Here is a 70019-nt window from a genome sequence, read left to right as displayed (position 1 = left end):
TGTAAGTGTATGTCTTTGTTACTTGGTGTAAGTGTATGTCTTTGTTACTTGGTGTCAGTGTATATCTTTGTTACTGGGTGTCAGTGTGTGTCTGTGTTCCTGGGTATCAGTGTATGTCTTTGTGACTTGGTGTCAGTGTATGACTTTGTTACTTGGTGTCAGTCTATGTCTGTGTTACTTGGTGTATGTGTGTGTCTTTGTTACTTGGTGTCAGTGTATGTCTTTGTTACTTGGTACAAGTGCGTGTTTGTGTTACTTGGTGTAAGTGTGTGTCTTTGTTACTTGGTGTCCGTGTGTGTCTGTGTTCCTGGGTGTCAGTGTATGTCTTTGTTACTGGGTGTCAGTGTGTGTCTTTGTTAGTTGGTGTCAGTGTATGTCTGTGTTACTTGGTGTAAGTGTGCGTCTTTGATACTTGGTGTAAGTGTATGTCTGTGTTATTTGGTGTAAGTGTATGTCTGTGTTACTGGGTGTCACTGTGTGTCTGTGTTACTGGGTGTCAGTGTATGTCTTTGTTACTTGGTGTAAATGTGTGTCTGTGTTACTGGGTATCAGTGTATGTCTTTGTTACTTGGTGTCAGTGTATGTCTGTGTTACTTGGTGTAAGTGTGCGTCTTTGATACTTGGTGTAAGTGTATGTCTGTGTTACTTGATGTCAGTGTATATCTTTGTTACTGGGTGTCAGTGTGTGTCTGTGTTCCTGGGTATCAGTGTATGTCTTTGTGACTTGGTGTCAGTGTATGTCTTTGTTACTGGGTGTCAGTGTGTGTATTTGTGACAGTGTATGTCTTTGTTACTTGGTGTAAGTGTGTGTCTGTGTATCAGTGTATGTCTTTGTGACTTGGTGTCAGTGTGTGTCTTTGTTACTGGGTGTCAGTGTGTATCTGTGACACTAGGTGTCAGTATTTAGTTATTTTTGAGATACAGCACTTTAACAGGCCCTTCGGCCCAACGAATCTGTGGCGACCATCAACCACCCATTTATACTAATCCTACACTAATCCCGTATTCCTATCACATCCCCACCTGTCCCTATTATTTCCCTACCACCTACCTATACTAGGGACAATTTATGATGGCCAATTAACCTATCAACCTGCAATTCTTTAGCATGTGGGAGGAAACCGGAGCACCCGGAGGAAACTCACGCAGACACAGGGAGAACTTGCAAACTCCGCACAGGCAGTACCCAGAATCGAACCCGGGTCCCTGGAGCTGTGAGGCAGCGGTGCTAACCACTGCGCCAATGTGCCACTCCCCAGTGTGTGCCTGTGTAACTTAGTATCAGTGCATGTCTTTGTGACTTGGTGTCACTGTATGACTTTGTTGCTGGGTGTCTGTGTGTGTCTTTGTGACTTGGTGTCAGTGTATGTCTTTGTTACTTGGTGTAAGTGTGTGTCTGTGATACTGGGTATCAGTGTATGCCTTTGTTACTTGGTGTCAGTGTCTGTCTGTGATACTTGGTGTAAGTGTGTGTCTGTATATCAGTGTATGTCTTTGTGACTTGGTGTCAGTGTATGTCTTTGTTACTGGGTGTCAGTGTGTGTCTTTGTGACTTGGTGTCAGTGTATGTCTGTGTTACTGGGGGTCAGTGTGTGTCTGTGTTACTGGGGGTCAGTGTGTGTCTGTGTTACTGGGTATCAGTGTTTGTCTTTGTTCCTTGGTGTAAGTGTATGTCTTTGTTACTTGGTGTAAGTGTATGTCTTTGTTACTTGGTGTCAGTGTATGTGTTTGTGACTTGGTGTCAGTGTATGTCTTTGTTACTGTTTATTAGTGTTTCTCTGTGTTACTGGGTGTCAGTCTGTGTTTGTTTGTGTTACTGGGTGTCAGTGTGTATCTGTGACACTAGGTGTCAGTATTTAGTTTAATGATGCAGCACTTTAACAGGCCCTTGTTACTTGGTGGAATTGTATGTCTTTGCTAGTTGGTGTCAGTGTATGTCTGTGTTACTTGGTGTAAGTGTATGTCTTTGTTACTTGGTGTAAGTGTGTGTCTGTGTTACTTGGTGTAAGTGTGTGTCTGTGTTCCTGGGTATCAGTGTATGTCTTTGTTACTTGGTGTCATTGTATGTCTGTGTTACTTGGTGTAAGTGTGTGTCTGTGTTACTGGTTATCAGTGTATGTCTTTCTTACTTGGTGTAAGTGTGTGTCTTTGTTACTTGGTGTAAATGTATGTCTTTGTTACTTGGTGTCAGTGTATGTCTGTGTTACTTGGTGTAAGTGTATGTCTTTGTTATTTGGTGTGAGTGTGTGTCTGTGTTACTTGGTGTAATTGTGTTTCTGTGTTCTTGGGTATCAGTGTATGTCTTTGTTACTTGGTGTCAGTGTATGTCTGTGTTACTTGGTGTAAGTGTGTGTCTGTGTAACTGGGTATCAGTGGATGTCTTTGTTACTTGGTGTCAGTGTATGTCTGTGATACTTGGTGTAAGTGTGTGTCTGTGTTACTGGGTGTCAGTGTGTGTCTGTGTTACTTGGTGTCAGTGTGTTTCTTTGTTACTTGGTGTCCGTGTGTGTCTGTGTTACTGGGTGTCTGTGTATGTCTATGTTACTGGGTGTCAGTGTATGTCTTTGTTACTTGGTGTAAGTATGTGTCTGTGTTACTGGGTATCAGTGTCCGGCTTTGTTACTTGGTCTAGGTGTGTGTCTCTGTTACTGGGTATCAGTGCATGTCTTTGTTACTTGGTGTCAGTGTATGTCTGTGTTACTTGGTGTAAGTGTGTGTCTGTGTTACTGGGTATCAGTGTATGTCTTTGTGACTTGCTGTCAGTGTATGTCTTTGTTACTGGGTGTCAGTTTGTGTCTTTTTGACTTGGTGTCAGTGTATATCTTTGTTACTTGGTGTAAGTGCGTGTCTGTGTTACTGGGTATCATTGTATGTCTTTGTTACTTGGTGTCAGTGTATGTCAAAATACTTGGTGTAAGTGTATGTCTTTGTTACTTGGTGTAATTGTCTGTCTTTGTTCCTTGGTGTAAGTGTATGTCTTTGTTACTTGGTGTCAGTGTATGTCTGTGTTACTTGGTGTAAGTGTGTGTCTTTGTTACTTGGTGTAAGTGTATGTCTTTGTTACTTGGTGTCAGTGTATATGTTTGTTACTTGGTGTCAGTGTGTGTCTGTGTTACTGGGTATCAGTGTATGTCTTTGTGACTTGGTATCAGTGTATGTCTTTGTTACTGGGTGTCAGTGTGTGTCTGTGTTACTGGGTATCAGTGTATGTCTTTGTGACTTGGTGTCAGTGTATGTCTTTGTTACTGGGTGTCAGTGTGAGTCCTTGTGACTTGGTGTCAGTGTATGTCTTTGTTACTTGGTGTAAGTGTGTGTCTGTGAGACTGGGTATCAGTGTATATCTTTGTTACTTAGTGTCAGTGTATGTCTGTGTTTCTTGGTATAAGTGAGTGTCTGTGTTACTTGGTGTCAGTGTATGTCTTCGTGACTTGGTGTAAGTGTATGTCTTTGTTACTGGGTGTCAGTGTGTGTCTTTGTGACTTGGTGTCAGTGTATGTCTGTGTTACTGGGGGTCAGTGTGTGTCTGTGTTACTGGGTATCAGTGTATGTCTTTGTTACTGTTTATTAGTGTTTCTCTGTGTTACTGGGTGTCAGTGTGTGTTTGTTTGTGTTACTGGGTGTCAGTGTATGTCTTTGTTACTTGGTGTAAGTGTGTGTCTTTGTTACTTGGTGTAATTGTATGTCTTTGTTACTTGGTGTCAGTGTATGTCTGTGTTACTTGGTGTAAGTGTATGTCTTTGTTACTTGGTGTAAGTGTGTGTCTTTGTTACTTGGTGTAATTGTATGTCTTTGTTACTTGGTGTCAGTGTATGTCTGTATTACTTGGTGTAAGTGTATGTCTTTGTTACTTGGTGTAAGTGTGTGTCTGTGTTACTTTGTGTAATTGTGTGTCTGTGTTCCTGGGTATCAGTGTATGACTTTGTTACTTGGTGTCAGTGTATGTCTGTGTTACTTGGTGTAAGTGTGTGTCTGTGTTACTGGGTATCAGTGTATGTCTTTGTTACTTGGTGTCACTGTATGTCTGTGTTACTTGGTGTAAGTGTGTGTCTGTGTAACTGGGTGTCAGTGTGTGTCTGTGTTCCTTGATGTAAGTCTGTGTCTTTGTTACTTGGTGTCCGTGTGTGTCTGAGTTACTGGGTGTCAGTGTATGTCTTTGTTACTGGGTGTCAGTGTATGTCTTTGTTACTTGGTGTAAGTGTGTGTCTGTGTTACTGGGTATCAGTGTCTGTCTTTGTTACTTGGTGTAAGTGTGTGTCTGTGTTACTGGGTATCAGTGTATGTCTTTGTTACTTGGTGTAATTGTCTGTCTTTTTTACTTGTTGTAAGTGTATGTCTTTGTTACTTGGTGTCAGTGTATGCATTTGTTACTTGGTGTTAGTGTGTGTCTGTGTTACTGGGTGTCAGTGTATGTCGTTGTTTCTGGGTGTCAGTGTATGTCTTTGTTACTTGTTGTAATTGTCTGTCTTTGTTACTTGGTGTAAGTGTATGTCTTTGTTACTTGGTGTCAGTGTTTGTCTTTGCTACTTGGTGTCAGTGTATGTCTGCGTTACTTGGTGTAAGTGTGTGTCTTTGTCACTTGGTGTAAGTGTATGTCTTTGTTACTTGGTGTCAGTGTATTTCTTTGTTACTTGGTGTAAGTGTGTGTCTGTGTTACTGGGTATCAGTGTATATTTTTGTGACTTGGTATAAGAGTATGTCTTTGTTACTTGGTGTCAGTGTGTGTCTGTGTTAGTGGGTATCAGTATATGTCTTTGTGACTTGGTATAAGTGTATGTCTTTGTTACTGGGTGTCAGTGTGTTTGTTTGTGTTACTGGGTATCAGTGTATGTCTTTGTGACTTGGTATCAGTGTATGTCTTTGTTACTGGGTGTCAGTGTGTGTCTGTGTTACTGGGTATCAGTGTATGTCTTTGTGACTTGGTATCAGTGTATGTCTTTGTTACTGGGTGTCAGTGTGTGTCTGTGTTCCTGGGTACCAGTGTATGTCTTTGTGACTTGGTGTCAATGTCTGTCTTTGTTACTGGTTGTCAGTGTGTGTATTTGTGACTTGGTGTCAGTGTATGTCTTTGTTACTTGGTGTAAGTGTGTGTCTGTGTATCAGTGTATGTCTTTGTGACTTGATGTCAATGTATGTCTTTGTTACTGGGATCAGTGTGTGTGTTTGTGACTTGGTGTCAGTGTATGTCTGTGTTACTGGGGGTCAGTGTGTGTCTGTGTTACTGGGGGTCAGTGTGTGTTTCGAACTGGGTGTCAGTGCGTGTCTGTGTAACTGGGTATCAGTGTATGTCTTTGTTACTTGGTGTAAGTGTATGTCTTTGTTACTTGGTGTCAGTGTATGTGTTTGTGACTTGGTGTCAGTGTATGTCTTTGTTACTGTTTCTTAGTGTTTCTCTGTGTTACTGGGTGTCAGTGTGTATTTGTTTGTGTTACTGGGTGTCAGTGTGTAACTGTGACACTAGGTGTCAGTATTTAGTTTAGTTTAGAGATACAGGACTAAAACAGGCCCTTCGGCCCACCGAGTTTGTGCCGACCATCAACCACCCATTTATACTAATCCTACACTAATCCCGTATTCCTATCACATCCCCACATGTCCCTATATATTTCCCTACCACCTACCTATACTAGGGGCAATTTACGATGGCCAATTAACCTATCAACCTGCAAGTCTTTGGCATGTGATAGGAAACCGGAGCACCCGGAGGAAACCCACGCAGACATAAGTCTTACGAGGAAAGGGAATAAGTCTTACGAGGAAAGGCTGAACATTCTAGGCCTCTTCTCATTAGAACGGAGAAGGATGAGGGGTGACATGATAGAGGTTTATAAGATGATCAGGGGAATAGATAGGGTAGACAGTCAGAAACTTTTTCCCCGGGTGGAGCAAAGCGTTACAAGGGGTCATAAATTTAAGGTGAAGGGTGGGAGATATAAGGGGGATGTCAGGGGAAGGTTCTTTACCCAGAGAGTGGTCGGGGCATGGAATGCCTTGCCTGGGGAAGTTGTTGAGTCAGAAACTTTAGGGAATTTCAAACGGCTTTTAGATAGGTATATGGATAAAGGAGAATGATGGGGTATAGATTAAATTGTCCTTGACAGAGGACAAAGGATCGGCACAACATCGTGGGCCGAAGGGCCTGTTCTGTGCTGTATTTTCTATGTTCTATGTTCTATGTTCTATGACACAGGGAGAACTTGCAAACTCCGCACAGGCAGTACCCAGAATCGAAACCGGATCCCTGGAGCTGTGAGGCTGCGGTGCTAACAACTGCGCCAATGTGCCAACCCCCACCCCCCCCCCCCCCCCGCCCCCCCCCCCCAACGTGTGCCTGTGTTACTGGGTATCAGTGTATGTCTTTGTTACTTGGTGTCAGTGTATGTCTGTGTTACTTGGTGTCAGTGTGTTTGTTTGTGTTACTGGGTGTCAGTGTGTGTCTGTGTTACTTGGTGTAAGTGTGTGTCTTTGTTACTTGGTGTCCGTGTGTGTCTGTGTTAATGGGTGTAAGTGTGTGTCTGTGTTACTGGGTATCAGTGTGTGTCTGTGTTACTTGGTGTAAGTCTGTGTCTTTGTTACTTGGTGTCCGTGTGTGTCTGTATTACTGGGTGTAAGTGTGTGTCTGTGTTACTGGGTGTCAGTGTGTGTCTGTGTTACTTGGTGTAAGTCTGTGTCTTTGTTACTTGGTGTCCGTGTGTGTCTGTGTTACTGGGTGTCAGTGTATGTCTTTGTTACTGGGTGTCAGTGTATGTCTTTGTTACTTGGTGTAAGTGTGTGTCTGTGTTACTGCGTATCAGTGTTTGTCTTTGTTACTTGGTGTAAGTGTGTGTCTGTGTTACTGGGTATCAGTGTATGTCTTTGTTACTTGGTGTCAGTGTACGTCTGAGTTACTTGTTGTGAGTGTGTGTCTGTGTTACTGGGTATCAGTGTATGTCTTTGTGACTTGGTGTCATTGTATGTCTTTGTTACTTTTTGTCAGTGTGTGTCTTTGTGACTTGGTGTCAGTGTATGTCTTTGTTACTTGGTGTAATTTTGTGTCTGTGTTACTGGGTATCAGTGTATGCTTGTGTTAATGGGTATCAGTGTATGTCTTTGTTACTTGGTGTCAGTGTATGTCAAAATACTTGGTGTAAGTGTATGTCTTTGTTACTTGGTGTAATTGACTGTCTTTGTTACTTGGTGTAAGTGCATGTCTTTGTTACTTGGTGTCAGTGTATGTCATTGTTACTTGGTGACAGTGTATGTCTGTGTTTCCTGGTGTAAGTGTGTGTCTTTGTTACTTAGTGTCAGTGTCTGTCTTTGTTACTTGGGTTCAGTGTGTGTCTGTGTTACTGGGTATCAGTGTATGTCTTTGTGACTTGGTATCAGTGTATGTCTTTGTTACTGGGTGTCAGTGTGTGTCTGTGTTACAGGGTATCAGTGTATATCTTTGTGACTTGGTATCAGTGTATGTCTTTGTTACTGGGTGTCAGTGTGTGTCTGTGTTACTGGGTATCAGCGTATGTCTTTGTGACTTGGTATCAGTGTATGTCTTTGTTACTGGGTGTCAGTGTGTGTCTGAGTTCCTGGGTATCAGTGTATGTCTTTGTGACTTGGTGTCAGTGTATGTCTTTGTTACTGGGTGTCAGTGTGTGTCTTTGTGACTTGGTGTCAGTGTATGTCTTTGTTACTTGGGGCAAGTGTGTGTCTGTGATACTGGGTATCAGTGTATGTCTTTGTTACTTGGTGTCAGTGTATGTCTGTGTTACTTGGTGTAAGTGTGTGTCTGTGTTACTGGGTATCAGTGTATGTCTTTGTGACTTGCTGTCAGTGTATGTCTTTGTTACTGGGTGTCAGTGTGTGTCTTTTTGACTTGGTGTCAGTGTATGTCTTTGTTACTTGGTGTAAGTGCGTGTCTGTGTTACTGGGTATCATTGTATGTCTTTGTTACTTGGTGTCAGTGTATGTCTTTTTGACTTGGTGTCAGTGTATGTCTTTGTTACTTGGTATAAGTGCGTGTTTGTGTTACTTGGTTTAAGTGTGTGTCTGTGTTACTTGGTGCCAGTGTATGTCTTTGTTACTTGGTGTCAGTGTATGTCTGTGTTACTTGGTGTAAGTGTGTGTCTTTGTTACTTGGTGTAAGTGTATGTCTTTGTTACTTGGTGTCAGTGTATGTCTTTGTGACTTGGTGTCATTGTATGTCTGCATTACTTGGTGTAAGTGTGTGTCTGTGTTACTGGGTGTCAGTGTGTGTCTGTGTTACTTGGTGCAATTGTGTGTCTTTGTTACTTGGTGTCCGTGTGTGTCTGTGTTACTGGGTGTCAGTGTATGTCTTTCTTCCTGGGTGTCAGTGTATGTCTTTGTTACTTGATGTCAGTGTATGTCTGTATTGCTTGGAGTAAGTGTGTGTCTTTGTTACTTGGTGTAAGTTATGTCTGTGTTACTGGGTATCAGTGCATGTCTTTGTTACTTGGTGGCATTGTATGTCTGTATTACTTGGTGTAAGTGTGTGTCTGTGTTACTGGGTATCAGTGTATGTCTTTGTTACTTGGTGTCAGTGTATCTCAAAATACTTGGTGTAAGAGTATGTATTTGTTACTTGGTGTAATTGTCTGCCTTTGTTACTTGGTGTCAGTGTATGTCTGTGTTACGTGGTGTAAGTGTGTGTCTTTGTTACTTGGTGTAAGTGTATGTCTTTGTTACTTGGTGTCAGTGTATGTCTGTGTTACTTGGTGTAAGTGTGTGTCTTTGTTACTGGGCATCAGTGTATGTCTTTGTGACTTGGTATCAGTGTATGTCTTTGTGACTTGGTGTCAGTGTATGTCTTATTTACTGGGTGTCAGTGTGTGTCTGTGTTACTTGGTGTCAGTGTATGTCTTTGTTACTATGGCTCAGTGTTTCTCTGTGTTACTGGGTGTCAGTGTGTGTTTGTTTGTGGTACTGGGTGTCAGTGTGTGTCTGTGACACTAGGTGTCAGTATATAGTTTTCTTTCGAGATACAGCACTTAAACAGTCCCTTCCGCCCACCGAGTCTGTGCCGACCATCAACCACCCATTTACACTAATCCTACACTAATCCCGCATTCCTATCACATCCCCACCTGTCCCTATATATTTCCCTACCACCTACCTATACTAGGGGCAATTTATGATGGCCAATTAACCTATCAACCTGCAAGTCTTTGGCATGTTGGAGGAAACCGGAGCATCGGGAGGAAACCCACGCAGACACAGGGAGAACTTGCAAACTCCGCACAGGCAGTACCCAGAATCGAACCCGGGTCCCTGGAGCTGTGAGGCTGCGGTGCTAACCACTGCGCCAATGTACCCGCCCCCGCCCCCCTAGTGTGTGCGTGTGTTACTGGGTATCAGTGTATGTCTTTGTTACTTGGTGTCAGTGTATGTCAAAATACTTGGTGTCAGTGTATGTCTTTGTTACTTGGTGTAATTGTCTGTCTTTGTTACTTGGTGTCAGTGTATGTCTTTGTTACTTGGTGTAAGTGTGTGTCTTTGTTGCTTGGTGAAAGTGTATGTCTTTGTTACTTGGTGTCAGTGTATGTCTTTGTTCCTTGGTGTCAGTGTGTGTCTGTGTTACTGGGCATCAGTGTATGTCTTTGTGACTTGGTATCAGTGTATGTCTTTGTGACTTGGTGTCAGTGTATGTCTTTTTTACTGGGTGTAAGTGTGTGTCTGCGTTACTGGGTATCAGTGTATGTCTTTGTTACTTGGTGTAATTGTCTGTCTTTGTTACTTGGTGTCAGTGTATGTCTGTGTTACTTGGTGTAAGTGTGTGTCTTTGTTACTGGGCATCAGTGTATGTATTTGTGACATTGTATCAGTGTATGTCTTTGTGACTTGGTGTCAGTGTATGTCTTTTTTACTGGGTGTCAGTTTGTGTCTGTGTTACTTGGTGTCAGTGTATGTCTTTGTAACTTGTTGTAAGTGTGTGTCTTTGTTACTTCGTGTCAGTGTATGTCTTTGTTACCTGGTGTAATTGTGTGTCTTTGTTACTTGGTCTCAGTGTGTGCCGGTGTTCCTGGGTGTCAGTGTATGCCTTTGTTACTTGGTGTAAGTGTATGTCTTTGTTACTTGGTGTCATTGTATGTGTTTGTGACTTGGTGTCAGTGGCTGTCTTTATTACTGGGTGTCACTGTATGTCTTTGTTACTTGGTGTAAGTGTATGTCAAAATACTTCTTGTAAGTGTATGTCTTCATAACTTGGTGTAAGTCTGTGTCTGTGTTACTGGGTATTAGTGTCTGTCTTTGTTACTTGGTGTAAGTGTGCGTCTGTGTAACTGGGTATCAGTGTATGTCTTTGTTACTTGGTGTCAGTGTATGTCTTTGATACTTGGTGTAATTGTGTGTCTGTGTTACTGGGTATCAGTGTATGTCTGTGTTACTGGGGGTCAGTGTGTGTCGGCGTTACTGGGGGTCAGTGTGTGTTTTCAACTGGGTGTCAGTGTGTGTCTGTGTTACTGGATATCAGTGTATGTCTTTGTTACTTGGTGTAAGTGTATGTCTTTGTTAATTGGTGTCAGTGCATGTGTTTGTGACTTGGTGTCATTATATGTCTTTGTTACTGGGTGTCAGTGTATGTCTTTGTTACTTGGTGTAAGTGTATGTCAAAATACTTGGTGTAAGTGTATGTCTTTGTTACTTGGTGTCAGTGTATGTCTTTGTTACTTGGAGTCAGTGTATGTCTGTGCTACTTGGTGTAAGTGTATGTCTTTGTTACTTGGTGTCAGTCTAAGTCGGTGTTACTTGGTGTAAGTATGTGTCTTTGTTACTTGGTGTCAGTGTATGTCTTTGTTACTTGATATAAGTGCGTGTTTGTGTTACTTGATTTAAGTGTGTGTCTGTGTTACTTGGTGCCAGTGTATGTCTTTGTTACTGGGTGTCAGTGTGTGTCTGTGTTACTTGGTGCAAGTGTGTGTCTTTGTAACTTGGTGTCCGAGTGTGTCTGTGTTACTGGGTGTCAGTGTATGTCTTTTTTCCTGGGTGACAGTGTATGTCTTTGTTACTAGGTGTCAGTGTATGTCTGTGTTCCTGGGTGTCAGTGTATATCTTTGTTACTTTGTGTCAGTGTATGTCTTTGTTACTTGGTGTCAGTGTATGTCTTTGTTCCTTGGTGTAAGAGTGTGCCTGTGTTACTGAGTATCAGTGTATGTCTTTGTTACTTGGTGTCAGTGTATGTCTGTGTTATTTGGTGTAAGTGTGTGTCTGAGTTACTGGGTATCAGTGTCTGTCTTTGTTACTTGATGTAAGTGTGTCTGTGTTACTGGGTATCTGTGTATGTCTTTGTGACTTGGTGTCAGTATATGTCTTTGTTACTTGGTGTAAGTGTGTGTCTGTGTGACTGGGTATCAGTGTCTGTCTTTGTTACTTGGTGTCAGTGTATGTCAAAATAATTGGTGTAAGTGTATGTCTTTGTTACTTGGTGTCTGTCTGTGGCTGTGTTACTGGGTATCAGTGTATGTCTTTGTGACTTGGTATCAGTGTATGTCTTTGTGACTTGGTCTCAGTGTATGTCTTTGTTACTGGGTGTCAGTGTGTGTCTGTGTTAATGGGTATCAGTGTATGTCTTTGTTACTTGGTGTCAGTGTTTGTCAAAATACTTGGTGTAAGTGTATGTCTTTGTTACTTGGTGTAATTGTCTGTCTTTGTTACTTGGTGTCAGTGTATGTCTTTGATACTTGGTGTCAGTGTGTGTCTGTGTTACTGGGCATCAGTGTATGTCTTTGTGACTTGGTATCAGTGTATGTCTTTGTGACTTGGTGTCAGTGTATGTCTTTTTTACTGGGTGTAATTGTTTGTCTGCGTTACTGGGTATCAGTGTATGTCTTTGTTACTTGGTGTCAGTGTATTTCAATATACTTGGTGTAAGTGTATGTCTTTGTTACTTGGTGTAATTGTCTGTCTTTGTTACTTGGTGTCAGTGTATGTCTGTGTTACTTGTTGTAAGTGTGTGTCTTTGTTACTGGGCATCAGTGTATGTATTTGTGACTTTGTATCAGTGTATGTCTTTGTGACCTGGTGTCAGTGTATGTCTTTTTTACTGGGTGTCAGTATATGTCTGTGTTACTTGGTGTCAGTGTATGTCTTTGTTACTTGGTGTAATTGTGTGTCTTTGTTACGTGGTGTCAGAGTGTGCCGGTGTTCCTGGGTGTCAGTGTAAGCCTTTGTTACTTGGTGGAAGTGTGTGTCTTTGTTACTTCGTGTTAGTGTATGTCTTTGTTACTTGGTGTAATTGTGTGTCTTTGTTACGTTGTGTCAGAGTGTGCCGGTGTTCCTGGGTGTCAGTGTAAGCCTTTGTTACTTGGTGTAAGTGTATGTCTTTGTTACTTGGTGTCATTGTATGTGTTTGTGACTTGGTGTAAGTGTATGTCAAAATACTTGGTGTAAGTGTATTTCTGTGTTACTTGGTGTAAGTGTATGTCTTTGTTACTTGGTGTAAGTCTGTGTCTGTGTTACTGGGTATCAGTGTCTGTCTTTGTTACTTGGTGTAAGTGTGCGTCTGTGTTCCTGGGTGTCACTGTATGTCTTTGTTACTTGGTGTAAGTGTATGTCAAAATACTTGGTGTAAGTGTATTTCTGTGTTACTTGGTGTAAGGGTATGTCTTTGTTACTTGGTGTAAGTCTGTGTCTGTGTTACTGGGTATCAGTGTCTGTCTTTGTTACTTGGTGTAAGTGTGCGTCTGTGTTCCTGGGTATCAGTGTATGTCTTTGTTATTTGGTGTCAGTGTATGTCTTTGATACTTGGTGTAATTGTGTGTCTGTGTTACTGGGTATCAGTGAATGTCTGTGTTACTGGGGGTAAGTGTGTGTCTGCGTAACTGGGGGTCAGTGTGTGTTTTCAACTGGGTGGCAGTGTGTGTCTGTGTTACTGGGTATCAGTGTATGTCTTTGTTACTTGGTGTAAGTGTATGTCTTTGTTACTTGTTGTCAGTGTATGTGTTTGTGACTTGGTGTCATTATATGACTTTGTTACTGGGTGTCAGTGTATGTCTTTGTTACTTGGTGTTAGTGTATGTCAAAATACTTGGTGTAAGTGTATGTCTTTGTTACTTGGTGTAATTGTCTGTCTTTGTTACTAGGTGTAAGTGTATGTCTTTGTTACTTGGTGTCAGAGTATGTATTTGTTACTTGGTGTCAGAGTATGTATTTGTTACTTGGTGTAAGTGTGTGTCTGTGTTACTGGGTATCAGTGTCTGTCTTTGTTACTTGGTGTAAGTGTGTGTCTGTGTTACTTGGTATCAGTGTATGTCTTTGTTACTTGGTGTCAGTGTATGTCTGTGTTACTTGGTGTAAGTGTGTGTCTGTGTTACTGTGTATCAGTGTACGTCTTTGTGACTTGGTGTCAGTGTATGTCTTTGTTAGTGGGTATCAGTGTGTGTCTTTGTGACTTGGTGTCAGTGTATGTCTTTGTTACTTGGTGTAAGTGTGTGTCTGTGTTACTGGGTATCAGTGTCTGTCTTTGTTACTTGGTGTCAGTGTATGTCAAAATAATTGGTGTAAGTGTATGTCTTTCTTACTTGGTGTCAGTGTTTGGCTGTGTTACTGGGTATCAGTGTATGTCTTTGTGACTTGGTATCAGTGTATGTCTTTCTGACTTGGTCTCAGTGTATGTCTTTGTTACTGGTTGTAATTGTGTGTCTTTGTTACTTGGTGTCAGTGTGTGCCGGTGTTCCTGGGTGTCAGTGTATGCATTTGTTACTTGGTGTAAGTGTATGTCTTTGTTACTTGGTGTCATTGTATGTGTTTGTGACTTGGTGTCAGTGGATGTCTTTGTTACTGGGTGTCACTGTATGTCTTTGTTACTTGGTGTAAGTGTATGTCAAAATACTTGGTGTAAGTGTATTTCTGTGTTACTTGGTGTAAGTGTATGTCTTTGTTACTAGGTGTAAGTCTGTGTCTGTGTTCCTGGGTATCAGTGTCTGTCTTTGTTACTTGGTGTAAGTGTGCGTCTGTGTTACTGGGTATCAGTGTATGTCTTTGTTACTTGGTGTCAGTGTATGTCTTTGATACTTGGTGTAATTGTGTGTCTGTGTTACTGGGTATCAGTGTATGTCTGTGTTACTGGGGGTCAGTGTGTGTCTGCGTTACTGGGGGTCAGTGTGTGTTTTTAACTGGGTGTCAGTGTGTGTCTGTGTTACTGGGTATCAGTGTATGTCTTTGTTACTTGGTGTAAGTGTATGTCTTTGTTACTTGGTGTCAGTGTATGTGTTTGTGACTTGGTGTCATTACATGTCTTTGTTACTGGGTGTCAGTGTATGTCTTTGTTACTTGGTGTAAGTGTATGTCAAAATACTTGGTGTAAGTGTATGTCTTTGTTACTTGGTGTAATTGTCTGTCCTTATTACTAGGTGTAAGTGTATGTCTTTGTTACTTGGTGTCAGTGTATGTCTTTGTTACTTGGTGTCAGTGTATGTCTGTGCTACTTGGTGTAAGTGTATGTCTTTGTTACTTGGTGTCAGTCTAAGTCTGTGTTACTTGGTGTAAGTGTGTGTCTTTGATTCTTGGTGTCAGTGTATGTCTTTGTTACTTGGTATAAGTGCGTGTTTGTGTTACTTGGTTTAAGTGTGTGTCTGTGTTACTTGGTGCCAGTGTATGTATTTGTTCCTGGGTGTCAGTGTGTGTCTGTGTTACTTGGTGCAAGTGTGTGTCTTTGTTACTTGGTGTCCGTGTGTGTCTATGTTACTGGGTGTCAGTGTATGTCTTTGTTCCTGGGTGTCAGTGTATGTCTTTGTTACTTGGTGTCAGTGTATGTCAGTGTTGCTTGGTGTAAGTGTGTGTCGTTGTTACTTGGTGAAAGTGTATGTCTTTGTTACTTGGTGTCAGTGTATGTCTTTGTTACTTGGTGTCAGTGTATGTCTGTGTTCCTTGGTGTAAGTGTGTTCCTATGTTACTGAGTATCAGTGTATGTCTTTGTTACTTGGTGTCAGTGTATGTCTGTGTTATTTGGTGTAAGTGTGTGTCTTTGTTACTTGGTGTCCGGGTGTGTCTGTGTCACTCGGTGTCAGTGTATGTCTTTGTTACTTGGTGTCAGTGTATCTCTGTGTTACTTGGTGTAAGTGTGTGTCTTTGTTACTGGGCATCAGTGTATGTCTTTGTGACTTGGTATCAGTGTATGTCTTTGTGACTTGGTGTCAGTGTATGTCTTATTTACTGGGTGTCAGTGTGTGTCTGTGTTACTTGGTGTCAGTGGATGTCTTTGTTACTATGTATCAGTGTTTCTCTGTGTGACTGGGTGTCAGTGTGTGTTTGTTTGTGGTACTAGGTGTCAGTGTGTGTTTGTGACACTAGGTGTCAGTATATAGTATACTTAAGAGATACAGCACTTAAACAGGCCCTTCGGCCCACCGAGTCTGTGCCGACCATCAACCACCCATTTACACTAATCCTACACTAATCCCGTATTCCTATCACATCCCCACCTATCCCTATATATTTCCCTACCACCGACCTATACTAGGGGCAATTTATGATGGCCAATTAACCTATCAACCTGCAAGTCTTTGGTATGTTGGAGGAAACCGGAGCATCGGGAGGAAACCCACGCAGACACAGGGAGAACTTGCAAACTCCGCACAGGCCGTACCCAGAATCGAACCCGGGTCCCTGGAGCTGTGAGGCTGCGGTGCTAACCATTGCGCCAATGTACCCCCCCCCCCCCCCCCACCCGCCGCCCCCCGAGTGTGTGCCTGTGTAACTGGGTATCAGTGTATGTCTTTGTTACTTGGTGTCAGTGTATGTCAAAATACTTGGTGTAAGTGTATGTCTTTGTTACTTGGTGTAATTGTCTGTCTTTGTTACTTGGTGTCAGTGTATGTCTGTGTTACTTGGTGTAAGTGTGTGTCTTTGTTGCTTGGTGAAAGTGCATGTCTTTGTTACTTGGTGTCAGTGTATGTCTTTATTCCTTGGTGTCAGTGTGTGTCTGTGTTACTGGGCATCATTGTATGTCTCTGTGACTTGGTATCAGTGTATGTCTTTGTGACTTGGTGTCAGTGTATGTCTTTTTTACTGGGTGTAAGTCTGTGTCTGCGTAACTGGGTATCAGTGTATGTCTTTGTTACTTGGTGTCAGTGTATTTCAATATACTTGGTGTAAGTGTACGTCTTTGTTACTTGGTGTAATTGTCTGTCTTTGTTACTTGGTGTCAGTGTATGTCTGTGTTACTTGGTGTAAGTGTGTGTCTTTGTTACTGGGCATCAGTGTATGTATTTGTGACTTGGTGTCAGTGTATGTCTTTTTTTACTGGGTGTCAGTTTGTGTCTGTATTACTTGGTGTCAGTGTATGTCTTTGTTACTTGGTGTAAGTTTGTGTCTTTGTTACTTCGTGTCAGTGTATGTCTTTGTTACTTGGTGTAATTGTGTGTCTTTGTTACTTGGTGTCAGTGTGTGCCGGTGTTCCTGGGTGTCAGTGTATGCCTTTGGTACTTGGTGGAAGTGTATGTCTTTGTTACTTGGTGTCATTGTATGTGTTTGTGACTTGGTGTCAGTAGCTGTCTTTGTTACTGGGTGTCACTGTATGTCTTTGTTACTTGGTGTAAGTGTATGTCAAAATACTTCTTGTAAGTGTATGTCTTCGTTACTTGGTGTAAGTCTGTGTCTGTGTTACTGGGTATCAGTGTCTGTCTTTGTTACTTGGTGTAAGTGTGCGTCTGTGCAACTGGGTATCAGTGTATGTCTTTGTTACTTGGTGTCAGTGTATGTCTTTGATCCTTGGTGTAATTGTGTGTCTGTGTTACTGGGTATCAGTGTATGTCTGTGTTACTGGGGGTCAGTGTGTGTCTGCGTTACTGGGGGTCAGTGTGTGTTTTTAACTGGGTGTCAGTGTCTGTCTGTGTTACTGGGTATCAGTGTATGTCTTTGTTACTTGGTGTAAGTGTATGTCTTTGTTACTTGGTGTCAGTGTATGTGTTTGTGACTTGGTGTCATTATATGTCTTTGTTACTGGGTGTCAGTGTATGTCTTTGTTACTTGGTGTAAGTGTATGTCAAAATACTTGGTGTAAGTGTATGTCTTTGTTACTTGGTGTAATTGTCTGTCTTTGTTACTTGGTGTCAGTGTATGTCTTTGTTACTTGGTGTCAGTGTATGTCTGTGTTACTTTTGGTGTAAGTGTATGTCTTTGTTACTTGGTGTCAGTCTAAGTCTGTGTTACTTGGTGTATGTGTGTGTCTTTGTTACTTGGTGTCAGTGTATGTCTTTGTTCCTGGGTGTCAGTGTATGTCTTTGTTACTTGGTGTCAGTGTATGTCTGTGTTGCTTGGTGTAAGTGTGTGTCTTTGTTACTTGGTGTAAGTGCATGTCTTTGTAAATTGGTGTCAGTGTATGTCTTTGTTACTTGGTGTCAGTGTATGTCTGTGTTCCTTGGTGTAAGAGTGTGCCTGTGTTACTTGGTCTCCGTGTGTGTCTGTGTTACTGGGTGTCAGTGTATGTCTTTGTTACTGGGTGTCAGAGTATGTTTTTGTTACTTGGTGTAAGTGTGTGTCTGTGTTACTGGGTATCAGTGTCTGTCTTTGTTACTTGGTGTAAGTGAGTGTCTGTGTTACTGGGTATCAGTGTATGTCTTTGTTACTTGGTGTCAGTGTATGTCTGTGTTACTTGGTGTAAGTGTATGTCTTTGTGACTTGGTGTCAGTGTATGTCTTTGTTACTTGGTGTAAGTGTGTGTCTGTGTTACTGGGTATCAGTGTCTGTCTTTGTTACTTGGTGTCAGTGTATGTCAAAATAATTGGTGTAAGTGTATGTCTTTGTTACTTGGTGTCAGTCTGTGGCTGTGTTACTGGGTATCAGTGTATGTCTTTGTGACTTGGTCTCAGTGTATGTCTTTGTTAATGGGTGTCAGTGTGTGTCTGTGTTACTTGGTGTCAGTGTATGTCTTTGTTACTGGGTGTCAGTGTGTGTCTGTGTTACTGGGTATCAGTGTCTGTCTTTGTTACTTGGTGTAAGTGTGCGTCTGTGCAACTGGGTATCAGTGTATGTCTTTGTTACTTGGTGTCAGTGTATGTCTTTGATCCTTGGTGTAATTGTGTGTCTGTGTTACTGGGTATCAGTGTATGTCTGTGTTACTGGGGGTCAGTGTGTGTCTGCGCTACTGGGGGTCAGTGTGTGTTTTTAACTGGGTGTCAGTGTCTGTCTGTGTTACTGGGTATCAGTGTATGTCTTTGTTACTTGGTGTAAGTGTATGTCTTTGTTACTTGGTGTCAGTGTATGTGTTTGTGACTTGGTGTCATTATATGTCTTTGTTACTGGGTGTCAGTGTATGTCTTTGTTACTTGGTGTAAGTGTATGTCAAAATACTTGGTGTAAGTGTATGTCTTTGTTACTTGGTGTAATTGTCTGTCTTTGTTACTTGGTGTCAGTGTATGTCTTTGTTACTTGGTGTCAGTGTATGTCTGTGTTACTTTTGGTGTAAGTGTATGTCTTTGTTACTTGGTGTCAGTCTAAGTCTGTGTTACTTGGTGTATGTGTGTGTCTTTGTTACTTGGTGTCAGTGTATGTCTTTGTTCCTGGGTGTCAGTGTATGTCTTTGTTACTTGGTGTCAGTGTATGTCTGTGTTGCTTGGTGTAAGTGTGTGTCTTTGTTACTTGGTGTAAGTGCATGTCTTTGTAAATTGGTGTCAGTGTATGTCTTTGTTACTTGGTGTCAGTGTATGTCTGTGTTCCTTGGTGTAAGAGTGTGCCTGTGTTACTTGGTCTCCGTGTGTGTCTGTGTTACTGGGTGTCAGTGTATGTCTTTGTTACTGGGTGTCAGAGTATGTTTTTGTTACTTGGTGTAAGTGTGTGTCTGTGTTACTGGGTATCAGTGTCTGTCTTTGTTACTTGGTGTAAGTGAGTGTCTGTGTTACTGGGTATCAGTGTATGTCTTTGTTACTTGGTGTCAGTGTATGTCTGTGTTACTTGGTGTAAGTGTATGTCTTTGTGACTTGGTGTCAGTGTATGTCTTTGTTACTGGGTATCAGTGTGTGTCTTTGTGACTTGGTGTCAGTGTATGTCTTTGTTACTTGGTGTAAGTGTGTGTCTGTGTTACTGGGTATCAGTGTCTGTCTTTGTTACTTGGTGTCAGTGTATGTCAAAATAATTGGTGTAAGTGTATGTCTTTGTTACTTGGTGTCAGTCTGTGGCTGTGTTACTGGGTATCAGTGTATGTCTTTGTGACTTGGTCTCAGTGTATGTCTTTGTTAATGGGTGTCAGTGTGTGTCTGTGTTACTTGGTGTCAGTGTATGTCTTTGTTACTGGGTGTCAGTGTGTGTCTGTGTTACTGGGTATCAGTGTATGTCTTTGTTACTTGGAGTCAGTGTTTGTCAAAATACTTGGTGTAAGTGTATGTCTTTGTTACTTTGTGTAATTGTCTGTCTTTGTTACTTGGTGTCAGTGTATGTCTTTGTTACTTGGTGTCAGTGTGTGTCTGTGTTACTGGGCATCAGTGTATGTCTTTGTGACTTGGTATCAGTGTATGTCTTTGTTACTTGGTGTAAGTGTGTGTCTTTGTTACTTCGTGTCAGTGTCTGTCTTTGCTACTTGGTGTAATTGTGTGTCCTTGTTACGTGGTGTCAGTGTGTGCCGGTGTTCCTGGGTGTCAGTGTAAGCCTTTGTTACTTGGTGTAAGTGTATGTCTTTGTTACTTGGTGTCATTGTATGTGTTTGTGACTTGGTGTCAGTGGCTGTCTTTGTTGCTGGGTGTCACTGTATGTCTTTGTTACTTGGTGTAAGTGTATGTCAAAATACTTGGTGTAAGTGTATTTCTGTGTTACTTGGTGTAAGTCTGTGTCTGTGTTACTGGGTATCAGTGTCTGTCTTTGTTACTTGGTGTAAGAGTGCGTCTGTGTTCCTGGGTATCAGTGTATGTCTTTGTTACTTGTTGTCAGTGTATGTCTTTGATACTTGGTGTAATTGTGTGTCTGTGTTACTGGGTATCAGTGTATGTCTGTGTTACTGGGGGTAAGTGTGTGTCTGCGTAACTGGGGGTCAGTGTGTGTTTTCAACTGGGTGTCTGTGTGTGTCTGTGTTACTGGGTATCAGTGTATGTCTTTGTTACTTGGTGTAAGTGTATGTCTTTGTTACTTGTTGTCAGTGTATGTGTTTGTGACTTGGTGTCATTATATGTCTTTGTTACTGGGTGTCAGTGTATGTCTTTGTTACTTGGTGTAAGTGTATGTCAAAATACTTGGTGTAAGTGTATGTCTTTGTTACTTGGTGTAATTGTCTGTCTTTGTTACTTGGTGTCAGTGGCTGTCTTTTTTACTGGGTGTCACTGTATGTCTTTGTTACTTGGTGTAAGTGTATGTCAAAATACTTCTTGTAAGTGTATGTCTTCGTTACTTGGTGTAAGTCTGTGTCTGTGTTACTGGGTATCAGTGTCTGTCTTTGTTACTTGGTGTAAGTGTGCGTCTGTGCAACTGGGTATCAGTGTATGTCTTTGTTACTTGGTGTCAGTGTATGTCTTTGATACTTGGTGTAATTGTGTGTCTGTGTTACTGGGTATCAGTGTATGTCTGTGTTACTGGGGGTCCGTGTGTGTCTGCGTTACTGGGGGTCAGTGTGTGTTTTTAACTGGGTGTCAGTGTCTGTCTGTGTTACTGGGTATCAGTGTATGTCTTTGTTACTTGGTGTAAGTGTATGTCTTTGTTCCTTGGTGTCAGTGTATGTGTTTGTGACTTGGTGTCATTATATGTCTTTGTTACTGGGTGTCAGTGTATGTCTTTGTTACTTGGTGTAAGTGTATGTCAAAATACTTGGTGTAAGTGTATGTCTTTGTTACTTGGTGTAATTGTCTGTCTTTGTTACTCGGTTTAAGTGTATGTCTTTGTTACTTGGTGTCAGTGTATGTCTTTGTTACTTGGTGTCAGTGTATGTCTGTGCTACTTGGTGTAAGTGCATGTCTTTGTTACTTGGTGTCAGTCTAAGTCTGTGTTACTTGGTGTAAGTGTGTGTCTTTGTTACTTGGTGACAGTGTATGTCTTTGTTACTTGTTATAATTGCGTGTTTGTGTTACTTGGTTTAAGTGTGTGTCTGTGTTACTTGGTGCCAGTGTATGTCTTTGTTACTGGGTGTCAGTGTGTGTCTGTGTTACTTGGTGCAAGTGTGTGTCTTTGTTACTTGGTGTCCGTGTGTGTCTGTGTTACTGGGTGTATTTGTATGTCTTTCTTCCTGGGTGTCAGTGTATGTCTTTGTTACTTGGTGTCAGTGTATGTCTGTGTTGCTTGGTGTAAGTGTGTGTCTTTGTTACTTGGTGTAAGTGCATGTCTTTTTTACTTGGTGTCAGTGTCTGTCTTTGTTACTTGGTGTCAGTGTATGTCTGTGTTCCTTGGTGTAAGAGTGTGCCTGTGTTACTGAGTATCAGTGTATGTCTTTGTTACTTGATGTCAGTGTATGTCTGTGTTATTTGGTGTAAGTGTGTGTCTTTGTTACTTGGTCTCCGTGTGTGTCTGTGTTACTGGGTGTCAGTGTATGTCTTTGTTACTGGGTGTCAGAGTATGTTTTTGTTACTTGGTGTAAGTGTGTGTCTGTGTTACTGGGTATCAGTGTCTGTCTTTGTTACTTGGTGTAAGTGTGTGTCTGTGTTACTGGGTATCAGTGTATGTCTTTGTTACTTGGTGTCAGTGTATGTCTGTGTTACTTGGTGTAAGTGTATGTCTTTGTGACTTGGTGTCAGTGTATGTCTTTGTTACTGGGTATCAGCGTGTGTCTTTGTGACTTGGTGTCAGTGTATGTCTTTGTTACTTGGTGTAAGTGTGTGTCTGTGTTACTGGGTATCAGTGTCTGTCTTTGTTACTTGGTGACAGTGTATGTCAAAATAATTGGTGTAAGTGTATGTCTTTGTTACTTGGTGTCAGTCTGTGGCTGTGTTACTGGGTATCAGTGTATGTCTTTGTGACTTGGTATCAGTGTATGTCTTTGTGACTTGGTCTCAGTGTATGTCTTTGTTAATGGGTGTCAGTGTGTGTCTGTGTTACTTGGTGTCAGTGTATGTCTTTGTTACTGGGTGTCAGTGTGTGTCTGTGTTACTGGGTATCAGTGTATGTCTTTGTTACTTGGTGTCAGTGTTTGTCAAAATACTTGGTGTAAGTGTATGTCTTTGTTACTTTGTGTAATTGTCTGTCTTTGTTACTTGGTGTCAGTGTATGTCTTTGTTACTTGGTGTCAGTGTGTGTCTGTGTTACTGGGCATCAGTGTATGTCTTTGTGACTTGGTATCAGTGTATGTTTTGTTACTTGGTGTAAGTGTGTGACTTTGTTACTTCGTGTCAGTGTATGTCTTTGTTACTCGGTGTAATTGTGTGTCCTTGTTACGTGGTGTCAGTGTGTGCCGGTGTTCCTGGGTGTCAGTGTCAGTCTTTGTTACTTGGTGTAAGTGTATGTCTTTGTTACTTGGTGTCATTGTATGTGTTTGTGACTTGGTGTCAGTGGCTGTCTTTGTTACTGGGTGTCACTGTATGTCTTTGTTACTTGGTGTAAGTGTATGTCAAAATACTTGGTGTAAGTGTATTTCTGTGTAACTTGGTGTAAGTGTATGTCTTTGTTACTTGGTGTAAGTCTGTGTCTGTGTTACTGGGTATCAGTGTCTGTCTTTGTTACTTGGTGTAAGTGTGCGTCTGTGTTCCTGGGTATCAGTGTATGTCTTTGTTACTTGGTGTCAGTGTATGTCTTTGATACTTGGTGTAATTGTGTGTCTGTGTTACTGGGTATCAGTGTATGTCTGTGTTACTGGGGGTAAGTGTGTGCCTGCGTAACTGGGGGTCAGTGTGTGTTTTCAACTGGGTGTCAGTGTGTGTCTGTGTTACTGGGTATCAGTGTATGTCTTTGTTACTTGGTGTAAGTGTATGTCTTTGTTACTTGTTGTCAGTGTATGTGTTTGTGACTTGGTGTCATTATATGTCTTTGTTACTGGGTGTCAGTGTATGTCTTTGTTACTTGGTGTAAGTGTATGTCAAAATACTTGGTGTAAGTGTATGTCTTTGTTACTTGGTGTAATTGTCTGTCTTTGTTACTAGGTGTAAGTGTATGTCTTTGTTACTTGGTGTCAGTGTATGTCTTTGTTACTTGGTGTCAGTGTAAGTCTGTGCTACTTGGTGTAAGTGTGTGTCTTTGTTACTTGGTGTCAGTGTATGTCTTTGTTACTTGGTATAAGTGCGTGTTTGTGTTACTTGGTTTAAGTGTGTGTCTGTGTTACTTGGTGCCAGTGTATGTCTTTGTTACTGGGTGTCAGTGTGTGTCTGTGTTACTTGATGCAAGTGTGTGTCTTTGTTACTTGGTGTCCGTGTGTGTCTTTGTTACTTGGTGTAAGTGTATGTCTTTGTTACTTGGTGTCAGTGTATGTCTTTGTTACTTGGTGTCAGTGTATGTCTGTGTTCCTTGGTGTAAGAGTGTGCCTGTGTTACTCAGTATCAGTGTATGTCTTTGTTACTTGGTGTCAGTGTATGTCTGTGTTATTTGGTGTAAGTGTGTGTCTTTGTTACTTGGTGTCAGTGTGTGCCGGTGTTCCTGGGTGTCAGTGTATGCCTTTGTTACTTGGTGTAAGTGTATGTCTTTGTTACTTGGAATCATTGTATGTGTTTGTGACTTGGTGTCAGTGGCTGTCTTTGTTACTGGGTGTCACTGTATGTCTTTGTTACTTGGTGTAAGTGTATGTCAAAATACTTGGTGTAAGTGTATTTCTGTGTAACTTGGTGTAAGTGTATGTCTTTGTTACTTGGTGTAAGTCTGTGTCTGTGTTACTGGGTATCAGTGTCTGTCTTTGTTACTTGGTGTAAGTGTGCGTCTGTGTTCCTGGGTATCAGTGTATGTCTTTGTTACTTGGTGTCAGTGTATGTCTTTGATACTTGGTGTAATTGTGTGTCTGTGTTACTGGGTATCAGTGTATGTCTGTGTTACTCGGGGTAAGTGTGTGCCTGCGTAACTGGGGGTCAGTGTGTGTTTTCAACTGGGTGTCAGTGTGTGTCTGTGTTACTGGGTATCAGTGTATGTCTTTGTTACTTGGTGTAAGTGTATGTCTTTGTTACTTGTTGTCAGTGTATGTCTTTGTTACTTGGTGTAAGTGTATGTCAAAATACTTGGTGTAAGTGTATGTCTTTGTTACTTGGTGTAATTGTCTGTCTTTGTTACTAGGTGTAAGTGTATGTCTTTGTTACTTGGTGTCAGTGTATGTCTGTTACTTGGTGTCAGTGTAAGTCTGTGCTACTTGGTGTAAGTGTGTGTCTTTGTTACTTGGTGTCAGTGTATGTCTTTGTTACTTGGTATAAGTGCGTGTTTGTGTTACTTGGTTTAAGTGTGTGTCTGTGTTACTTGGTGCCAGTGTATGTCTTTGTTACTGGGTGTCAGTGTGTGTCTGTGTTACTTGATGCAAGTGTGTGTCTTTGTTACTTGGTGTCCGTGTGTGTCTTTGTTACTTGGTGTAAGTGTATGTCTTTGTTACTTGGTGTCAGTGTATGTCTTTGTTACTTGGTGTAAGTGTATGTCTGTGTTCCTTGGTGTAAGAGTGTGCCTGTGTTACTCAGTATCAGTGTATGTCTTTGTTACTTGGTGTCAGTGTATGTCTGTGTTATTTGGTGTAAGTGTGTGTCTTTGTTACTTGGTGTCCGTGTGTGTCTGTGTTACTGGGTGTCAGTGTATGTCTTTGTTACTGGGTGTCAGAGTATGTATTTGTTACTTGGTGTAAGTGTGTGTCTGTGTTACTGGGTATCAGTGTCTGTCTTTGTTACTTGGTGTAAGTGTGTGTCTGTGTTACTGGGTATCAGTGTATGTCTTTGTTACTTGGTGTCAGTGTATGTCTTTGTGTCTTGGTCTCAGTGTATGTCTTTGTTAATGGGTGTCAGTGTGTGTCTGTGTTACTTGGTGTCAGTGTATGTCTTTGTTACTAGGTGTCAGTGTGTGTCTTTGTTACTTGGTGTCAGTGTTTGTCAAAATACTTGGTGTAAGTGTATGTCTTTGTTACTTTGTGTAATTGTCTGTCTTTGTTACTTGGTGTCAGTGTATGTCTTTGTTACTTGGTGTCAGTGTGTGTCTGTGTTACTGGGCATCAGTGTATGTCTTTGTGACTTGGTATCAGTGTATGTCTTTGTTACTTGGTGTAAGTGTGTGTCTTTGTTACTTCGTGTCAGTGTATGTCTTTGTTACTCGGTGCAATTGAGTGTCCTTGTTACGTGGTGTCAGTGTGTGCCGGTGTTCCTGGGTGTCAGTGTAAGCCTTTGTTACTTGGTGTAAGTGTATGTCTTTGTTACTTGGTGTCATTGTATGTGTTTGTGACTTGGTGTCAGTGGCTGTCTTTGTTACTGGGTGTCACTGTATGTCTTTGTGACTTGGTGTAAGTGTATGTCTTTGTTACTTGGTGTAAGTGTGTGTCTGTGTTACTGGGTATCAGTGTCTGTCCTTGTTACTTGGTGTCAGTGTATGTCAAAATAATTGGTGTAAGTGTATGTCTTTCTTACTTGGTGTCAGTGTTTGGCTGTGTTACTGGGTATCAGTGTATGTCTTTGTGACTTGGTATCAGTGTATGTCTTTGTGACTTGGTCTCAGTGTATGTCTTTGTTACTGGGTGTCAGTGTGTGTCTGTGTTACTTGGTGTCAGTGTATGTCTTTGTTCCAAGGTGTCAGTGTGTGTCTGTGTTACTGGGTATCAGTGTATGTCTTTGTTACTTGGTGTCAGTGTTTGTCAAAATACTTGGTGCAAGTGTATGTCTTTGTTACTTGGTGTAATTGTCTGTCTTTGTTACTTGGTGTCAGTGTATGTCTTTGTTACTTGGTGTCAGTGTGTGTCTGTGTTACTGGGCATCAGTGTATGTCTTTGTGACTTGGTATCAGTGTATGTCTTTGTGACTTGGTGTCAGTGTATGTCTTTTTTACTGGGTGTAAGTGTTTGTCTGCGTTACTGGGTATCAGTGTATGTCTTTGTTACTTGGTGTCAGTGTATTTCAATATACTTGGTGTAAGTGTATGTCTTTGTTACTTGGTGTAATTGTCTGTCTTTGTTACTTGGTGTCAGTGTATGTCTGTGTTACTTGGTGTATGTGTGTGTCTTTGTTACTGGGCATCAGTGTATGTATTTGTGACTTTGTGTCAGTGTATGTCTTTGTGACTTGGTGTCAGTGTATGTCTTGTTTACTGGGTGTCAGTTTGTGTCTGTGTTACTTGGTGTCAGTGTATGTCTTTGTTACTTGGTGTAAGTGTGTGTCTTTGTTACTTCGTCTCAGTGTATGTCTTTGTTACTTGGTGTAATTGTGTGCCTTTGTTACTTGGTGTCAGTGTGTGCCGGTGTTCCTGGGTGTCAGTGTATGCCTTTGTTACTTGGTGTAAGTGTATGTCTTTGTTACTTGGTGTCATTGTATGTGTTTGTGACTTGGTGTCAGTGGATGTCTTTGTTACTGGGTGTCACTGTATGTCTTTGTTACTTGGTGTAAGTGTATGTCAAAATACTTGGTGTAAGTGTATTTCTGTGTTACTTGGTGTAAGTGTATGTCTTTGTTACTTGTTGTAAGTCTGTGTCTGTGTTACTGGGTATCAGTGTCTGTCTTTGTTACTTGGTGTAAGTGTGCGTCTGTGTTACTGGGTATCAGTGTATGTCTTTGTTACTTGGTGTCAGTGTATGTCTTTGATACTTGGTGTAATTGTGTTTCTGTGTTACTGGGTATCAGTGTATGTCTGTGTTACTGGGGGTCAGTGTGTGTCTGCGTTACTGGGGGTCAGTCTGTGTTTTTAACTGGGTGTCAGTGTGTGTCTGTGTTACTGGGTATCAGTGTATGTCTTTGTTACTTGGTGTAAGTGTATGTCTTTGTTACTTGGTGTCAGTGTATGTGTTTGTGACTTGGTGTCATTACATGTCTTTGTTACTGGGTGTCAGTGTATGTCTTTGTTACTTGGTGTAAGTGTATGTCAAAATACTTGGTGTAAGTGTATGTCTTTGATACTTGGTGTAATTGTCTGTCTTTGTTACTAGGTGTAAGTGTATGTCTTTGTTACTTGGTGTCAGTGTATGTCTTTGTTACTTGGTGTCAGTGTATGTCTGTGCTACTTCGTGTAAGTGTATGTCTTTGTTACTTGCTGTCAGTCTAAGTCTGTGTTACTTGGTGTAAGTGTGTGTCTTTGTTACTTGGTGTCCGTGTGTGTCTGTGTTACTGGGTGTCAGTGTATGTCTTTGTTCCTGGGTGTCAGTGTATGTCTTTGTCACTTGATATAATTGCGTGTTTGTGTTACTTGGTTTAAGTGTGTGTCTGTGTTACTTGGTGCCAGTGTATGTCTTTGTTACTGGTTGTCAGTGTGTGTCTGTGTTACTTGGTGCAAGTGTTTGTCTTTGTTACTTGGTGTCCGTGTGTGTCTGTGTTACTGGGTGTCAGTGTATGTCTTTGTTCCTGGGTGTCAGTGTATGTCTTTGTTACTTGGTGTCAGTGTATGTCAGTGTTGCTTGGTGTAAGTGTGTGTCGTTGTTACTTGGTGAAAGTGTATGTCTTTGTTACTTGGTGTCAGTGTATGTCTTTGTTACTTGGTGTCAGTGTATGTCTGTGTTACTTGGTGTAAGTGTGTGTCTTTGTTCCTGGGCATCAGTGTATGTCTTTGTGATATGGTATCAGTGTATGTCTTTGTGACTTGGTGTCATTGTATGTCTTATTTACTGGGTGTCAGTGTGTGTCTGTGTTACTAGGTGTCAGTGTATGTCTTTGTTACTATGTATCAGTGTTTCTCTGTGTTACTGGGTGTCAGTGTGTGTTTGTTTGTGGTACTAGGTGTCAGTGTGTGTCTGTGACACTAGGTGTCAGTATATAGTTTACTTCAGAGATACAGCACTTAAACAGGCCCTTCGGCCCACCGAGTCTGTGCCGACCATCAACCACCCATTTACACTAATCCTACACTAATCCCGTATTCCTATCACATCCCCACCTATCCCTATATATTTCCCTACCACCTACCTATACTAGGGGCAATTTATGATGGCCAATTAACCTATCAACCTGCAAGTCTTTGGTATGTTGGAGGAAACCGGAGCATCGGGAGGAAACCCACGCAGACACAGGGAGAACTTGCAAACTCCGCACAGGCCGTACCCAGAATCGAACCCGGGTCCCTGGAGCTGTGAGGCTGCGGTGCTAACCACTGCGCCAATGTACCACCCCCCCCCCCCCGCCACCACCCTAGTGTGTGCCTGTGTTGCTGGGTATCAGTGTATGTCTTTGTTACTTGGTGTCAGTGTATGTCAAAATACTTGGTGTAAGTGTATGTCTTTGTTACTTGGTGTAATTGTCTGTCTTTGTTACTTGGTGTCAGTGTATGTCTGTGTTACTTGGTGTAAGTGTGTGTCTTTGTTGCTTGGTGAAAGTGTATGTCTTTGTTACTTGGTGTCAGTGTATGTCTTTGTTCCTTGGTGTCAGTGTGTGTCTGTGTAACTGGGCATCAGTGTATGTCTCTGTGACTTGGTATCAGTGTATGTCTTTGTGACTTGGTGTCAGTGTATGTCTTTTTTACTGGGTGTAAGTGTGTGTCTGCGTTACTGGGTATCAGTGTATGTCTTTGTTACTTGGTGTCAGTGTATTTCAATATACTTGGTGTAAGTGTATGTCTTTGTTACTTGGTGTAATTGTCTGTCTTTGTTACTTGGTGTCAGTGTATGTCTGTGTTACTTGGTGTAAGTGTGTGTCTTTGTTACTGGGCATCAGTGTATGTATTTGTGACTTTGTATCAGTGTATGTCTTTGTGACTTGGTGTCAGTGTATGTCTATTTTACTGGGAGTCAGTTTGTGTCTGTATTACTTGGTGTCAGTGTATGTCTTTGTTACTTGGTGTAAGTGTGTGTCTTTGTTACTTCGTGTCAGTGTATGTCGTTGTTACTTGGTGTAATTGTGTGTCTTTGTTACTTGGTGTCAGTGTGTGCCGGTGTTCCTGGGTGTCAGTGTATGCCTTTGTTACTTGGTGGAAGTGTATGTCTTTGTTACTTGGTGTCATTGTATGTGTTTGTGACTTGGTGTCAGTGGCTGTCTTTGTTACTGGGTGTCACTGTATGTCTTTGTTACTTGGTGTAAGTGTATGTCAAAATACGTCTTGTAAGTGTATGTCTTCGTTACTTGGTGTAAGTCTGTGTCTTTGTTACTGGGTATCAGTGTCTGTCTTTGTTACTTGGTGTAAGTGTGCGTCTGTGCAACTGGGTATCAGTGTATGTCTTTGTTACTTGGTGTCAGTGTATGTCTTTGATACTTGGTGTAATTGTGTGTCTGTGTTACTGGGTATCAGTGTATGTCTGTGTTACTGGGGGTCAGTGTGTGTCTGCGTTACTGGGGGTCAGTGTGTGTTTTTAACTGGGTGTCAGTGTCTGTCTGTGTTACTGGGTATCAGTGTATGTCTTTGTTACTTGGTGTAAGTGTATGTCTTTGTTACTTGGTGTCAGTGTATGTGTTTGTGACTTGGTGTCATTATATGTCTTTGTTACTGGGTGTCAGTGTATGTCTTTGTTACTTGGTGTAAGTGTATGTCAAAATACTTGGTGTAAGTGTATGTCTTTGTTACTTGGTGTGATTGTCTGTCTTTGTTACTCGGTGTAAGTGTATGTCTTTGTTACTTGGTGTCAGTGTATGTCTTTGTTACTTGGTGTCAGTGTATGTCTGTGCTACTTGGTGTAAGTGTATGTCTTTGTTACTTGGTGTCAGTCTAAGTCTGTGTTACTTGGTGTAAGTGTGTGTCTTTGTTACTTGGTGTCAGTGTATGTCTTTGTTACTTGGTATAAGTGCGTGTTTGTGTTAGTTGGTTTAAGTGAGTTTCTGTGTTACTTGGTGCCAGTGTATGTCTTTGTTACTGGGTGTCATTGTGTGTCTGTGTTACTTGGTGCAAGTGTGTGTCTTTGTTACATGGTGTCCGTGTGTGTCTGTGTTACTGGGTGTCAGTGTATGTCTTTGTTCCTGGGTGTCAGTGTATGTCTTTGTTACTTGGTGTCAGTGTATGTCTGTGTTGCTTGGTGTAAGTGCGTGTCTTTGTTACTTGGTGTAAGTGTATGTCTTTGTTACTTGGTGTCAGTGTATGTCTTTGTTACTTGGTGTCAGTGTATGTCTGTGTTCCTTGGTGTAAGAGTGTGCCTGTGTTACTGAGTATCAGTGTATGTCTTTGTTACTTGGTGTCAGTGTATGTCTGTGTTATTTGGTGTAAGTGTGTGTCTTTGTTACTTGGTGTCCGTGTGTGTCTGTGTTACTGGGTGTCAGTGTATGTCTTTGTTACTGGGTGTCAGAGTATATTTTTGTTACTTGGTGTAAGTGTGTGTCTGTGTTACTGGATATCAGTGTCTGTCTTTGTTACTTGGTGTAAGTGTGTGTCTGTGTTACTGGGTATCAGTGTATGTCTTTGTTACTTGGTGTCAGTGTATGTCTGTGTTACTTGGCGTAAGTGTATGTCTTTGTTACTTGGTGTCAGTGTCTGTCTTTGTTACTGGGTATCAGTATATGTCTTTGTGACTTGGTGTCAGTGTATTTCTTTGTTACTTGGTGTAAGTGTGTGTCTGTGTTACTGGGTATCAGTGTCTGTCTTTGTTACTTGGTGTCAGTGTATGTCAAAATAATTGGTGTAAGTGTATGTCTTTGTTACTTGGTGTCAGTCTGTGGCTGTGTTACTGGGTATCAGTGTATGTCTTTGTGACTTGGTATCAGTGTACGTCTTTGTGACTTGGTCTCAGTGTATGTCTTTGTTACTGGGTGTCAGTGTGTGTCTGTGTTACTTGGTGTCAGTGTATGTCTTTGTTACTGGGTGTCAGTGTGTGTCTGTGTTACTGGGTATCAGTGTATGTCTTTGTTACTTGGTGTCAGTGTTTGTCAAAATACTTGGTGTAAGTGTATGTCTTTGTTACTTTGTGTAATTGTCTGTCTTTGTTACTTGGTGTCAGTGTATGTCTTTGTTACTTGGTGTCAGTGTGTGTCTGTGTTACTGGGCATCAGTGTATGTCTTTGTGACTTGGTGTCAGTGTGTGTCTTTTTTACTGGGTGTAAGTGTTTGTCTGCGTTACTGGGTATCAGTGTATGTCTTTGTTACTTGGTGTCAGTGTATTTCAATATACTTGGTGTAAGTGTATGTCTTTGTTACTTGGTGTAATTGTCTGTCTTTGTTACTTGGTGTCAGTGTATGTCTTTGTGACTTGGTGTCAGTGTATGTCTTTTTTACTGGGTGTCAGTTTGTGTCTGTGTTACTTGGTGTCAGTGTATGTCTTTGTTACTTGGTGTAAGTGTGTGTCTTTGTTACCTCGTGTCAGTGTATGTCTTTGTTACTTGGTGTAATTGTGTGTCTTTGTTACTTGGTGTCAGTGTGTGCCGGTGTTCCTGGGTGTCAGTGTATGCCTTTGTTACTTGGAATCATTGTATGTGTTTGTGACTTGGTGTCAGTGGATGTCTTTGTTGCTGGGTGTCACTGTATGTCTTTGTTACTTGTTGTAAGTGTATGTCAAAATACTTGGTGTAAGTGTATTTCTGTGTTACTTGGTGTAAGTGTATGTCTTTGTTACTTGGTGTAAGTCTGTGTCTGTGTTACTGGGTATCAGTGTCTGTCTTTGTTACTTGGTGTAAGTGTGCGTCTGTGTTCCTGGGTATCAGTGTATGTCTGTGTTACTGGGCGTCAGTGTGTGTCTGCGTTACTGGGGGTCAGTGTGTGTTTTTAACTGGGTGTCAGTGTGTGTCTGTGTTACTGGGTATCAGTGTATGTCTTTGTTACTTGGTGTAAGTGTATGTCTTTGTTCCTTGGTGTCAGTGTATGTGTTTGTGACTTGGTGTCATTATATGTCTTTGTTACTGGGTGTCAGTGTATGTCTTTGTTACTTGGTGTAAGTGTATGTCAAAATACTTGGTGTAAGTGTATGTCTTTGTTACTTGGTGCAATTGTCTGTCTTTGTTACTAAGTGTAAGTGTATGTCTTTGTTACTTGGTGTCAGTGTATGTCTTTGTTACTTGGTGTCAGTGTATGTCTGTGCTACTTGGTTTAATTGTATTTCTTTGTTACTTGGTGTCAGTCTAAGTCTGTGTTACTTGGTGTAAGTGTGTGTCTTTGTTACTTGGTGTCAGTGCATGTCTTTGTTACTTGGCATAAGTGCGTGTTTGTGTTACTTGGTTTAAGTGTGTGTCTGTGTTACTTGGTGCCAGTGTATGTCTTTGTTACTGTGTGTCAGTGTGTGTCTGTGTTACTTGGTGCAAGTGTGTGCCTTTGTTACTTGGTGTCCGTGTGTGACTGTGTTACTGGGTGTCAGTGTATGTCTTTGTTCCTGGGTGTCAGTGAATGTCTTTGTTACTTGGTGTCAGTGTATGTCTGTGTTGCTTGGTGTAAGTGTGTGTCTTTGTTACTTGGTGTAAGTGTATGTCTTTGTTACTTGGTGTCAGTGTATGTCTTTGTTACTTGGTGTCCGGGTGTATGTCTGTGTTCCTTGGTGTAAGAGTGTGCCTGTGTTACTGAGTATCAGTGTATGTCTTTGTTACTTGGTGTGAGTGTATGTCTGTGTTATTTGGTGTAAGTGTGTGTCTTTGTTACTTGGTGTCCGTGTGTGTCTGTGTTACTGGGTGTCAGTGTATGTCTTTGTTACTGGGTGTCAGAGTATGTCTTTGTTACTTGTTGTAAGTGTGTGTCTGTGTTACTGGGGGTCAGTGTGTGTTTCTAACTGGGTGTCAGTGTGTGTCTGTGTTACTGGGTATCAGTGTATGTCTTTGTTACTTGGTGTAAGTGTATGTCTTTGTTACTTGGTGTCAGTGTATGTGTTTGTGACTTGGTGTCATTATATGTCTTTGTTACTGGGTGTCAGTGTATGTCTTTGTTACTTGGTGTTAGTGTATGTCAAAATACTTGGTGTAAGTGTATGTCTTTGTTACTTGGTGTAATTGTCTGTCTTTGTTACTAAGTGTAAGTGTATGTCTTTGTTACTTGGTGTCAGTGTATGTCTTTGTTACTTGGTGTCAGTGTATGTCTGTGCTACTTGGTTTAATTGTATTTCTTTGTTACTTGGTGTCAGTCTAAGTCTGTGTTACTTGGTGTAAGTGTGTGTCTTTGTTACTTGGTGTCAGTGTATGTCTTTGTTACTTGGTATAAGTGCGTGTTTGTGTTACTTGGTTTAAGTGTGTGTCTGTGTTACTTGGTGCCAGTGTATGTCTTTGTTACTGGGTGTCAGTGTGTGTCTGTGTTACTTGGTGCAAGTGTGTGTCTTTGTTACTTGGTGTCCGTGTGTGTCTGTGTTACTGGGTGTCAGTGTATGTCTTTGTTCCTGGGTGTCAGTGTATGTCTTTGTTACTTGGTGTCAGTGTATGTCTGTGTTGCTTGGTGTAAGTGTGTGTCTTTGTTACTTGGTGTAAGTGCATGTCTTTGTTACTTGGTGTCAGTGTATGTCTGTGTTCCTTGGTGTAAGAGTGTGCCTGTGTTACTGAGTATCAGTGTATGTCTTTGTTACTTGGTGTCACTGTATGTCTGTGTTATTTGGTGTACGTGTGTGTCTTTGTTACTTGGTGTCCGTGTGTGTCTGTGTGACTGGGTGTCAGTGTATGTCTTTGTTACTGGGTGTCAGAGTATGTCTTTGTTACTTGGTGTAAGTGTGTGTCTGTGTTACTGGGTATCAGTGTCTGTCCTTGTTACTTGGTGTAAGTGTGTGTCTGTGTTACTGGGTATCAGTGTATGTCTTTGTTACTTGGTGTCAGTGTATGTCTGTGTTACTTGTTCTAAGTGTGTGTCTGTGTTACTGTGTATCAGTGTATGTCTTTGTGACTTGATGTCAGTGTATGTCTTTGTTACTGGGTATCAGTGTGTGTCTTTGTGACTTGGTGTTAGTGTATGTCTTTGTTACTTGGTGTCAGTGTATGTCAAAATAATTGGTGTAAGTGTATGTCTTTGCTACTGGGTGTAAGTGTTTGTTTCGTTACTGTGTATCAGTGTATGTCTTTGTTACTTGGTGTCAGTGTATTTCAATATAATTGGTGTAAGTGTATGTCTTTGTTACTTGGTGTAATTCTCTGTCTTTGTTAGTTGGTGTCAGTGTATGTCTGTGTTACTTGGTGTATGTGTGTGTCTTTGTTACTGGGCATCAGTGTATCTATTTGTGACTTTGTATCAGTGTATGTCTTTGTGACTTGGTATCAGTGTATGTCTTGTTTACTGGGTGTCAGTTTGTGTCTGTGTTACTGGGTGTCAGTGTATGTCTTTGTTACTTGGTGTAAGTGTGTGTCTTTGTTACTTCGTCTCAGTGTATGTCTTTGTTACTTGGTGTAATTGTGTGTCTTTGTTACTTGGTGTCAGTGTGTGCCGGTGTTCCTGGGTGTCAGTGTATGCCTTTGTTACTTGGTGTAAGTGTATGTCTTTGTTACTTGGAATCATTGTATGTGTTTGTGACTTGGTGTCAGTGGATGTCTTTGTTACTGGGTGTCACTGTATGTCTTTGTTACTTGGTGTAAGTGTATGTCAAAATACTTGGTGTAAGTGTATTTCTGTGTTACTTGGTGTAAGTGTATGTCTTTGTTACTTGGTGTAAGTCTGTGTCTGTGTTACTGGGTATCAGTGTCTGTCTTTGTTACTTGGTGTAAGTGTGCGTCTGTGTTACTGGGTATCAGTGTCTGTCTTTGTTACTTGGTGTAATTGTGTGTCTGTGTTACTGGGTATCAGTGTATGTCTGTGTTACTGGGGGTCAGTGTGTGTCTGCGTTACTGGGGGTCAGTGGGTGTTTTTAACTGGGTGTCAGTGTGTGTCTGTGTTACTGGGTATCAGTGTATGTCTTTGTTACTTGGTGTAAGTGTATGTCTTTGTTACTTGGTGTCAGTGTATGTGTTTGTGACTTGGTGTCATTATATGTCTTTGTTACTGGGTGTCAGTGTATGTCTTTGTTACTTGGTGTTAGTGTATGTCAAAATACTTGGTGGGAGTGTATGTCTTTGTTACTTGGTGTAATTGTCTGTCATTGTTACTAAGTGTAAGTGTATGTCTTTGTTACTTGGTGTCAGTGTATGTCTTTGTTACTTGGTATAAGTGCGTGTTTGTGTTACTTGGTTTAAGTGTGTGTCTGTGTTACTTGGTGCCAGTGTATGTCTTTGTTACTGGGTGTCAGTGTGTGTCTGTGTTACTTGGTGCAAGTGTGTGTCTTTGTTACTTGGTGTCCGTGTATGTCTGTGTTACTGGGTGTCAGTGTATGTCTTTGTTCCTGGGTGTCAGTGTATGTCTTTGTTACTTGGTGTCAGTGTATGTCTGTGTTGCTTGGTGTAAGTGTGTGTCTTTGTTACTTGGTGTAAGTGTATGTCTTTGTTACTTGGTGTCAGTGTATGTCTTTGTTACTTGGTGTCAGTGTATGTCTGTGTTCCTTGGTGTAAGAGTGTGCCTGTGTTACTGAGTATCAGTGTATGTCTTTGTTACTTGGTGTCAGTGTATGTCTGTGTTATTTGGTGTATCCGTGTGTCTGTGTTACTGTGTATCAGTGTATGTCTTTGTGACTTGGTGTCAGTGTATGTCTTTGTTACTGGGTATCAGTGTGTGTCTTTGTGACTTGGTGTCAGTGTATGTCTTTGTTACTTGGTGTAAGTGTGTCTCTGTGTTACTGTGTATCAGTGTATGTCTTTGTTACTTGTTGTCAGTGTATTTCAATATAATTGGTGTAAGTGTATGTCTTTGTTACTTGGTGTAATTGTCTGTCTTTGTTACTTGGTGTCAGTGTATGTCTGTGTTACATGGTGTATGTGAGTGTCTTTGTTACTGGGCATCAGTGTATGTATTTGTGACTTTGTATCAGTGTATGTCTTTGTGACTTGGTGTCAGTGTGTGTCTTGTTTACTGGGTGTCAGTTTGTGTCTGTGTTACTTGGTGTCAGTGTATGTCTTTGTTACTTGGTGTAAGTTGTTGTCTTTGTTACTTCGTCTCAGTGTATGTCTTTGTTACTTGGTGTAATTGTGTGTCTTTGTTACTTGGTGTCAGTGTGTGCCGGTGTTCCTGGGTGTCAGTGTATGCCTTTGTTACTTGGTGTAAATGTATGTCTTTGTTACTTGGAATCATTGTATGTGTTTGTGACTTGGTGTCAGTGGATGTCTTTGTTACTGGGTGTCACTGTATGTCTTTGTTACTTGGTGTAAGTGTATGTCAAAATACTTGGTGTAAGTGTATTTCTGTGTTACTTGGTGTAAGTGTATGACTTTGTTACTTGGTGTAATTCTGTGTCTGTGTTACTGGGTATCAGTGTCTGTCTTTGTTACTTGGTGTAAGTGTGCGGCTGTGTTACTGTGTATCAGTGTATGTCTTTGTTACTTGGTGTCAGTGTATGTCTTTGATACTTGGTGTAATTGTGTGTCTGTGTTACTGGGTATCAGTGTATGTCTGTGTTACTGGGGGTCAGTGTGTGTCTGCGTTAGGGGGGGTCAGTGTGTGTTTTTAACTGGGTGTCAGTGTGTGTCTGTGTTACTGGGTATCAGTGTATGTCTTTGTTACTTGGTGTAAGTGTATGTCTTAGTTACTTGGTGTCAGTGTATGTGTTTGTGACTTGGTGTCATTATATGTCTTTGTTACTGGGTGTCAGTGTATGTCTTTGTTACTAGGTGTAAGTGTATGTCTTTGTTACTTGGTGTCAGTGTATGTCTTTGTTACTTGGTGTCAGTGTATGTCTGTGCTACTTGGTGTAAGTGTATGTCTTTGTTACTTGGTGTCAGTCTAAGTCTGTGTTACTTGGTGTCAGTGAGTGTCTTTGTTTCTAGGTGTCAGTGTATGTCTTTGTTACTTGGTAGAAGTGCGTGTTTGTGTTACTTGGTTTAAGTGTGTGTCTGTGTTCCTTGGTGTAAGAGTGTGCCTGTGTTACTGAGTATCAGTGTATGTCTTTGTTACTTGGTGTCAGTGTATGTCTGTGTTATTTGGTGTATCCGTGTGTCTGTGTTACTGTGTATCAGTGTATGTCTTTGTGACTTGGTGTCAGTGTATGTCTTTGTTACTGGGTATCAGTGTGTGTCTTTGTGACTTGGTGTCAGTGTATGTCTTTGTTACTTGGTGTAAGTGTGTCTCTGTGTTACTGTGTATCAGTGTATGTCTTTGTTACTTGTTGTCAGTGTATTTCAATATAATTGGTGTAAGTGTATGTCTTTGTTACTTGGTGTAATTGTCTGTCTTTGTTACTTGGTGTCAGTGTATGTCTGTGTTACATGGTGTATGTGAGTGTCTTTGTTACTGGGCATCAGTGTATGTATTTGTGACTTTGTATCAGTGTATGTCTTTGTGACTTGGTGTCAGTGTGTGTCTTGTTTACTGGGTGTCAGTTTGTGTCTGTGTTACTTGGTGTCAGTGTATGTCTTTGTTACTTGGTGTAAGTTGTTGTCTTTGTTACTTCGTCTCAGTGTATGTCTTTGTTACTTGGTGTAATTGTGTGTCTTTGTTACTTGGTGTCAGTGTGTGCCGGTGTTCCTGGGTGTCAGTGTATGCCTTTGTTACTTGGTGTAAATGTATGTCTTTGTTACTTGGAATCATTGTATGTGTTTGTGACTTGGTGTCAGTGGATGTCTTTGTTACTGGGTGTCACTGTATGTCTTTGTTACTTGGTGTAAGTGTATGTCAAAATACTTGGTGTAAGTGTATTTCTGTGTTACTTGGTGTAAGTGTATGACTTTGTTACTTGGTGTAATTCTGTGTCTGTGTTACTGGGTATCAGTGTCTGTCTTTGTTACTTGGTGTAAGTGTGCGGCTGTGTTACTGTGTATCAGTGTATGTCTTTGTTACTTGGTGTCAGTGTATGTCTTTGATACTTGGTGTAATTGTGTGTCTGTGTTACTGGGTATCAGTGTATGTCTGTGTTACTGGGGGTCAGTGTGTGTCTGCGTTAGGGGGGGTCAGTGTGTGTTTTTAACTGGGTGTCAGTGTGTGTCTGTGTTACTGGGTATCAGTGTATGTCTTTGTTACTTGGTGTAAGTGTATGTCTTAGTTACTTGGTGTCAGTGTATGTGTTTGTGACTTGGTGTCATTATATGTCTTTGTTACTGGGTGTCAGTGTATGTCTTTGTTACTAGGTGTAAGTGTATGTCTTTGTTACTTGGTGTCAGTGTATGTCTTTGTTACTTGGTGTCAGTGTATGTCTGTGCTACTTGGTGTAAGTGTATGTCTTTGTTACTTGGTGTCAGTCTAAGTCTGTGTTACTTGGTGTCAGTGAGTGTCTTTGTTTCTTGGTGTCAGTGTATGTCTTTGTTACTTGGTAGAAGTGCGTGTTTGTGTTACTTGGTTTAAGTGTGTGTCTGTGTTACTTGGTGCCAGTGTATGTCTTTGTTACTGGGTGTCAGTGTGTGTCTGTGTTACTTGGAGCAAGTGTGTGTCTTTGTTACTTGGTGTCCGTGTGTGTCTGTGTTACTGGGTGTCAGTGTATGTCTTTGTTCCTGGGTGTCAGTGTATGTCTTTGTTACTTGATGTCAGTGTATGTCTGTGTTGCTTGGTGTAAGTGTGTGTCGTTGTTACTAGGTGAAAGTGTATGTCTTTGTTACTTGGTGTCAGTGTATGTCTTTGTTACTTGGTGTCATTGTATGTCTGTGTTCCTTGGTGTAAGAGTGTGCCTATGTTACTGAGTATCAGTGTGTGTCTTTGTTACTTGGTGTCAGTGTATGTCTGTGTTATTTGGTGTAAGTGTGTGTCTTTGTTACTTGGTGTCCGGGTGTGTCTGTGTTACTGGGTGTCAGTGTATGTCTTTGTTACTGGGTGCCAGTGTATGTCTTTGTTACTTGGTGTAAGTGTGTGTCTGTGTTACTGGGTATCAGTGTCTGTCTTTGTTACTTGGTGTAAGTGTGTGTCTGTGTTACTGGGTATCAGTGTATGTCTTTGTTACTTTGTGTCAGTTTATGTCTGTGTTACTCGGTGTAATTGTGTGTCTGTGTTACTATGTATCATTGTATGTCTTTGTGACTTGGTGTCACTGTATGTCTTTGTTACTGGGTATCAGTGTGTGTCTGTGTTACTTGGTGTCAGTGTATGTCTTTGTTACTGGGAGTCAGTGTGTGTCTGTGTTACTGGGTATCAGTGTATGTCTTTATTACTTGGTGTCAGTGTTTGTCAAAATACTTGGTGTAAGTGTATTTCTTTGTTACTTGGTGTAATTGTCTGTCTTTGTTACTTGGTTTCAGTATATGTCTGTGTTACTTGGTGTAAGTGTGTGCCTGAGTTACAGGGTATCAGTGTATGTCTTTGTTACTTGGTGTCCGTGTGTGTCTGTGTTACTTGGTGTAAGTATGTGTCTGTGTTACTGGGTGTCAGTGTGTGTCTGTGTTACTTGGTGTAAGTGTGTGTCTTTGTTTCTTGGTGTCGGTGTGTGTCTGTGTTACTGGTTGTCAGTGTATGACTTTGTTACTGGGTGTCAGTGTATTTCTCTGTGACTTGGTGTAAGTGTGTGTCTGTGTTACTGGGTATCAGTGTCTGTCTTTGTTACTTGGTGTAAGCGTGTGTCTGTGTTACTGGGTATCAGTGTATGTCTTTGTTACTTGGTGTAATTGTCTGTCTTTGTTACTTGGTGTAAGTGTATGTCTTTGTTACTTGGTGTCAGTGTATGTCTTTGTTATTTGGTGTCAGTGTATGTCTTTGTTACTTGGTGTCAGTGTATGTCTGTGTTACCTGGTGTAAGTGTGTGTCTTTGTGACTTGGTCTCAGTGTATGTCTTTTTTACTTGGTGTAAGTGTGTGTTTGTGTTACTTGGTGTAAGTGTGTGTCTGTGTTACTTGGTGTCAGTGTATGTCTTTGTTACTTGCTGTCAGTGTATGTCTGTGTTACTTGGTGTCAGTGCGTGTCTTTGTTACTTGGTGTCAGTGTATGTCTTTGTTACTTGGTATAAGTGCGTGTTTGTGTTACTTGGTGTAAGTGTGTGTCTGTGTTACTTTGTGTCAGTGTATGTCTTTTTTACTGGGTGTCAGTGTCTGTCTGCGTCACTTGTTGTCAGTGTGTTAGTTTGTGTTACTGGGTGTCAGTGTGTGTCTGTGTTAGTTGGTGTAAGTGTGTGTCTTTGTTACTTGGTGTCCGTGTGTGTCTGTGTTACTGGGTGTCAGTGTATGTCTTTGTTACTGTGTGTCAGTGTATGTCTTTGTTACTTGGTGTCAGTGTATGTCTGTGTTACTTGGTGTAAGTGTGTGTCTTTGTTACTTGATGTAAGTGTATGTCTTTGTTACTTGGTGTCAGTGTATGTCTGTGTTACTTGGTGTAAGTGTGTGCCTGTGTTACTGGGTATCAGTGTATGTCTTTGTTACTTGGTGTCAGTGTATGTCTTTGTTATTTGGTGTCAGTGTATGTCTTTGTTACTGGGTGTCAGTGTATGTCTGTGTTACTTGGTGTAAGTGTGTGTCTTTGTTAATTGGTGTAAGTGTATGTCTTTGTTACTTGGTGTCAGTGTATGTCTTTGTTACTTGGTGTAATTGTATGTCAAAATACTTGGTGAAAGTGTATGTCTTTGATACTTGGTGTAATTGTCTGTCTTTGTTACTTGGTGTAAGTGTATGTCTTTGTTACTTGGTGTCAGTGTATGTCTTTGTTATTTGGTGTCAGTGTATGTCTTTGTTACTTGGTGTCAGTGTATGTCTGTGTTACTTGGTGTAAGTGTGTGTCTTTGTTAATTGGTGTAAGTGTATGTCTTTGTTACTTGGTGTAAGTGTATGTCAAAATACTTGGTGTAAGTGTATGTCTTTGATACTTGGTGTAATTGTCTGTCTTTGTTACTTGGTGTAAGTGTATGTCAAAATACTTGGTGTCAGTGTATGTCTTTGTTACTTGGTGTCAGTGTATGTCTTTGTTACTTGGTGTAAGTGTATGTCAAAATACTTGGTGTAAGTGTATGTCTTTGATACTTGGTGTAATTGTCTGTCTTTGTTACTTGGTGTCAGTGTATGTCTTTGTTACTTGGTGTAAGTGTGTGTCTGTGTTACTGGGTATCAGTGTCTGTCCTTGTTATTTGGTGTAAGTGTGTGTCTTTGTTACTTGGTGTCCGTGTGTGTCTGTGTTACTTGGTGTCAGTGTATGTCTTTGTTACTTGGTGTCAGTGTATGTCTTTGTTACTTGGTGTAAGTGTATGTCAAAATACTTGGTGTAAATGTATGTCTTTGATACTTGGTGTTATTGTCTGTCTTTGTTACTTGGTGTCAGTGTATGTCTTTGTTACTTGGTGTAAGTGTGTGTCTGTGTTACTGGGTATCAGTGTATGTCTTTGTTACTTGGTGTCAGTGTATGTCTGTGTTACTTGGTGTAAGTGTGTGTCTGTGTTACTGTGAATCAGTGTATGTCTTTGTGACTTGGTGTCAGTGTATGTCTTTGTTACTGGGTATCAGTGTGTGTCTTTGTGACTTGGTGTCAGTGTATGTCTTTGTTACTTGGTGTAAGTGTGTGTCTGTGTTACTGGGTATCAGTGTCTGTCTTTGTTACTTGGTGTCAGTGCATGTCAAAATAATTGGTGTAAGCGTATGTCTTTGTTACTTGGTGTCAGTGTGTGTCTGTGTTACTGGATATCAGTGTATGTCTTTGTGACTTGGTATCAGTGTATGTCTTTGTGAGTTGGTCTCAGTGTATGCCTTTGTTACTGGGTGTCAGTGTGTGTCTGTGTTACTTGGTGTCAGTGTATGTCTTTGTTACTGGGTGTCAGTGTGTGTCTGTGTTACTGGGTATCAGTGTATGTCTTTGTTACTTGGTGTCAGTGTTTGTCAAAACACTTGGTGTAAGTGTATGTCTTTGTTACTTGGTGTAATTGTCTGTCTTTGTTACTTGGTGTCAGTGTATGTCTATGTTACTTGGTGTATGTGTGTCTCTTTGTTACTGGGCATCAGTGTATGTATTTGTGTCTTTGTATCAGTGTATGTCTTTGTGACTTGGTGTCAGTGTATGTCTTGTTTACTGGATGTAAGTGTGTGTCTTTGTTACTTGGTGTCAGTGTATGTCTTTGTTACTTGGTGTAATTGTGTGTCTTTGTTACTTGGTGTCAGTGTGTGCCGGTGTTCCTGGGTGTCAGTGTATGCCTTTGTTACTTGGTGTAAGTGTATGTCTTTGTTACTTGGTGTCATTGTATATGTTTGTGACTTGGTGTCAGTGGATGTCTTTGTTACTGGGTGTCACTGTATGTCTTTGTTACTTGGTGTAAGTGTATGTCAAAATACTTGGTGTAAGTGTATTTCTGTGTTACTTGGTGTAAGTGTATGTCTTTGTCACTTGCTGTAAGTCTGTGTCTGTGTTACTGGGTATCAGTGTCTGTCTTTGTTACTTGGTGTAAGTGTGCGTCTGTGTTACTGAGTATCAGTGTATGTCTTTGTTACTTGGTGTCAGTGTATGTCTTAGATACTTGGTGTAATTGTGTGCCTGTGTTACTGGGTATCAGTGTATGTCTGTGTTACTGGGGGTCAGTGTGTGTCTGCGTTACTGGGGGTCAGTGTGTGTTTTTAACTGGGTGCCAGTATGTGTCTGTGTTACTGGGAATCAGTGTATGTCTTTGTTAATTGGTGTAAGTGTATGTCTGTGTTGCTTGGTGTAAGTGTGTGTCGTTGTTACTTGGTGAAAGTGTATGTCATTGTTACTTGGTGTCAGTGTATGTCTTTGTTACTTGGTGTCAGTGTATGTCTGTGTTCCTTGGTGTAAGAGAGTGCCTATGTTACTGAGTATCAGTGTATGTCTTTGTTACTTGGTGTCAGTGCATGTCTGTGTTATTTGGTGTAAGTGTGTGTCTTTGTTACTTGGTGTCCGGGTGTGTCTGTGTTACTGGGTGTCAATGTATGTCTTTGTTGCTGTGTGTCAGTGTATTTCTTTGTTACTTGGTGTCTGTGTATGTCTGTGTTACTTGGTGTAAGTGTGTGTCTTTGTTACTTGATGTAAGTGTATGTCTTTGTTACTTGGTGTCAGTGTATGTCTGTGTTACTTGGTGTAAGTGTGTGCCTGTGTTACTGGGTATCAGTGTATGTCTTTGTTACTTGGTGTCAGTGTATGTCTGTTTTATTTGGTGTAAGTGTGTGTCTGTGTTACTGGGTGTCAGTGTCTGTCTGTGTCACTTGGTGTAAGTGTGTGTCTTTGTTACTTGGTGTCCGTGTGTGTCTGTGTTACTGGGTGTCAGTGTATGTCGTTGTTACTGGGTGTCAGTGTATGTCTTGGTTACTTGGTGTAAGTGTGTGTCTGTGTTACTGGGTATCAGTGTATGTCTTTGTTACTTGGTGTCAGTGTATGTCTGTGTTACTTGGTGTAAGTGTGTGTCTGTGTTACTGTGTATCAGTGTAAGTCTTTGTGACTTGGTGTCAGTGTATGTCTTTGTTACTGGGTGTCAGTGTGTGTCTTTGTGACTTGGCGTCAGTGTATGTCTTTGTTACTTGGTGTAAGTGTGTGTCTGTGTTACTGCGTATCAGTGTATGTCTGTGTTACAGGGGGACAGTGTGTGTCTGTGTTACTGGGGGTCAGTGTGTGTTTATAACTGGGTGTCAGTGTATGTCTTTCTTACTTAGTGTAAGTGTGTGTCTGTGTTACTGGGTATCAGTGTCTGTCTTTGTTACTTGGTGTCAGTGTATGTCTTTGTTACTTGATATAAGTGTGTGTCTGTGTTACTGGGTATCAGTGTATGTCTGTGTTACTGGGGGTCAGTGTGTGTCTGTGTTACTGGGGGTCAGTGTGTGTCTTTGTTAATTGTGTAAGTGTATGTCTTTGTTACTTGGTGTCAGTGTATGTCTTTGTTACTTGGTGTAAGTGTATGTCAAAATACTTGGTGTAAGTGTATGTCTTTGATACTTGGTGTAATTGTCTGTCTTTGTTACTTGGGGTCAGTGTCTGTCTTTGTTACTTGGTATCAGTGTATGTCTTTGTTACTGGGTCTCAGTATGTGTCTTTGTTACTTGGTGTCAGTGTATGTCTGTGTTACTTGGTGTAAGTGTGTGTCTGTGTTACTGGGTATCAGTGTATGTCTTTGTGACTTGGTGTCAGTGTATGTCTTTGTTACTGGGTGTCAGTGTGTGTCTGTGTTACTGGTATCAGTGTATGTCTTTGTGACTTGGTATCAGTGTATGTCTTTGTTACTTGTTGTAAGTGTGTGTCTGTGTAACTGGGTATCAGTGTATGTCTTTGTTACTTGGTGTCAGTATATGTATTTGTTACTTGGTGTAAGTGTGTGTCTGTGTTACTGGGTGTCAGTGTGTGTCTGTGTTACTTGGTGTAAGTGTGTGTCTTTGTTACCTGGTGTCCGTGTGTGTCTGTGTTACTGGGTGTCAGTAAATGCTTTGTTACTGAGTGTCAGTGTGTGTCTTTGTTACATGTTGTAAGTGTGTGTCTGTGTTACTGGGTATCAGTATCTGTCTTTGTTACTTGGTGTACGTGTGTGTCTGTGTTACTGGGTATCAGTGTATGTCTTTGTTACCTGGTGCCAGTGTATGTCTGTGTTACTTGGTGTAAGTGTGTGTCTTTGTTACTGGGTATCAGTGCATGTCTTTGTGACTTGGTGTCAGTGCATGTCTTTGTTACTGGGTTTCAGTGTGTGTCTGTGTTACTTGGTGTCAGTGTATGTCTTTGTTACCTGGTGCCAGTGTATGTCTGTGTTACTTGGTGTAAGTGTGTGTCTGTGTTACTGGGTATCAGTGCATGTCTTTGTGACTTGGTGTCAGTGCATGTCTTTGTTACTTGGTGTCAGTGTGTGTCTTTGTGACTTGGTGTCAGTGTATGTCTATATTACTGGGTGTAAGTGTGTGTCTGTGTTACTTGATGTCAGTGGATGTCTTTGTTCCTTGGTGTCAGTGTGTGTCTGTGTTACTGGGTATCAGTGTATGTCTTTGTGACTTGGTATCAGTGTATGTCTTTGTTACTTGGTGTAAGTGTGTGTCTGTGTTACTGGGTATCAGTGTATGTCTTTGTTACTTGGTGTCAGTGTATGTCTTTGTTACTTGGTGTAATTGTATGTCTTTGTTACTTGGTGTCAGTATTTGTCTTTGTTACTTGGTGTAAGTGTGTGTCTGCGTTACTGGGTGTCAGTGTGTGTCTGTGTTACTTGGTGTAAGTGTGTGTCTTTATTACCTGGTGTCCGTGTGTGTCTGTGTTACTGGGTGTCAGTATATGTCTTTGTTACTGGGTGTCAGTGTATGTCTTTGTTACATGTTGTAAGTGTGTGTCTGTGTTACTGGGTATCAGTATCTGTCTTTGTTACTTGGTGTACGTGCGTGTCTGTGTTACTGGGTATCAGTGTATCTCTTTGTTACCTGGTGCCAGTGTATGTCTGTGTTACTTGGTGTAAGTGTGTGTCTGTGTTACTGGGTATCAGTGTATGTCTTTGTGACTTGGTGTCAGTGCATGTCTTTGTTACTTGTTGTCAGTGTGTGTCTTTGTGACTTGGTGTCAGTGTATGTCTTTGTTACTTGGTGTAAGTGTGTGTCTGTGTTACTGGGTATCAATGTATGTCTTTGTTACTTGGTGTCAGTGTATGTCAAAATAATTGGTGTAAGTGTATGTCTTTGTTACTTGGTGTATTTGTCTGTCTTTGTTACTTTGTGTCAGTGTTTGTCTGTGTTACTTGGTGTCAGTATGTGTCTTTGTTACTTGGTGTAAGTGTATGCCTTTGTTACTGTGTGTCAGTGCATGTCTTTGTTACTTGGTGTAAGTGTGTGTCTGTGTTACTGGGTATCAGTGTCTGTCTTTGTTACTTGGTGTAAGTGTGTGACTGTGTTACTGTGCATCAGTGTATGTCTTTGTGACTTGGTGTCAGTGTATGTCTTTGTTACTTGGTGTAAGTGTGTGTCTTTGTTACTGGGTATCAGTGTATGTCATTGTTACTTGGTGCCAGTGTATGTCTGTGTTACTTGGTGTAAGTGTGTGTCTGTGTTACTGGGTATCAGTGTATGTCTTTGTGACTTGGTGTCAGTGTATGTCTTTGTTACTGGGTCTCAGTATGTGTCTTTGTGACTTGGTGTCATTGTATGTCTTTGTTACTTGGTGTCAGTGTATGTCTTTGCTACTTGGTGACAGTGTGTGTCTGTGTGTCAGTGTATGTCTTTGTTACTGTGTATCAGTGTTTCTCTATGTTACTTGGTGTCAGTGTGTGTTTGTTTGTGTTACTGGGTGTCAGTATTTAGTTTAGTGATACAGCACAGAAACAGGCCCTTCGGCCAACCGAGTCTGTGCCGACCATCAACCAGCCATTTATACTAATCCTACACTAATCCCGTATTCCTATCACATCCACACCTGTCCCTATCTATTTCCCTACCACCTACTTATACTAGGGTCAATTTATAATGGCCAATTAACCTATCAACGTGCAAGTCTTTGGCATGTGGGAGGAAACCGGAGCACCCGGAGGAATCTCACGCAGACACAGGGAGAACTTGCAAACTCCGCACAGGCAGTACCCAGAATCGAGCCCGGGTCCTAGGAGCAGTGAGGGTGCTAACCACTGTGCCAATGTGCCGCCCAGTGCGTGTCTGTGTTACTGGGTATCAGTGTATGTCTTTGTTTCTGGTGTATGTGTGTGTCTGTGTTACTGGGTAACAGTGTATGTCTTTGTTACTTGGTGTAAGTGTGTGTCTTTGTTACTTGGTGTAATTGGATATCTTTGTTTCTTGGTGTCAGTGTGTGTCTCTGTTACTTAGTGTAAGTGCATGTCTTTGTTACTTGGTGTCAGTGTATGTCTTTGTGACGTGGTGTAAGTGTGTGTCTGTGTTACTGGGTATCAGTGTATGACTGTGTTACTTGGTGTAAGTGTATGTCTTTGTTACTTGGTGTCAGTGTATGTCTGTGTTACTTGGTGTAAGTGTGTGTCTGTGTTACTTTGTATCAATGTTTGTCTTTGTGACTTGGTGTCAGTGTATGTCTTTGTTACTGGGTGTCAGTGTGTGTCTTTGTGACTTGGTGTCAGTGTATGTCTTTGTTACTTGGTGTATTTGTCTGTTTTGTTACTTGGTGTCAGTGTTTGTCTGTGTTACTTGGTGTAAGTGTGTGTCTTTGTTACTTGGCGTTAGTGTATGCCTTTGTTACTTGGTGTCAGTGTATGTCTTTGTTACATGGTGTCAGTGTGTGTCTCTGTTACTGGGTATCAGTGTATGTCTTTGTGACTTGGTATCAATGTATGTCTGTGTTACTTGGTGTCAGTGTATGTCTTTGTTACTGGGTGTCAATGTGTGTCTGTGTTACTTGGTGTCAGTGTCTGTCTTTGTTACTGTGTATCAGTGGTTCTCTGTGTCACTGGGTGTCAGTGTATGTCTTTGTTACTGGGTGTCAGTGTATGTCTTTGTTACTTGGTGTAAGTGTGTGTCTGTGTTACTGGGTATCAGTGTATGTCTTTGTTACTTGGTGTCTGTGTATGCCTTTGATACTTGGTGTAAGTGTGTGACTGTGTAACTGTGTTTCAGTGTATGTCTTTGTGACTTGGTGTCAGTGTATGTCTTTGTTACTGGGTGTCAGTGTGTGTCTTTGTGACTTAGTGTCAGTGGATGTCTTTGTTACTAGGTGTAAATGTGTGTCTTTGTTACTGGGTATCAGTGTATGTCTTTGTTACTTGGTGTCAGTGTATGTCAAAATCCTTGTTGTAAGTGTATGTCTTTGTTACTTGGTGTAATTGTCCGTCTTTGTTACTTGGTGTCAGTGTTTGTCTGTGTTACTTGGTGTAAGTGTGTGTCTTTGTTACTTGGTGTCCGTGTGTGTCTGTGATACTGGGTGTCAGTGTATGTCTTTGTTACTTGGTGTCAGTGCATGTCTTTGTTACTTGGTGTAAGTGTGAGCCTGTGTTACTGGGTATCAGTGTCTGTCTTTGTTACTTGGTGTAAATGTGTGTCTGTGTTACTGGGTATCAGTGTATGTCTTTGTTACTTGGTGTCAGTGTATGTCTGTGTTACTTGGTGTAAGTGTGTGTCTGTGTTACTGGGTATCAGTGTCTGTCTTTGTTACTTGGTGTAAATGTGTGTCTGTGTTACTGGGTATCAGTGTATGTCTTTGTTACTTGGTGTCAGTGTATGTCTGTGTTACTTGGTGTAAGTGTGTGTCTGTGTTACTGGGTATCAGTGTATGTCTTTGTGACTTGGTGTCAGTGTATGTCTTTGTTACTGGGTGTAAGTGTGTGTCTGTGTTACTTGATGTCAGTGGATGTCTTTGTTCCTTGGTGTCAGTGTGTGTCTGTGTTACTGGGTATCAGTGTATGTCTTTGTGACTTGGTATCAGTGTATGTCTTTGTTACTGGGTCTCAGTATGTGTCTTTGTTACTTGGTGTCAGTGTATGTCTGTGTTACTTGGTGTAAGTGTGTGTCTGTGTTACTGGGTATCAGTGTATGTCATTGTGACTTGGTGTCAGTGTATGTCTTTGTTACTGGGTGTCAGTGTGTGTCTGTGTTACTGGGTATCAGTGTATGTCTTTGTTACTTGGTGTCAGTGTATGTCTTTGTTACTGGGTGTAAGTGTGTGTCTGTGTTACTTGATTTCAGTGGATGTCTTTGTTCCTTGGTGTTAGTGTGTGTCTGTGTTACTGGTATCAGTGTATGTCTTTGTGACTTGGTATCAGTGTATGTCTTTGTTACTTGGTGTAAGTGTGTGTCTCTGTAACTGGGTATCAGTGTATGTCTTTGTTACTTGGTGTCAGTGTATGTCTTTGTTACTTTTTGTAATTGTATGTCATTGTTACTTGGTGTCAGTATATGTCTTTGTTACTTGTTGTAATTGTGTGTCTGTGTTACTGGGTGTCAGTGTGTGTCTGTGTTACTTGGTGTAAGTGTGTGTCTTTGTTACCTGGTGTCCGTGTGTGTCTGTGTTACTGGGTGTCAGTAAATGCTTTGTTACTGGGTGTCAGTGTGTGTCTTTGTTACATGTTGTAAGTGTGCGTCTGTGTTACTGGGTATCAGTATCTGTCTTTGTTACTTGGTGTACGTGTGTGTCTGTGTTACTGGGTATAAGTGTATGTCTTTGTCACCTGGTGCCAGTGTATGTTTGTGTTACTTGGTGTAAGTGTGTGTCTGTGTTACTGGGTATCAGTGCATGTCTTTGTGACTTGGTGTCAGTGCATGTTTTTGTTACTTGGTGTCAGTGTGTGTCTTTGTGACTTGGTGTCAGTGTATGTCTTTGTTACTGGGTGTAAGTGTGTGTCTGTGTTACTTGATGTCATTGGATGTCTTTGTTCCTTGGTGTCAGTGTGTGTCTGTGTTACTGGGTATCAGTGTATGTCTTTGTGACTTGGTATCAGTGTATGTCTTTGTTACTTGTTGTAAGTTTATGTCTTTGTTACTTGGTGTAATTGTATGTCTTTGTTACTTGGTGTCAGTATTTGTCTTTGATACTTGGTGTAAGTGTGTGTCTGTGTTACTTGGTGTTGGTGTGTGTCTGTGTTACTGGGTGTCAGTGTATGTCTTTGTTACTGGGTATCAGTGTATGTCTTTGTGACTTGGTATCTATGTATGTCTTTGTTACTGGGTGTCAATGTTTGTCTGTGTTACTTGGTGTCAGTGAATGTCTTTGTTACTGTGTATCAGTGGTTCTCTGTGTTACTGGGTGTCAGTGTGTGTTTGTTTGTGTTACTGGCTGTCAGTGTGTGTCTGTGACACTAGGTGTCAGTATTTAGTTTAGTTCAGAGATACAGCACTTAAACAGGGCCTTCGGCCCACCGAGTCTGCGCCGACCATCAACCACACATTTATGATAATCCTCACTAATTCCGTATTCCGATCACATCCCCACCTGTCCCTATATATTTCCCTACCACCTACCTATACTAGGGGCAATTTATGATGGCCAATTAACCTATCAACCTGCAAGTCTTTGGCATGTGGGAGGAAACCGGAGCACCCGGAGGAAACTCACGCAGACACAGGAAGAACTTGCAAACTCCGCACAGGCAGTACCCAGAATCGAAACCGGGTCCCTGGAGCTGTGAGGCTGCGGTGCTAACCACTGCGCCACTGTGCCGCCCAGTGTGTGTCCGTGTTACTGGGTGACAGTGTATGTCTTTGTTACTTGGTGTCAGTTTGTATCTGTGTTACTGGGTGTCAGTGTGTTTGTTTGTGTTACTGGGTGTCAGTGTATGTCTTTGTTACTTGGTGTCAATATGTGTCTGTGTTACTGGGTATCAGTGTATGTCTGTGTTACTGGGGGTCAGTGTGTGTCTGTGTTACTGGGGGTCAGTGTGTGTTTGTAACTGGGTGTCAGAGTGTGTCTGTGTTACTGGGTATCAGTGTATGTCTTTGTTACTTGGTGTAAGTGTATGTCAAATTACTTGGTGTCAGTGTATGTCTGTGTTACTTGTTGTATGTGTATGTCTTTGTTACTTGGTGTAAGTGTGTGTCTGTGTTACTGGGTGTCAGTGTGTGTCTGTGTTACTTGGTGTAAGTGTGTGTCTTTGTTACCTGGTGTCCGTGTGTGTCTGTGTTACTGGGTGTCAGTAAATGCTTTGTTACTGGGTGTCAGTGTGTGTCTTTGTTACATGTTGTAAGTGTGTGTCTGTGTTACTGGGTATCAGTATCTGTCTTTGTTACTTGGTGTACGTGTGTGTCTGTGTTACTGGGTATCAGTGTATGTCTTTGTTACCTGGTGCCAGTGTATGTCTGTGTTACTTGGTGTAAGTGTGTATCTGTGTTACTGGGTATCAGTGCATGTCTTTGTGACTTGGTGTCAGTGCATGTTTTTGTTACTTGGTGTCAGTGTGTGTCTTTGTGACTTGGTGTCAGTGTATGTCTTTGTTACTGGGTGTAAGTGTGTGTCTGTGTTACTTGATGTCAGTGGATGTCTTTGTTCCTTGGTGTCAGTGTGTGTCTGTGTTACTGGGTATCAGTGTTTGTCTTTGTGACTTGGTATCAGTGTATGTCTTTGTTACTTAGTGTAAGTTTATGTCTTTGTTACTTGGTGTAATTGTATGTCTTTGTTACTTGGTGTCAGTATTTGTCTTTGTTACTTGCTGTAAGTGTGTGTCTGTGTTACTTGGTGTTGGTGTGTGTCTGTGTTACTGGGTGTCAGTGTATGTCTTTGTTACTGGGTATCAGTGTATGTCTTTGTTACTGTGTATCAGTGGTTCTCTGTATTACTGGGTGTCAGTGTGTGTTTGCTTGTGTTACTGGCTGTCAGTGTGTGTCTGTGACACTAGGTGTCATTATTTAGTTTAGTTCAGAGATACAGCACTTAAACAGGGCTGTTTATATCAGTGTATGTCTGTGTTACTGGGGGTCAGTGTGTGTCTGTGTTACTGGGGGTCAGTGTGTGTTTGTAACTGGGTGTCAGTGTGTGTCTGTGTTACTGGGTATCAGTGTATGTCTTTGTTACTTGGTGTAAGTGTATGTCAAATTACTTGGTGTCAGTGTATGTCTGTGTTACTTGTTGTAAGTGTATGTCTTTGTTACTTGGTGTAAGTGTGTGTCTGTGTTACTGGGTATCAGTGTCTGTCTTTGTTACTTGGTGTAAGTGTGCGTCTGTGTTACTGGGTATCAGTGTATGTCTTTGTTACTTGATGTCAGTGTATGTCTTTGTTACTTGGTGTAAGTGTGTGTCTGTGTTACTTGTATCAGTGTATGTCTTTGTTACTGGGTGTCAGTGTATGTCTGTGTTACGTGGTGTAAGTGTGTGTCTTTGTTAATTGGTGTCAGTGTATGTCTTTGTTACTTGGTGTAAGTGTGTGTCAGTGTGACTGGGTATCAGTGTATGTCTTTGTTACTGGGTGTCAGTGTGTGTCTTTGTGACTTGGTGTCAGTGTGTGTCTGTGTTACTGGCTGTCAGTGTGTTTGTTTGTGTTACTGGGTGTCAGTGTGTGTCTGTGTTACTTGGTGTAATTGTCTGTCTTTGTTACTTGGTGTTAGTGTATGTCTGTGTTACTTGGTGTAAGTGTATGTCTTTGTGACTTGGTGTCAGGGTTTGTCTTTGTTACTGGGTGTCAGTGTGTGTCTTTGTGACTTGGTGTCAGTTTATGTCTTTGTTACTTGGTGTAAGTGTATGTCTTTGTTACTTGGTGTATTTGTCTGTCTTTGTTACTTGGTGTCAATGTATGTCTTTGTTACTTGGTGTAAGTGTGTGTCTGTGTTACTGGGTATCAGTGTATGTCTTTGTGACTTGGTGTCAGAGTATGTCTTTGTTACTGGGTGTCAGTGTGTGTCTGTGTTACTGGGTATCAGTGTATGTCTTTGATACTTGGTGTCAGTGTATGTCAAAAAACTTGGTGTAAGTGTATGTCTTTGTTACTTGGTGTAATTGTCTGTCTTTCTTCCATGGTGTAAGTGTATGTCTTTGTTACTGTGTGTCAGTGTATGTCTTTTTTACTTGGTGTAAGTGTATGTCTTTGTTTCTGGGTGTCAGTGTATGTCTGTGTTACTTGGTGTAAGTGTGTGACTTTGTTACTTGGTGTCTGTGTCTGTCTGTGTTACTGGGTATCAGTGTATGTCTTTGTTATTGGGTGTCAGTGTATGTCTGTTTTACTTGGTGTAAGTGTGTGCCTTTGTTACTTGGTGTCAGTGTATTTCTTTGTTACTTGGTGTAAGTGTGTGTCTGTGTCACTGGGTATCAGTGTATGTCTTTGTTACTGGGTGTCACTGTGTGTCTGTGTTACTTGGTGTCAGTGTATGTCTTTGTTACTGTGTATCAGTGTTTCTCTGTGTTACTGGGTGTCAGTGTGTGTTTGTTTGTGTTGCTGGGTGTCAGTGACACTAGGTGTCAGTATTTGGTTCAGTTTAGAGATACAGCACTGAAACAGGACCTTCGGCCCACCATGTCTGTGCCGACCATCAATCACCCATTTATACTATTCCTACACGAATCCCATATTCCAATAACATCCCCACCTGTCCCTATATATTTCCCTACCACCTACCTATACTAGGGTCAATTTATAATGGCCAATTAACCTATCAACCTGCAAGTCGGATGCGGGAGGAAACCAGAGCACCCGGAGGAAACCCACGCAGACACAGGGAGAACTTGCAAACTCCGCACAGGCAGTACCCAGAATCGATCCCGGGTCCCTGGAGCTGTGAGGCTGCAGTGCTAACCAATGCACCACTGTGCCGCCCAGTGTGTGTCTGTGTTACTGGGTGTCAGTGTATGTCTTTGTTACTTGGTGTCAGTATGTGTCTGTGTTACTGGGTATCAGTGTATGTCTGTGTTACTGGGGGTCAGTGTGTGTCTGTGTTACTGGGGTCAGTTTGTGTTTCTAACTGGGTGTCAGTGTGTGTCTGTGTTACTGGGTATCAGTGTATGTCTTTGTTACTTGGTGTAAGTGTATGTCAAATTACTTGGTGTCAGTGGATGTCTGTGTTACTTGGTGTAAGTGTATGTCTTTGTTACTTGGTGTAAGTGTGTGTCTGTGTTACAGGGTATCAGTGTCTGTCTCTGTTACTTGGTGTATGTGTGCGTCTGTGTTACTGGGTATCAGTGTATGTCTTTGTTACTTGGTGTCAGTGTATGTCTTTGTTACTTGGTGTAAGTGTGTGTCTGTGTTACTGGGTATCAGTGTATGTCTTTGTTACTGGGTGTCAGTGTATGTCTGTGTTACTTGGTGTAAGTGTGTGTCTTTGTTAATAGGTGTCAGTGTATGTCTTTGTTACTTGGTGTAAGTGTGTGTCAGTGTGACTGGGTATCAGTGTATGTCTTTGTTACTGGGTGTCAGTGTGTGTCTTTGTGACTTGGTGTCAGTGTGTGTCTGTGTTACTGGCTGTCAGTGTGTTTGTTTGTGTTAATGGGTGTCAGTGTGTGTCTGTGTTACTTGGTGTAATTGTCTGTCTTTGTTACTTCGTGATAGTGTATGTCTGTGTTACTTGGTGTAAGTGTATGTCTTTGTGACTTGGTGTCAGGGTTTGTCTTTGTTACTGGGTGTCAGTGTGTGTCTTTGTGACTTGGTGTCAGTTTATGTCTTTGTTACTTGGTGTAAGTGTATGTCTTTGTTACTTGGTGTATTTGTCTGTCTTTGTTACTTGGTGTCAATGTATGTCTTTGTTACTTGGTGTAAGTGTGTGTCTGTGTTACTGGGTATCAGTGTATGTCTTTGTGACTTGGTGTCAGAGTATGTCTTTGTTACTGGGTGTCAGTGTGTGTCTGTGTTACTGGGTATCAGTGTATGTCTTTGTTACTTGGTGTCAGTGTATGTCAAAAAACTTGGTGTAAGTGTATGTCTTTGTTACTTGGTGTAATTGTCTGTATTTGTTCCATGGTGTAAGTGTATGTCTTTGTTACTGGGTGTCAGTGCATGTATTTGTTACTTGGTGTAAGTATATGTCTTTGTTTCTGGGTGTCAGTGTATGTCTGTGTTACTTGGTGTAAGTGTGTGTCTTTGTTAATTGGTGTCAGTGTATGTCTTTGTTACTTGGTGTCAGTGTATGTCTTTGTTACTTGGTGTCAGTGTGTGTCTGTGTCACTGGGTATCAGTGTATGTCTTTGTGACTTGGTATCAGTGTATGTCTTTGTTACTGGGTGTCAGTGTGTGTCTTTGTGACTTGGTGTCAGTGTATGTCTTTGTTACTTGGTGTAATTGTCTGTCTTTGTTACTTGGTGTCAGTGTCTGTCTTTGTTACTTGGTGTTAGTGTGTGTCTGTGATACTGGGTATCAGTGTATGTCTTTTTGACTTGGTGTCAGAGTATGTCTTTTTTACTGGATGTCAGTGTGTGTCTGTGTATCAGTGTATGTCTTTGTTACTTGGTGTCAGTGTATGTCAAAATACTTGGTGTAAGTGTATGTCTTTGTTACTTGGTGCAATTGTCTGTCTTTGTTACTTAGTGTAAGTGTATGTCTTTGTTACTTGGTGTAAGTGTGTGTCTGTGTTACTTGGTGTAAGTGTGTGTCTCTGTTACTGGGTGTCAGTGTATGTCTTTGTTACTGCGAGTCAGTGTATGTCTTTGTTACTTGGTGTAAGTGTGTGTCCGTGTTACTTGGTGTAAGTGTGTGTCTGTGTTACTGGGTATCAGTGTATGCCTTTGTGACTTGGTGTCAGTGTCTGTCTTTGTGACTTGGTATCAGTGTATGTCGTTGTTACTGGGTGTCAGTGTGTGTCTGTGTTACTTGGTGTAAGTGTGTGTCTTTGTTACTTGGTGTCCGTGTGTGTCTTTGTTACTTGGTGTCAGTGTATGTCTGTGTTACTTGGTGTAAGTGTGTGTCTGTGTTACTGGGTATCATTGTATGTCTTTGTTACTTGGTGTAAGTGTGTGTCTGTGTTACTTGGTGTAAGTGTATGTCTTTGTTACTTGGTGTCAGTGTATGTCTGTGTTACGTGGTGTAAGTGTATGTCTTTGTTACTTGGTGTCAGACTATGTCTGTGTTACTTGGTATAAGTGTGTGTCTTTGTTACTTGGTGTCAGTGTATGTCTTTGTTACTTGGTGTAAGTGTGTGTTTGTGTTACTTGGTGTAAGTGTGTGTCTGTGTTCCTTGGTGTCAGTGTATGTCTTTGTTACTTGGTGTCAGTGTATGTCTGTGTGACTTGGTGTCAGTGTGTTTGTTTATGTTACTGGGTGTCAGTGTGTGTCTTTGTTACTTGGCGTAAGTGTGTGTCTTTGTTACTTGGTGTAAGTGTGTGTCTGTGTTACTGGGTATCAGTGTATGTCTTTGTTACTTGGTGTAAGTGTGTGTCTGTGTTACTGGGTATCAGTGTATGTCTTTGTTACTTGGTGTCAGTATATGTCTGTGTTACTTGGTGTAAGTGTATGTCTTTGTTACTTGGTGTCAGTCTATGTCTGTGTTACTTGGTGTAAGTGTGTGTCTTTGATACTTGGTGTCAATGTATGGCTCTGTTACTTGGTGTAAGTGTGTGTTTGTGTTACTTGGTGTAAGTGTGTGTCTGTGTTACTTGGTGTCAGTGTATGTCTTTGTTACTTGGTGTCAGTGTATGTCTGTGTCACTTGGTGTCAGTGTGTTTGTCTATGTTACTTGGTGTAAGTGTGTGTCTGTGTCACTGGGTATCAGTGCATGTCTTTGTTACTTGGTGTAAGTATGTGTCTGTGTTACTGGGTATCAGTGTATGTCTTTGTTACTTGGTGTCAGTGTATGTCTTTGTTCCTGGGTGTCAGTGTATGTCTGTGTTACTTGGTGTAAGCGTGTGTTTTTGTTAATTGGTGTCAGTGTATGTCTTTGTTACTTGGTGTAAGTGTGTGTCTGTGTTACTAGGTATCAGTGTATGTCTTTGTTATTTGGTGTAAGTGTGTGTCTGTGTTACTGGGTATCAGTGTATGTCTTTGTTACTTGGTGTCAGTGTATGTCTTTGTTACTTGGTGTAAGTGTATGTCTTTGTTACTTGGTGTCAGTGTATGTCTGTGTGATACTTGGTGTAAGTGTGTGTTTGCGTTACTTGGTGTAAGTGTGTGTCTGTGTTACTGGGTGTCAGTTTATGTCTTTGTTACTTGGTGTAAGTGTGTGTTTGTGTTACTTGGTGTAAGTGTGTGTCTGTGTTACTTGGTGTCTGTGTATGTCTTTGTTACTGGGTATCAGTGTATGTCTTTGTAACTTGGTGTCAGTGTATGTCTGTGTGACTTGGTGTAAGTGTATGTCTTTGTTACTTGGTGTCAGTCTATGTCTGTGTTACTTGGTGCAAGTGTGTGACTTTGTTACTTGGTGACAGTGTATGTCTTTGTTACTTGGTGTAAGTGTGTGTTTGTGTTACTTGGTGTAAGTGTGTGTCTGTGTTACTTGGTGTAAGTGTGTGTCTTTGTGACTTGGTGTCCGTGTGTGTCTGTGTTACTGGGTGTCATAGTATGTCTATGTCACTTGGTGTAACTGTGTGTCTGTGTTACTGGGTATCAGTGTATGTCTTTGTTACTTGGTGTCAGTGTATGTCTGTGTTACTTGGTGTAAGTGTGTGTCTGTGTTACTGGGTACCATTGTAAGTCTTTGTTACTTGGTGTATGTGTGTGTCTGTGTTGCTGGGTATCAGTGTATGTCTTTGTTACTTGGTGTCAGTGTATGTCAAAATACTTGGTGTAAGTGTGTGTCTGTGTTACTGGGTATCAGTGTGTGTCTTTGTGACTTGGTGTCAGTGTATGTCTCTGTTACTTGGTGTAAGTGTGTGTTTGTGTTACTTGGTGTAAGTGTGTGTCTGTGTTACTTGGTGTCAGTGTATGTCTTTGTTACTTGGTGTCAGTGTATGTCTTTGTGACTTGGTGTCAGTGTGTTTGTTTATGTTACTGGGTGTCAGTGTGTGTCTGTGTTACTTGGCGTAAGTGTGTGTCTTTGTTACTTGGTGTAAGTGTGTGTCTGTGTTACTGGGTATCAGTGTATGTCTTTGTTACTTGGTGTAAGTGTGTGTCTGTGTTACTGGGTATCAGTGTATGTCTTTGTTACTTGGTGTCAGTGTATGTCTGTGTTACTTGGTGTAAGTGTATGTCTTTGTTACTTGGTGTCAGTCTATGTCTGTGTTACTTGGTGTAAGTGTGTGTCTTTGATACTTGGTGTCAGTGTATGGCTCTGTTACTTGGTGTAAGTGTGTGTTTGTGTTACTTGGTGTAAGTGTGTGTCTGTGTTACTTGGTGTCAGTGTATGTCTTTGTTACTTGGTGTCAGTGTATGTCTGTGTCACTTGGTGTCAGTGTGTTTGTCTATGTTACTTGGTGTAAGTGTGTGTCTGTGTCACTGGGTATCAGTGTATGTCTTTGTTACTTGGTGTCAGTGTATGTCTTTGTTACTGGGTGTCAGTGTATGTCTGTGTTACTTGGTGTAAGCGTGTGTTTTTGTTAATTGGTGTCAGTGTATGTCTTTGTTACTTGGTGTAAGTGTGTGTCTGTGTTACTGGGTATCAGTGTATGTCTTTGTTATTTGGTGTAAGTGTGTGTCTGTGTTACTGGGTATCAGTGTATGTCTTTGTTACTTTGTGTCAGTGTATGTCTTTGTTACTTGGTGTAAGTGTATGTCTTTGTTACTTGGTGTCAGTGTATGTCTGTGTGATACTTGGTGTAAGTGTGTGTTTGCGTTACTTGGTGTAAGTGTGTGTTTGTGTTACTTGGTGTAAGTGTGTGTCTGTGTTACTTGGTGTCTGTGTATGTCTTTGTTACTGGGTATCAGTGTATGTCTTTGTTACTTGGTGTCAGTGTATGTCTGTGTTACTTGGTGTAAGTGTATGTCTTTGTTACTTGGTGTCAGTCTATGTCTTTGTTACTTGGTGTAAGTGTGTGTTTGTGTTCCTTGGTGTAAGTGTGTGTCTGTGTTACTTGGTGTAAGTGTGTGTCTTTGTGACTTGGTGTCCGTGTGTGTCTGTGTTACTGGGTGTCATTGTATGTCTATGTCACTTGGTGTAAGTGTGTGTCTGTGTTACTGGGTATCAGTGTATGTCTTTGTTACTTGGTGTCAGTGTATGTCTGTGTTACTTGGTGTAAGTGTGTGTTTGTGTTACTTGGTGTAAGTGTGTGTCTGTGTTACTGGGTGTCAGTTTATGTCTTTGTTACTTGGTGTAAGTGTGTGTTTGTGTTACTTGGTGTAAGTGTGTGTCTGTGTTACTTGGTGTCAGTGTATGTCTTTGTTACTGGGTATCAGTGTATGTCTTTGTTACTTGTTGACAGTGTATGTCTGTGTTACTTGGTGTAAGTGTATGTCTTTGTTACTTGGTGTCAGTCTATGTCTGTGTTACTTGGTGTAAGTGTGTGTCTTTGTTACTTGGTGTCAGTGTATGTCTTTGTTACTTGGAGTAAGTGTGTGTCTGTGTTACTGGGTAACAGTGTATGTCTTTGTTACTTGGTGTCAGTGTATGTCTGTGTTACTTGGTGTAAGTGTGTGTCTTTGTTACTTGGTGTAATTGTATTTCTTTGTTAATTGGTGTCAGTGTATGTCTTTGTTACTTGGTGTCAGTGTATGTCTGAGTCACTTGGTGTCAGTGTGTTTGTTTGTGTTACTGGGTGTCAGTGTGTGTCTGTGTTACTTGGTGTAAGTCTGTGTCTTTGTTACTTGGTGGAAGTGTGTGCCTGTGTTACTGGGTAACAGTGTATGTCTTTGTTACTTGGTGTCAGTGTATGTCTGTGTTACTTGGTGCAAGTGTGTGTCTTTGTTACTTGGTGTAATTGTATGTCTTTGTTACTTGATGTCATTGTATTTCTGTGTTTCTTGGTGTAAGTGTATGTCTTTGTTACTTGATGTCAGTGTATGTCTTTGTGACTTGGTGTCAGTGTTTGTCTTTGTTACTGTGTGTCAGTGTCTGTCTTTGTGACTTGGTGTAAGTGTGTGTCTGTGTTACTGGGTATCAATGTATATCTTTGTTACTTGGTGTAAGTGTGTGTCTGTGTTACTGGGTATCAGTGAATGTCTTTGCTACATGGTGACAGTGTATGTCTGTGTTACTTGGTGTAAGTGTGTGTCTTTGTTACTTGGTGTAATTGTATGTCTTTGTTAATTGGTGTCAATTTATGTCTGTATTATTTGGTGTATGTCTTTGTTACTTGGTGTCAGTGTATGTCTTTGTTACTTGGTGTAAGTGTGGGTCTGTGTTACTTGGTGTAAGCGTGTTTCTGTGTTACTTGGTATCATTGCAAGTCTTTGTTACTTGGTGTAAGGGTGTGTCTGAGTTACTGGGTTTAAGTGTGTGTCTGTGTTACTGGGTAACAGTGTATGTCTTTGTTACTTGGTGTCAGTGTCTGTCTTCGTTACTTGGTGTCAGTGTTTGTCTTTGTTACTGTGTGTCAGTGTCTGTCTTTGTGACTTGGTGTCTGTGTATGTCTTTGTTACTTGGTGTAAGTGTGTGTCTGTGTTGCTGGGTATCAGTGTACGTCTTTGTTACTTGGTGTCAGTGCATGTCTTTGTTACTTGGTGTAAGTGTATGTCTTTGTTACTTGGTGTCAGTGTATGCCTTTGTTACTTGGTGTAAATGTGTGTCTGTGTTACTGGGTGTCAGTGTGTGTCTGTGTTACTTGGTGTCAGTGCATGTCTTTGTTACTTGGTGTAAGTGTATGTCTTTGTTACTTTGTGTCAGTGTATGTCTTTGTTACTTGGTGTAAATGTGTGTCTGTGGTACTGGGAGTCATTGTGTGTCTGTGTTACTTGGTGTAAGTGTGTGTCTTTTTTACTTGGTGTCCGTGTGTGTCTGTGTTACTGGGTGTCAGTTTATGTCTTTGTTACTTGATGTCAGTGTATGTCTTTGTTACCTGGTGTAAGTGTGTGTGTGTTACTGGGTATCAGTGTCTGTCTTTGTTACTTGGTATAAGTGTGTGTCTGTGTTACTGGGTATCAGTGTATGTCTTTGTTACTTGGTGTCAGTGTATGTCTGTGTTACTTGGTGTAATTGTGTGTCTGTGTTACTGGGTATCAGTGTATGTCTTTGTGACTTGGTGTCAGTGTATGTCTTTGTTACTGGGTGTCAGTGTGTGTCTGTGTGACTTGGTGTCAGTGTATGTCTTTGTTACTTGGTTTAAGTGTGTGTCTGTGTTACTGGGTATCAGTGCATGTCATTGTTGCTTGGTGTCAGTGTGTTTCAAAATACTTGGTGTCAGTGTAAGTCTTTGTTACTGGGTGTCAGAGTGTGTCTTTGTGACTTGGTGTCAGTGTATGTCTTTTTTATTTGGTGTAAGTGTGTTTCTGTGTTTCTGGGTATCAGTGCATGTCTTTGTTACTTGGTGTCAGTTTATGTCTCTGTTACTTGGTGTAAGTGTGTGTCTGTGTTACTGGATATCAGTGTATGTCTTTGTTACTTGGTGTAAGTGTGTGTCTGTGTTACTGGGTAACAGTGTATGTCGTTGTTACTTGGTGTAAGTGTATGTCTTTGTTACTTGGTGTCAGTGTATGTCTTTGTTACTTGGTGTAAGTGTGTGCCTGTGTTAATTGGTGTAAGTGTGTGTCTGTGTTACTTGCTTTCATTGTATGTCTTTGTTACTTGGAGTAAGTGTGTGTCTGTGTTACTGGGTAACAGTGTATGTCTTTGTTACTTGGTGTCAGTGTCTGTCTTCGTTACTTGGTGTCAGTGTTTGTCTTTGTTACTGTGTGTCAGTGTCTGTCTTTGTGACTTGGTGTCTGTGTATGTCTTTGTTACTTGGTGTAAGTGTGTGTCTGTGTTACTGGGTATCAGTGTATGTCTTTGTTACTTGGTCTCAGTGTATGTCTTTGTTACTTGGTGTAAATGTGTGTCTGTGTTTCTGGGTGTCAGTGTGTGTCTGTGTTACTTGGTGTAAGTGTGTGTCTTTGTTACTTGGTGTCCGTGTGTGTCTGTGTTACTGGGTGTCAGTTTATGTCTTTGTTACTTGATGTCAGTGTATGTCTTTGTTACTTGGTGTAAGTGTGTGTGTGTTCCTGGGTATCAGTGTATGTCTTTGTTACTTGGTGTCAGTGTATGTCTGTGTTACTTGGTGTAATTGTGTGTCTGTGTTACTGGGTATCAGTGTATGTCTTTGTGACTTGGTGTCATTGTATGTCTTTGTTACTGGGTGTCAGTGTCTGTCTTTGTTACTTGGTGTAAATGTGTGTCTGTGTTACTGGGTGTCAGTGTGTGTCTGTGTTACTTGGTGTAAGTGTGTGTCTTTGTTACTTGGTGTCCGTGTGTGTCTGTGTTACTGGGTGTCAGTTTATGTCTTTGTTACTTGATGTCAGTGTATGTCTTTGTTACTTGGTGTAAGTGTGTGTGTGTTACTGGGTATCAGTGTATGTCTTTGTTACTTGGTGTCAGTGTATGTCTGTGTTACTTGGTGTAATTGTGTGTCTGTGTTACTGGGTATCAGTGAATGTCTTTGTGACTTGGTGTCATTGTATGTCTTTGTTACTGGGTGTCAGTGTGTGTCTGTGTGACTTGGTGTCGGTGTATGTCTTTGTTACTTGGTGTAAGTGTGTGTCTGTGTTACTGGGTATCAGTGCATCTCATTGTTACTTGGTGTCAGTGTGTTTCAAAATACTTGGTGTCAGTGTAAGTCTTTCTTACTGGGTGTCAGTGTGTGTCTTTGTGACTTGGTGTCAGTGTATGTCTTTGTTACTTGGTGTAAGTGTGTATCTGTGTTTCTGGGTATCAGTGTATGTCTTTGTTACTTGGTGTCAGTTTATGTCTCTGTTACTTGGTGTAAGTGTGTGTCTGTGTTACTGGGTATCAGTGTATGTCTTTGTTACTTGGTGTAAGTGTGTGTCTGTGTTACTGGGTATCAGTGTATGTCTTTGTTACTTGGTGTCAGTGTATGTCTTTGTTACATGGTGTATGTGTATGTCTTTGTTACTTGGTGTCAGTGTATGTCTTTGTTACTTGGTGTAAGTGTGTGTCTGTGTTACTTGGTGTAATTGCATGTCTTTGTTACTTGGTGTCAATGTATGTCTGTATTACTTGGTGTAAGTGTATGTCTTTGTTACTTGGTGTCAGTGTATGTCTTTGTTACTTGGTGTAAGTGTGTGTCTGTGTTACTTGGTGTAAGCGTGTTTCTGTGTTACTTGGTATCATTGTAAGTCTTTGTTACTTGGTGTAAGTGTGTGTCTGAGTTACTGGGTTTAAGTGTGTGTCTGTGTTACTGGGTAACAGTGTATGTCTTTGTTACTTGGTGTCAGTGTCTGTCTTCGTTACTTGGTGTCAGTGTTTGTCTTTGTTACTGTGTGTCAGTGTCTGTCTTTGTGACTTGGTGTCTGTGTATGTCTTTGTTACTTGGTGTAAGTGTGTGTCTGTGTTACTGGGTATCAGTGTATGTCTTTGTTACTTGGTCTCAGTGTATGTCTTTGTTACTTGGTGTAAATGTGTGTCTGTGTTACTGGGTGTCAGTGTGTGTCTGTGTTACTTGGTGTAAGTGTGATCTTTGTTACTTGGTGTCCGTGTGTGTCTGTGTTACTGGGTGTCAGTTTATGTCTTTGTTACCTGATGTCAGTGTATGTCTTTGTTACTGGGTGTCAGTGTCTGTCTTTGTTACTTGGTGTAAATGTGTGTCTGTGTTACTGGGTGTCAGTGTGTGTCTGTGTTACTTGGTGTAAGTGTGTGTCTTTGTTACTTGGTGTCCGTGTGTGTCTGTGTTACTGGGTGTCAGATTATGTCTTTGTTACTTGATGTCAGTGTATGTCTTTGTTACTTGGTGTAAGTGTGTGTGTGTTACTGGGTATCAGTGTATGTCTTTGTTACTTGGTGTCAGTGTATGTCTGTGTTACTTGGTGTAATTGTGTGTCTGTGTTACTGGGTATCAGTGAATGTCTTTGTGACTTGGTGTCATTGTATGTCTTTGTTACTGGGTGTCAGTCTGTGTCTGTGTGACTTGGTGTCGGTGTATGTCTTTGTTACTTGGTGTAAGTGTGTGTCTGTGTTACTGGGTATCAGTGCATCTCATTGTTACTTGGTGTCAGTGTGTTTCAAAATACTTGGTGTCAGTGTAAGTCTTTCTTACTGGGTGTCAGTGTGTGTCTTTGTGACTTGGTGTCAGTGTATGTCTTTGTTACTTGGTGTAAGTGTGTATCTGTGTTTCTGGGTATCAGTGTATGTCTTTGTTACTTGGTGTCAGTTTATGTCTCTGTTACTTGTTGTAAGTGTGTGTCTGTGTTACTGGGTATCAGTGTATGTCTTTGTTACTTGGTGTAAGTGTGTGTCTGTGTTACTGGGTATCAGTGTATGTCTTTGTTACTTGGTGTCAGTGTATGTCTTTGTTACTTGGTGTATGTGTATGTCTTTGTTACTTGGTGTCAGTGTATGTCTTTGTTACTTGGTGTAAGTGAGTGTCTGTCTTACTGTTTATCAGTGTCTGTCTTTGTTACTGGGTGTCAGTGCATGTCTTTGTTACTGTGTATCAGTGTATGTCTTTGTTACTTGGTGTAAGTGTGTGTCTGTGTTACTGGGTAACAGCGTATGTCTTTGTTACTTGGTGTCAGTGTATGTCTGTGTTACTTGGTGCAAGTGTGTGTCTTTGTTACTTGGTGTAATTGTATGTCTTTTTTACTTGATGTCATTGTATGTCTGTGTTACTTGGTGTAAGTGTATGTCTTTGTTACTTGGTGTCAGTGTATGTCTTTGTGACTTGGTGTCAGTGTATGTCTTTGTTACTTGGTGTCAGTGTATGTCTTTGTTACTTGGTGTAAGTGTGTGCCTGTGTTACTTGGTGTACGTGTGTGTCTGTGTTACTTGCTTTCATTGTATGTCTTTGTTACTTGGTGTAAGTGTGTGTCTGTGTTACTGGGTCAAAGTGTATGTCTTTGTTACTTGGTGTCAGTGTCTGTCTTCGTTACTTGGTGTCAGTGTTTGTCTTTGTTACTGTGTGTCAGTGTCTGTCTTTTTGACTTGGTGTCAGTGTATGTCTTTGTTACTTGGTTTCAGTGTATGTCTTTGTTACTTGGTGTAAGTGTGTGTCTGTGTTACTGGGTATCAGTGTATATCTTTGTTACTTGGTGTAAGTGTGTGTCTGTGTTACTGGGTATCAGTGAATGTCTTTGCTACATGGTGACAGTGTATGTCTGTGTTACTTGGTGTAAGTGTGTGTCTTTGTTACTTGCTGTAATTGTATGTCTTTGTTACTTGGTGTCAATGTTTGTCTGTATTACTTGGTGTAAGTGTATGTCTTTGTTACTTGGCGTCAGTGTATATCTTTGTTACTTGGTGAAAGTGTGTGTCTGTGTTACTGGGTAACAGTGTATGTCATTGTTACTTGGTGTCAGTGTATGTCTGTGTTACTTGGTGTAAGTGTCTGTCTTTGTTACTTGTTGTAATTGTATCTCTTTGTTACTTGGTGTCAGTGTATGTCTTTGTTACTTGGTGTAAGTGAGTGTTTGTGTTACTTGGTGTAAGTGTGTGTCTGTGTTACATGGTATCAGTGTATGTCTTTGTTACTTGATGTAAGTGTGTATCTGTGTTACTGGGTAACAGTGTATGACTTTGTTACTTGGTGTCAGTGTATGTCTGTGTTACTTGGTGTAAGTGTGTGTCTGTGTTACTGGGTATCAGTGTATGTCTTTGTTACTTGATGTCAGTGTGTGTCAGTGACACTAGGTGTCAGTATTTAGTTTAGTTTAGAGATAGAGCGCTTAAACAGGCCCTTCGGCCAACCGAGACTGTGCCGACCATCAACCACCCATTTATCCTAATCCTACACTAATCCCGTATTCATATCACATCCCCATCTGTCCCTATATATTTCCCTACCACCTCCCTATACTAGGGGCAATTTATAATGGCCAATTAACCTATCAACCTGCAAGTCTTTGGCATGTGGGAGGAACCCGGAGCACCCGGAGGAAATCCACGCAGACACAGGGAGAACTTGCAAACTCCGCACAGGCAGTACCCAGAATCGAGCCCGGGTCCCTGGAGCTGTGAGGCTGCTAACCACTGTGCCAATGTGCCGCCCAGTGTGTGTCTGTGTTACTGGGTATCAGTGTATGTCTTTGTTACTTGGTGTCAGTGAATGTCTGTGTTACTTGGTGTCAGTGTGTGTCTGAGTTACTTGGTTTCAGTGTATGTCTTTGTTACTTGGTGTCAGTGTATGTCTGTGTTACTTGGTGCAAGTGTGTGTCTTTGTTACTTGGTGTAATTGTATGTCTTTGTTACTTGATGTCATTGTATGTCTGTGTTACTTGGTGTAAGTGAATGTCTTTGTTACTTGGTGTCAGTGTATGTCTTTGTGACTTGGTGTCAGTGTCTGTCTTTGTTACTGGGTGTCAGTGTCTGTCTTCGTTTCTTGGTGTCAGTGTTTGTCTTTGTTACTGTGTGTCAGTGTCTGTCTTTGTGACTTGGTGTAAGTGTGTGTCTGTGTTACTGGGTATCAGTGTATATCTTTGTTACTTGGTGTAAGTGTGTGTCTGTGTTACGGGTATCAGTGAATGTCTTTGCTACATGGTGACAGTGTGTGTCTGTGTTACTTGGTGTAAGTGTGTGTCTTTGTTACTTGGTGTAATTGTATGTCTTTGTTACTTGGAGTCAATGTATGTCTGTATTACTTGGTGTAAGTGTATGTCTTTGTTACTTGATGTCAGTGTATGTCTTTGTTACTTGGTGTAAGTGTGTGTCTTTGTTACTTGCTGTAATTGTATGTCTTTGTTACTTGGTCTCAATGTATGTCTGTATTACTTGGTGTAAGTGTGTTTCTGTGTTACTTGGTATCATTGTATGTCTTTGTTACTTGGTGAAAGTGTGTGTCTGTGTTACTTGGTGTAATTGTATCTCTTTGTTACTTGGTGTCAGTGTATGTCTTTGTTACTTGGTGTAAGTGAGTGTTTGTGTTACTTGGTGTAACTGTGTGTCTGTGTTACTTGGTATCAGTGTATGTCTTTGTTACTTGATGTAATTGTATGTCTTTGTTACTTGATGTCATTGCATGTCTGTGTTACTTGGTGTAAGTGTATGTCTTTGTTACTGTGTGTCAGTGTATTTCTTTGTGACTTGATGTCAGTGTCTGTCTTTGTTACTGGGTGTCAGTGTCTGTCTTCGTTACTTGGTGTCAGTGTTTGTCTTTGTTACTGTGTGTCAGTGTCTGTCTTTGTGACTTGGTGTAAGTGTGTGTCTGTGTTACTGGGTATCATTGTATATCTTTGTTTCTTGGTGTAAGTGTGTGTCTGTGTTACTGGGTATCAGTGAATGTCTTTGCTACATGGTGACAGTGTATGTCTGTGTTACTTGGTGTAAGTGTGTGTCTTTGTTACTTGGTGTAATTGTATGTCTTTGTTACTTGGTGTCAATGTATGTCTGTATTACTTGGTGTAAGTGTATGTCTTTGTTACTTGATGTCAGTGTATGTCTTTGTTACTTGGTGTAAGTGTGTGTCTTTGATACTTGCTGTAATTGTATGTCTTTGTTACTTGGTGTCAATGTATGTCTGTATTACTTGGTGTAAGTGTATGTCTTTGTTACTTGGCGTCAGTGTATGTCTTTGTTACTTGGTGTAAGTGTGTGTCTGTGTTACTTGGTGTAAGTGTGTTTCTGTGTTACTTGGTATCATTGTATGTCTTTGTTACTTGGTAAATGTGTGTGTCTGTGTTACTGGGTAACAGTGTATGTCATTGTTACTTGGTGTCAGTGTATGTCTGTGTTACTTGGTGTAAGTGTGTGTCTTTGTTACTTGGTGTAATTGTATCTCTTTGTTACTTGGTGTCAGTGTATGTCTTTGTTACTTGGTGTAAGTGAGTGTTTGTGTTACTTGGTGTAACTGTATGTCTGTGTTACTTGGTGTCAGTGTGTGTCAGTGACACTAGGTGTCAGTATTTAGTTTAGTTCAGAGATGGAACACTTAAACATGCCCTTCGGCCAACCGAGACTGTGCCGACCATCAACCGCCCATTTATACTAATCCTACACTAATCCCGTATTCATATCACATCCCCATCTGTCCCTATATATTTCCCTACCACCTACCTATACTAGGGGCAATTTATAATGGCCAATTAACCTATCAACCTGCAAGTCTTTGGCATGTGGGAGGAACCGGAGCACCTGGAGGAAATCCACGCAGACACAGCGAGAACTTGCAAACTCCGCACAGTCAGTACCCAGAATCGAAACCGGGTCCCTGGAGCTGTGAGGCTGCTAACCACTGTGCCAATGTGCCGCCCAGTGTGTGACTGTGTTACTGGGTATCAGTGTATGTCTTTGTTACTTCGTGTCAGTGAATGTCTGTGTTACTTGGTGTCAGTGTGAGTCTGAGTTACTTGGTTTCAGTGTATGTCTTTGTTACTTGGTGTCAGTGTATGTCTGTGTTACTTGGTGCAAGTGTGTGTCTTTGTTACTTGGTGTAATTGTATGTCTTTGTTACTTGATGTCATTGTATGTCTGTGTTACTTGGTGTAAGTGTATGTCTTTGTTACTTGGTGTCAGTGTATGTCTTTGTGACTTGGTGTCAGTGTCTGTCTTTGTTACTGGGTGTCAGTGTCTGTCTTCGGTACGTGGTGTCAGTGTTTGTCTTTATTACTGTGTGTCAGTGTCTGTCTTTGTGACTTGGTGTAAGAGTGTGTCTGTGTTACTGGGTATCAGTGTATATCCTTGTTACTTGGTGAAAGTGTGTGTCTGTGTTACTGGGTATCAGTGAATGTCTTTGCTACATGGTGACAGTGTATGTCTGTGTTACTTGGTGTAAGTGTGTGTCTTTGTTACTTGGTGTAATTGTATGTCTTTGTTACTTGGTGTCAATGTATGTCTGTATTACTTGGTGTAAGTGTATGTCTTTGTTACTTGATGTCAGTGTATGTCTTTGTTACTTGGTGTAAGTGTGTGTCTGTGTTACTTGGTGTAAGTGTGTTTCTGTGTTACTTGGTATCATTGTAAGTCTTTGTTACTTGGTGTAAGTGTGTGTCTGTGTTACTGGGTATCAGTGTATGTCATTGTTACTTGGTGTCAGTGTATGTCTGTGTTACTTGGTGTAAGTGTGTGTCTTTGTTACTTGGTGTAATTGTATCTCTTTGTTACATTGTGTCAGTGTTTGTCTTTGTTACTTGGTGTAAGTGAGTGTTTGTGTTACTTGGTGTAAGTGTGTGTCTGTGTTACTTGGTATCAGTGTATGTCTTTGTTACTTGATGTAAGTGTGTATCTGTGTTACTGGGTAACAGTGTATGTCTTTGTCACTTGGTGTCAGTGTATGTCTGTGTTACTTGGTGTAAGTGTATGTCTTTGTTACTTGGTGTCAGTGTATGTCTTTGTTACTTGGTGTAAGTGTGTGCCTGTGTTACTTGGTGTAAGTGTGTGTCTGTCTTACTTGCTTTCATTGTATGTCTTTGTTGCTTGGTGTAAGTGTGTGTCTGTGTTACTGGCTAACAGCGTATGTCTTTGTTACTTGGTGTCAGTGTCTGTCTTCGTTACTTGGTGTCAGTGTATGTCTTTGTTACTTGGTGTAAGTGTGTGCCTGTGTTACTTGGTGTAAGTGTGTGTCTGTCTTACTTGCTTTCATTGTATGTCTTTGTTACTTGGTGTAAGTGTGCGTCTGTGTTACTGGCTAACAGTGTATGTCTTTGTTACTTGGTGTCAGTATCTGTCTTCGTTACTTGGTGTCAGTGTTTGTCTTTGTTACTGTGTGTCAGTGTCTGTCTTTGTGACTTGGTGTCAGTGTATGTCTTTGTTACTTGGTTTCAGTGTATGTCTTTGTTACTTGGTGTAAGTGTGTGTCTGTGTTACTGGGTATCAGTGTATATCTTTGTTACTTGGTGTAAGTGTGTGTCTGTGTTACTGGGTATCAGTGAATGTCTTTGCTACATGGTGACAGTGTATGTCTGTGTTACTTGGCGTAAGTGTATGTCTTTGTTACTTGGTGTCAGTGTATGTCTTTGTTACTTGGTGTCAGTGTATGTCTTTGTTACTTGGTGTAAGTGTGCGCCTATGTTACTTGGTGTAAGTGTGTGTCTGTGTTACTTGCTTTCATTGTATGTCTTTGTTACTTGGTGTAAGTGTGTGTCTTTGTTACTTGGTGTCCGTGTGTGTCTGTGTTACTGGGTGTCAGTTTATGTCTTTGTTACTTGGTGTAAGTGTGTGTCTTTGTTACTTGGTGTAATTGTATGTCTTTGTTACTTGGTGTCAGTGTATGTCTTTGTTACTTGGTGTCAGTGTATGTCTGAGTCACTTGGTGTCAGTGTGTTTGTTTGTGTTACTGGGTGTCAGTGTGTGTCTGTGTGACTTGCTGTAAGTGTGTGTCTTTGTTACTTGGTGTCCGTGTGTGTCTGTGTTACTGGGTGTCAGTGTATGTCTTTGTTACTGGGTGTCAGTGTATGTCTTTGTTACTTGGTGTAAGTGTGTGTCTTTGTTAATGGGTATCAGTGTATGTCTTTGTTACTTGGTGTCAGTGTATGTCTTTGTTACTTTGTGTAAGTGTATGTCTTTGATACTTGGTGTCAGTGTATGTCTTTGTTACTTGGTGTAAATGTGTGTCTGTATTACTTAGTGTCAGTGTGTGTCTGTGTTACTTGGTGTAAGTGTGTGTCTTTGTTACTTGGTGTCCGTGTGTGTCTGTGTTACTGGGTGTCAGTTTATGTCTTTGTTACTTGATGTCAGTGTATGTCTTTGTTACTTGGTGTAAGTGTGTGTGTGTTCCTGGGTATCAGTGTCTGTCTTTGTTACTTGGTGTAAGTGTGTGTCTGTGTTACTGGGTATCAGCGTATGTCTTTGTTACGTGGTGTCAGTGTATGTCTGTGTTACTTGGTGTAATTGTGTGTCTGTGTTACTGGGTATCAGTGTATATCTTTGTGACTTGGTGTCAATGTATGTCTTTGTTACTGGGTGTCTGTGTGTCTGTGTGACTTGGTGTCAGTGTATGTCTTTGTTACTTGGTGTAAGTGTGTGTCTGTGTTACGGGGTATCAGTGTATGTCATTGTTACTTGGTGTCAGTGTGTTTCAAAATACTTGGTGTCAGTGAAAGTCTGTGTTATTGGGTATCAGTGAATGTC

Source organism: Heterodontus francisci, unplaced genomic scaffold (assembly GCF_036365525.1).
Source record: "Heterodontus francisci isolate sHetFra1 unplaced genomic scaffold, sHetFra1.hap1 HAP1_SCAFFOLD_198, whole genome shotgun sequence".
Lineage (NCBI taxonomy): Eukaryota > Metazoa > Chordata > Chondrichthyes > Heterodontiformes > Heterodontidae > Heterodontus > Heterodontus francisci.
This window is presented reverse-complemented; position numbering follows the sequence as displayed.